Source organism: Ammodytes marinus, assembly GCF_949987685.1.
Source record: "Ammodytes marinus genome assembly, chromosome: 2".
NCBI classification, from domain to species: domain Eukaryota; kingdom Metazoa; phylum Chordata; class Actinopteri; order Uranoscopiformes; family Ammodytidae; genus Ammodytes; species Ammodytes marinus.
This window is the reverse complement of record NC_137231.1, coordinates 25965833-26037921: the sequence shown is the minus strand read 5'-3', so window position 1 is coordinate 26037921 and position 72089 is coordinate 25965833. Positions and strand designations below refer to the sequence as shown.

Here is a 72089-nt window from a genome sequence, read left to right as displayed (position 1 = left end):
GTTTTGAACTAACTGCTGTCACTTTTTCACTGACAGTGACAACGCGATTGTTTAAAACCTTTCACGATAACTTCAATGGGTGTATGGGTGCATTCTGGTATTAAAAGTCACTTTCCAGATTTTGTACACCCTCAATGTTAACATTGATCATTTTGCAGTCCTCCGTAATCTATCAACAGATAGTCAACACAAAATATATAAACAGGATATGTGCTTTCACCCGGACATGAATAATGAGGCTGTAGCTTGGGAGTTAATAGTTTGGCAGTGGAAGTCAATAGGGGCCAGGCTCTCACTCCATTAAGCTGACCCCCAGGGCCACGTATTCATCCCTCACACATTAATTTCCTCTTTTACGCTCCCTCTCTTTTCACAGCGGAGGGCAGGCAGCGGTGCGGGCTCATGCAGAACAGCCTCCGTACAAACTGTAGGTCATAAATATGTTGGGTCGGTGTGTGTGTTGATGCGGCTTTGTTAGCCCCAAACACAAAACGGGAGCCTTGAAAGAAATTAATGGAAAGGCAGGCGTGGGACAGAGGAAGCTGTGAAAGGTATAGAGCACGACCCTGACACCCAGTTTTACTCCTTGACGCACAGTTAACAACAAAGCTGAGTTAAGTTTCACTAAGTGTATTTTTGTTATTCTAGCAGTTAAATCCTTAAACTTATATTCAATAATTGGGGGTATGGGTTCAATATTCATTCATAGGTACCAGAAATGAAAAGATTTAAATCGCTTTATAGCATTGCCTAATCTCATGCAATTGTATGGTTATATTTGCAATAGCATGACTATGATAATTGCTCTTTATTTAGTCTTTACACTGTTGATTATTTTAAGTATTATCATTCATTTATTTACTCAACAGATTAGTGAGGGTCCTCTCTAAACACAGGTTTGCGTCTCTATTCTTCCCGTTGCGCTCCCTGCAGTGGCGTTTGTAAACATCTTCAAGTGAAATCCCAAGAGCAAACAGAACTGAAAGCGCTTCAGCCGGCTGCACTTCACTTCTCGACTGAAAGGGGTTCAGAGCAGAGAGGATGTCTCTGTTTGAAGTCCAACAAGTGGCAGTCAAAGAAGTGCTGAGTGTTACTTGGCACAGGAAGCAATTACTTGATTTAAAGGGACGTACCCAAAAGTAAACAGAAGTGTATTTGTTTGCTGTTCTTCTTGGTAATACTTCTTAATGTATCTTTTTTCTCCCCTAACAGTGTTTACTTAACTCAAACACCTTTCATCTGATTTTTAAAGACGTATAAGGTTGAACACTTTTCCTACTTAACAAGTAATAACCCCTAGAGGAAAGTGTTTGACATTTACGCTGTAGGACATGGATATACCTTCCCAAAGCAATTCAAACTTTTCCGTCTTTTTAAGCAAAGCACAAAGGCACAGAACATGATGAATCTGTAATAAACTGGGCTGACATGAGCTACACACATAATGAATAATCCCAGTCGGGCTGCAAAGGCGCTGCACACAATGGTCCAGTTTACCAAAGCAACTGAGAGCACGGCCGGTGATTCAGGGTCATTTATAAAGCCCTCTTTGTGCCTCAGTTCATGATGGAGCAGGAAGGTTTTCACATGTCTCTGCGTTGTTTTTAGGATGACAGATTGATTCCACAAACAAATCCACCAAAAAATGAAGCAGTGAGATTCTCTCTCTCTCTCTCTCTCTCTCTCTCTCTCTCTCTCTCTCTCTCTCTCTCTCTCTCTCTCTCTCTCTCTCTCTCTCTCTCTCTCTCTCTCTCTCTCTCTCTCTCTCTCTCTCTCTCTCTCTCTCTCTCTCTCTCTCTCTCTCTCTCTCTCTCTGGTTGTTTGGAGCTGCATTCTTCACTGATAATATGCAGAAGAGACGTATTTTAGTTGGAAATGATCACAGTATAGTGGTTTTGGTTTGTACATAGACATAGCATAGGGATACAACCTTAATGTGTGCCCCCATGTCTAACCGTTCATTTTCACCTGAAAAACAATGTAGTGATGTGCGTTGAGTCAGGCTCATTTACAATGTACGCAAAGCAAAGTGTGATTTTATTATACTGTTACATTCCTAAACTGTTCTACGGGTACTCTTTTCCTGGATCATATTTCTCCTCTCCCTCACGTGGAAATCCAGCTCAGCAGCTCTCTAGTAAAGATGGAAAGCTGAGCGAGTCTTTTCCTGAGCTGCTCATATGTCATGTTAAAGACAAGAGCAGCAGAGGAAGGCGGAGCATACTACAGGGAGTTAGTAATGTCTGGAGCAAGAAACAGAGGAGTGTGTGAGTGTGTGTGTGTGTGAGTGTGTGAGTGTGTTTTGGGGGGAGGGTAGCTCACTGCAGGAGTTGCGAGAGTGAAAGTGAACAGGCCAACATTTTGGCATGGAGAGGGGAGTGTTTGTGTCAGCAAAAGTGAGAGAGAAAGCATCGCTGAAAGAATGAGGGAGAGATGTTGAGACTTTAAGGAAGAAAATGACTGTTCACATTTGCAAAAGCAGTACATTATGCCATCTAAATGTTCTAAAATCGCAGGTTTCTTGTGACTTTGCGTCCGTCCACCCTGTGTGTCCAGGTTGATTTAGTGAAGACCTCTGTCCACAGTAAAACACCTAAACAAAAGAAAAAACAACTAAATCTCTTCCTCTGTGTCCTCTTTTTAGTTTGTGAAAGAAGTCAACAAAACTGCTCTCATCACAGCCAACCACTGTCATCTCGTTTGACCTTGGTTCAGCATCCTCATTCTCTCTGTGATCACTTAAAGGCCTACTGTGTTTTAATAAAGCCAAATCAGTGTAAAATAGTGATTTAATTGTTAACCAGATGTCAATCCCAAGCTGCTGCTGCTGATAGTTTGCATAGGTTGCATTGGCATTTAAAATGCAATATCACATAGAAAGTTGTTGTTGTCTTTACTGCCACACACTGTCCCCCAGTGGGCAGCTTTCTCGTTGTTTGTGATACAATCAGAACTTTTTGTTTTTACACTTTGGTTTTATGGAATAAATAAAAGATTGAATGTGTGAGCTTTCAAGGCGCTGGTTGACTTTCTGCCTTCAGACGAAGCCAAGCTAGCTGTGTCCCACCATCGTCAATCTTTATACTTAGCTATGATTACTCTCTGCAGGCTTTAGGTTCAGATTTAGGTTCTAAGCATTTTTTAACAAAAATGTAGAACTATTCCTTTAAATCTTCATCTAGAACTTTACAAATAAATACATGGCTACCTGCCATGTATCAGACCCTGTTCTACTTATCACTGCAGCACACTGTGCCAGAAATAAATATGCCTTTAGCCATGATATAAATATTTTCGCTATGTATAGTATGTATCTTTTTCAACGTTTGGGACAAAGTTTGTAAATGAGGAAATTGACACAGATGTTCAAACATTTGTAATGGTTAAATGGGATTTAGAGTCTGTGCAGTACTGAGGGCCCTGGTATGGATCAGACAGCAGCAGGCAGTCCAGGGGTGGCTGCAGTCAAACAGGTATATCTCTGGAGCCAGCTGCTTCCACTCAGCCCTCAGCCCTGCCTGACTCAACCTTGACACACATGCACACACACTCAAACACATGACACACCTGGATTCATGGCACAGGAACCCTAAGATTTTCTGATGGTTTGCTTTTAGAGGAATAGTTTTACATTTTGGGAAAAACTTGTATTTTTATTTAAAGGAGAAGATTGATACCACTCGCATGTCTGCCCTTTAAATATGAAGCTAAAGCCAGCCGACTATTAGCTTATCTTAGCATACACACTGGAAACAGTTCGAGACAGCTGGTAACAATATCCACCTACCAACAAACTATTGAACATGTTATATCTTGTTTGTTCAAACTAAACAAAATCCATGGTATAAAAACATCATGTTGTGCTTTTTTTCTGAGGGGTTATCACCAATGTTGGTTAAGCAAGTCTTCTACTGGCTATAGCTTATTTCGTAATGCTCATTATTCTCGGCATAAAGGTGTATTCCCCAAAATGTCAAACTATTTCTTTAAAACTCTGCACAAATATAGTGAAACGTATATTCATACTGCAGGGATACACGTAGGCCTAATTGTTTTATCTGACCAGGTTATCCAGTAGACATAATCTGATATATTGAATGTGTAAAAATGGATCACATCTGCCATGCATTGTGTTTCCCCAGCTAGACGTTTCAGATAAGATGTCCCTGAAGTGTGCAAAGTTTGTCCTTCCCTCTCATAGTTAGAAGAACAAGATTCCGTCTCTTGTGTTCATTCCCACAGTGCAGACTCAAACACCTCGTCCAGTTGTCTGTCCTTCTGAAGAGCTTGTGGTCATCTCCAACAAACCATCCAATTGTAACACTCATTGATGAGTTTGCGGTCGTTCCCCAAAATGAATGTGGTCCAACATTGCACCAAAGCGGAGAATTATGGACTTCTGTCCAACGTCGAGCCATGAGATTATTTACTGACAGTCAAACACTGAAACCCCTGAAACTGGATTAGGAGAGAAAAGGAAGTAAATATTTAGATTAGTGTCTGGCCTTCAGCTGCACCTCGGTAAGGGGATAACATCATTCAGGCTGGAGAGCTCAATGTCCCACTGTTGGAACTGATCAATCAGTATAAAGTCAGGAGGACGGACAGTGTTTTGTGTTGGGCTACTATGGGATTTATGAACCAGACAATGAGTTCCAGATTTGCCAAACCACACACTGACAAATAATGTTTGTTCATTTGTCGAATGAAAATGGCCTCGCCTGATGTGGATATTTACACGACTCCCCCTCCCTTCAAATTAATTAGCTGTGAAGTGCGAGCTGAATACGAGTTCGAAAAAGTCTTGTTGTTTGTGTGTCTCACTCTCGGAGCTTTTTCTTCACTCATTTGTTTGGCACCTCCCCGCTGGCAGCCGAACTGAATAAATGAATCACGATCGTGTCTGATGATACACATGAGTTTATTATTTGTTCTCCTCTCTTGCTCCTGAGTTGAAACAAAAAGAAAATGGGGGTTCCATTAGATGTACCCTTCTCGTTGGACTATCCTTGCCCGAGGCGTCACATCGTCTTGGCTTTAGATAAGAACCGACTCATTCCTCCGCACTAGTTTAGTTTTACAGCCGCCCCTGAATGGCGTATCAGCTTCCAGTGGGTCCTTGGCCTTTGTTTGGGGGAAAAGGAAACAACAGCTGTTGCTTTCACAGGATTTTCTAACCCCGGGTCGTTTGGAAAGAAAAGGAAAAAAAAAACTCACGCTTTTGAAAAAAAGGAAAGGAAAAAAAAAAAAGTCCCCATGCCAAGGAAACTGCTCCAAATCAACACCACCAGTAGATCTTTTCTCTCTGTTTCCGTCACCTATACACACACTTTCTATCTTTTTTCCTTAAATGTCTTTTTTTTTAAAAATTCAGATACAAATGCACAACACAGCCTCTTTTCCCCCAATGGGAGGAAGAGGGGGTGGAGTGAGAGGTGGAAACACGCAGGTTTCAGCTCCCTTTTCACCTGTCTCATTATTAGTGGCGACGAAGGACACAGTCAGAATTCCCTCCAATCATTTTGTCTGTGAGCCGCCTGTCTCCCTGCATCCACCTGTTGACGGAGCTGCTAAATGAGTCCCGGGCAGGAATGTTAATCAAAGCATCGAGACATGCTGCTGGAGATTTGGCCTTCAGCCTCTCTGCGCCGGACGGGCCTCTCGGACAGGTGGCTCTGTCTCTGTGGAGGAGATCTGATATCAGGACTGCAGATTTAAATCCTAGTTTTTCTCTGGGGTTCTGCTCAATGCACACATTCAGGCATGCATGTTTTTTATGTGAATGTGTTGGAAATGTGTTGGAAATTGAATACGTTGGTAAAAGGGCCACAGTCACTTTTATGAAGAATGTAAATAAATAGCTATCTTAACTATATGGGACCTTAAAACATTGCACTCTTTCAACATGGCACATATCTACGGACTGACGTAAAGGCTGCAGCAACAGAGAGGTTAAACATGCAGAGAGAGAGAAAGAGACAGACATTAAAGTTACCCTCCGTTAGATGTTCATCTAGTTAACTGTCTGTTAAGTTCCTATCTATCAAATAGTGAGTTCAAACAATGGTGATCGAGCAAATGACACACTGATGAAAGCGCCTGTAGCTCACGGCAAAGCCACTGGCGGCGCTATTGAGAAGGGATTTCTGAAAGTTCCATAGTGCCCATTAAACATTATATGGTAATTCACCAAAAAATGTCACTTGGTTTATTTTGGACTTTATTAAATGATTGCAATTATGGTTAAAGAAAACAATGTTAACTGTGTTGGAAATGAAACCAAAAGTGATCTATTCTCTTAAAATGTGATGTTTTCTAGACCCAGCCATCCACCCCAACCTCCTCCCTATTATCGCTTCATAGCAACATCTCTTGACTTCCTCCTTTGTTCCTGTAACCATAAATAACTACTTAGTCACTGTAACATCAACATCGAAATGGACATTTTGTGGCACTGGGTGAAATGATGCCATTCTAACCAGCTGAACCCCCAGCCATCTAAAAACCACTGAAGAAAAATGAGGCGCTTGACATCTCCCGGTTGTGTCTCGCAATGACCTTTCCTTGTTCTTCTGCAGAATATTTTCTTTGTGGCAGTTAAGTCTGTTTTCAGGAAATTGAGTCAGAAAACCTCAAAGAAAGTCTGTGTGTTCCTTATGTGTTCAATTTATCTGTTTCTGGATCTTAAATTAAAAACACACACACACACACACACACACACACACACACACACACACACAAGGATCTTTTATAAGAGAATTGAAAGATTTGTCTACGAGTTTGGCGTCACCCACACTATAATTTTGGTCTTGACTCTGGCTTTGTCTGCTGTTTGGTTTTAACGCCTCTCTTTTGTTTTCAATAGTGCCTTGCGATCCAAGCCGCAGAGGCGAACTGACAGCGTTAATATGTCATTACCTCTCATCTCCATAAATCAGCAGAGTCTCTCAGACAAAATAAAGGGAAAACATTTCATAGTTAATTGAGCACAATAGATTCTGCTTCCTTTACTGTAATGTGTGACGACATCCATCCTGGAAACATGTTCTTTGATTGTTTTCTTTGTGGTTTGGCTATCAGAAGAGAAGTGCAATGAGCTATTGGGGATTTGTTCAACTCTTAACCTTTAATACAGTAGATTTTAGTATCTTAGTAACGGAATAACAATGTTTTTTTCCCTCTGTGCTAGTTGATCAAACATTAGGGCAGGAGGCGGTGAGAGCTGCAGCTGGAGGATGGGATTGTACGATGAGTTTAGCGGGACAAATTCACCATGTAACTGAAAGGGCCTCGGGGCAGAGGAGATCATCATCAAACAAAACACAAACTAATTGCAGAGCATTATAGTGCAGGTTCAGCAGCCAATCTGTTTGATGTTTGTGTGTGTGTGTGTGTGTGTGTATGTGTGTGTGTGTGTGTACGTGTGCGTGCTCTGGCCTCATTTTGGGGGGAAACCACAATGTTTAATCTTGACATTAGTACTTCTTCAGCAGGCGCGAAGCCAAGCTGTGTATGTTTTGGTGGTGGTTAACCAGCCAAAGAAAAGATCCTAATGACATACCTGTTTACACTCATCGGCTGGGCTTAGTCGAAACTTTTGTTAAAGCCGGGGCCACAAAATTATACTTAAAGCCGAGCTTGATAATATTTACAGAAAATGTTATTTTATAAAATACAAAGCCCACATTCATTAATAGTGTATTGATAAGGAATTCTTCAAATTAAGTTGGCTGCGTGTCTTGCCTCATAAAACCTGTTCAAATGGAATTTGCATTTCTGTCGCTGCTGTTTTATTTGGCTTTGCCATTTTCTTGTCCTAACAAAATATATTTTTACCCGTTCTTTTATTAACATTAGACCTAAGATAGACAGTTAATCGGTTATGTTTTTACTGTATTATTATCATTCTTTGTTTTTATACTATTTTCTTATACTTGGTAGACCCAGCAATAAATAAATAAACAAATAATGGGAATGCTAATCGTTAATGACAATAATCCTTAGTTGCATCATTTGTCTCTGATTCCTTTACCTGCCCGATACTTATCGAAGAATGAAATGCAGGAGCCGCTCGTACATCTCGGGAAAGCTTCAGTGTGACTGCATGGATCCAGACTATTTAGCACCAGATGATGCTGAACCTGCAGCAAATGAGGACAATGTTTCTCTCTAATCTAGCGTGTCCTCGGTTTAATAGATCTGAGACGTTCCTAGAAGTGCATATTTAATTTATTTTTATTTTTTGTGTGTAAATGGGCCAGCTGGCTGCTCACAGCTGTGTCTCTCTCCCTCTGTCTATTGGTCACTGTGAGGTGGAGACACGCTGCGTTTGCTGAGGAATGAGGTGTGCAGCCACCATTTAGGCCGCAGCGGAACTCTTCCTGGTGTTTATCTTTGTCCGTCAGGGCTCACTTTGTATGATGGGATGGGAGGAGAAGTGGAACAGAGTTTGACAGAAGTGCCCTGTAGAGATTCATTGCAGGCCTCCCCCTTTGTGAAGTTCCCCACTGTACCACCAGTGTTGTCCCAACCTCAGTGTTGTACCAAAAGTCAAGTTACCAAGCACATTTGCAGGGTAGGTTATGCTGTCATCACAGCTTCCCTCAGACCACTAAAAGGCAATCTTTACATGAAGACATTTTTGTCATGAGAACCGGTTCACTTGCATTTGGAAGATGTTTTATTCCTTTGCGGATGTATTTTTTTTAGTTATCCAACAGGCCAAAACCCAAATAGTCATCATCTTTGATATTAAATCCTTAGAGAAGGTCGAACCACAGAATGTCTTGCAATTATTGATACTAAATTACATAAAGGATGAACTTGATGTGAACATTGCACTCCATCTTCAACACCATCTTTGTGTCACAAACTGAGAAAACCTATACGACAAATGCAACCTTTTGGTTCTAGGAAGAGGAACATCCTCCCGACACCCTGCCCCCCCCCTCTCTCCCTAGCACCAAGAGCTTCCAGGATCTAATGCCGTTAAACAAACAGAACCTCAAGGAGGAGAGCAAAGGGCACGGAGACACATTTAACTTTCTAACCCCTTTGCTTGCTTAATCTTAGCCCCTGTTAGATAACACCTTTTGTTGCTTTATTTGTCTTTTCATTCATGTAGTCATTTGTTGCCTCTGTGGGTTTTGCAGCCATTCAGAAACTGGTGTGACAAGTGTGTCTTTAGTGAAGCCTCAGGTTTGAGACCGTACATGCAGCGTCTTGTGGATTAAAATGGTGTAAATGCCTTCACTCAGCAGTCACTATTATCTAATGAGCGGCTTTCGTGTGCTCTTTGTTGCTCCCAGTTAATCGACAAAGGGGAGCGTGATAGTGGCACTCAGGGGAATTAAGTCTTATCAAACAAAGTGATCACAATGTGAAAGCTTCTCATCTCCTTTCAAATCCCTGCTTGACTGGAAGTAAAGTAAACTACCCTCTCTTAATGCAAGCAACACTGAAGATATGTAGCATGCCCTCCAGATCCCTTCTAAAAGCTCTTTGTTTGTGAGGAACTTTCAACTGGAAACTGAGCTTGAAAAAGATAGGTAATTATCTAAAGCTGGCCCATAAAGAGTGGAAAGCAGTTCACCCTGGAGGTTTGTTAGCGCAAGAAAGGCTGCAGACAATTTGTACTCATGTGCGCTTGGGAACCTATTGCAGTTCAACACTTCAACACTTACTCATTTTGGTCCTGAGACGGTGAGCTATATTTTTGTCTCTTTTTATACACACAAAACCCACGGTTGTTTCGTTGTACACAGGTATTAAGTAGGAGGTAGAGAGGGCAAACACCAGATTATGATACCAGTTTCCATCAGGGAGCAGGTTATGAAGTGGATGCACTTAATTCAGAGAGAAATATTCTAGGAAAAATAATGTCTTATGTTCCTGAGATACATATAGTCTATAATACAACAGAGACAGAGAGAGGGAACTTATTGTATGTGACATACTGTATATCTGTGCATCGCTGTGGTTTAGCCGGCATGTGAGTGGGGCTATTTGAGCTATTTGCAGACTTTAGTGTCAGTACAAAGCCCCACCCTTCAGTTGTGACAGCGGTTTTGTATAGATCAGGGATCAACACAGCTGGAACAATGGGTTCAGTCAAGCATACGTCACATGCAATGTCTCTCCTGTATGAAAGCTGTATTGGTTTTGGGACTACTATACACTTTCTGGATTTCAGCTTGTGTCTTTTAACTGCTTGGTCAGAAAACCCAGATGGGTCACAGTCTTACTTCTGGTGGTTTCCCCACATAACCAGAGCAGGAATATGTTTTCATCAGCGCGGGTGGGATTTTCTCTGTTGGTTTCTTTGGCTGAATAGAGCCCTCAGAACCTTGCCCGTCTTAATATTTGTTTTTTAAAGGAATGGACTTTCGCTGTGGTCAGATTCTCCCCACAAAATTAACACTGGTCACAGAAACGATAAACCGCTGATTAACCAAAGCTTCAAATCCACTTTAGAATGCATGTTATGAGGCAGACATATTTTGAGTCAGTTCAGACTGGCAGAGAGAAGAACAGGGAGTTATAAAAAAAAGCAGCACGCAGGGAAGAGGTGACACAGAGAAAAAAGAGCCGTTTTAAGTGAAAACAGAAGACAGGTCTGCACCAATCTGTTCATACGGAGCCTGATGCAGCACAGAGAGATTCTCACAGTGCAGGGAGGAGCGGTGACCAATCCCATCGCACGGTGCCGCGCCACAGGAAATAGCCGGGGCCGTTAGTCTGGCTGGCTTATGACTCCATATTCCATCTCTGTATTGGCCCCATGCCCTCGCCACTGACAGAGACGGGAAACATCTAAACGATTGTGCACCGCAAAGTCATCGAGAGGAGAAAAAAAAAAGAAAAGATGCTGGCATAGGACACTGCTTAAAGCTATACACAGATTCACAGCACACAACCAGGCAGAAGAGATTTACACACATACTGAGGAGAGTAACATGTTCAAGCCAAGGCAAACCCGCACTCGCGTTTATGGACATTTTTTTCATGCAAACCACAGGCTTTCCGGCGGTGGCTTTGGATTGGTCCATAAGAGAGAGTGTGTGTGTTTTTGTGTATTTTTTCTTGAACACTAAATCTCACTCTAATGAGTTTTTAGTATTTTCATTCTAATTGAATGTTCAGATTTTTTTCAGAGGGCCTCGAAGCTTAACTGTAGCATGCTTTGGGAGAAAAGCTTATTACATATTTACAATTATGTATTTGTCCGTTGCTTATTGTGTGTGTTTGTGTGTTTTTATTACGGAATATATCGACAGTTTGAAATTAATGAATTTGTGAGAAATCTTATCTGAGGAAATACTCATTTATTTTCAACTGACAGGGAATTTTTTCATTTAGTTTTCTATTATCAGAAGTGTTTTTTTCATCTGTTCATATTTAGGAATTATTGCAAACAACAGTTATCCGCATGTAGGAGCGTTTGGATTCATAAGGGGACATTACAAACCTGGCAAAAAAAAGGAAAGAAAAGAAAAGGAGTTGAAACTGATCCGCGCCTGTAAAAATATGCAGTTTACTTCTCATAAGAAAAGTCTGTTAAAACTAAGAACAGTGAGCGATGAGGTATTTAAGTGGAAGGAAATCATTTATTTTCTCCAAATAAAGACAAAGAGGGGCTTGTGTCTAAAGTGTCTCGGCTAAACCTGTCATTTGAACTCAAACCACAGCAGAAATTATGTGACAAATAATGCTACACACTGTTTCTGTGCTGACCAAAGCCATCATTTGAAAGCTAGGAAAAAAGTTTGAAAATTGTGAATCTGATCCTGATGATGGCCTATAAGCTTGTGGGGAATATCATGTTGTCCTGCTTTGTAGTCTAGTGAAGTTTTTTTTTTCTTTTTTTTCCCGATGGCCAGCTGCTAGTGTTTTGGCCGTCCATGGGAAATCTCCCTCTCATTAGCTTGCCTCCTGCCTTTAGTCATCTCTCTTATCTTCTAGCTCAGCCCATACTGAGAGAGCAGTCCTCTGCCAAATGGACAGAAACATTTCCCCATGAATGGAGCTATAGATAAGATCTTTCCCCCATGATACCCTAGAGCGTATAGACCTTCTCCCAGGGTGCTACCCTGAACTATCAGAGCCACCATCAGGGCCTTCCAGCTACTAAACTATTTTAATGAATACACAATTAGAGCAGCCCTGGGTCAACCGAGGCCCAAGGGTCCAGATGCCATCCCTGTAAGACATTCACTTGTTTAGATATGTGACATCAACTCAGTCTTTGCACTTTTGTCACAATTAGCTGTGCAGGAAAGGATGTCTGCATGAATCCATAGCAACCGAAGAGACAAAGTAAGTCTCAACTAAAATGAATAGTCTAAAGGAGTTGGTGTATTACATAAACCTTTTATTCCCCTTGCATATGGATGTGACTGTAAGGAACGTGTTACATTCCGTGTAATCAAACCAAAAGCTGCATGCAAGTCTTTGCATTTAGTTGAAACGATTTGAACTTTGCAACTGTGTTAATATGCAGACACAAGTATGATATTCCCTCATGTGACTTTAAGCTTAATACTAATGCCGTACACTTGAGACTCAAGACTTGGACTCGAGTCAGACTAAAAAAGATGAGACTTTGGACATGGGTTGGACTGGACTACTACTGTGAGACATACCCAGAAACTTGGAAACAAGACCTGTTCGAATGCCAGAACAATGCTTACTAAATTACGCAACATCAAAAAGCTTGGTCCCAATTGTGGAAAAACCCCATGAACAAAAGCTTAAAAAGGAAAAAATCCAAATACCAGTTATTTGTTTCCTTGACTTCATTCCAAGATGTGAAATATTTATTAAAATAACCTGAAAACTGTATATGAATATGTGTTACTTGGCTCTCTAGAAATTAGAAATTGCTTTGCCAAACTTTGTGTCTGCATTTTGACTTCCCAAACAGTCTTAATAAGTATCAAATCAGGCCACAGAGTCTTCAGCTCTCAGGTGCTCAGTGTCACTGTGTCGGCATGCAGCTTTTTCTCTGACTTCTGAGTTCTCTGGTTATGCACTCAACCTCTTTTCAGATACTTGGACTTTGCTGTACCTGCACTTTTCATTAAGTGACGCCATTCTCTGTTGGTTCTAGCTGATATTGTAAACATGGTCTGTATGTCACCTTTAGAATTTGTATAAAGATATGACAGTTGTACAACAATTGTGTACGTATTGTTTATTCTTCGTAGTTTAAAGTTAACCTGGTAGTGGACATGGTTTTAAATAAGCTTCATGAAAGGGCGTGTCTACCACTATGGACGAAAACTGAAGTCTTGTTAGGGAGACGTATGGGTAATCATACACAAGAACTTTTTCTCTCAAATTCATGGATAGCCACCTACTTTGGATTGAAGCTAAAATAAAGTATAAGGTGACTCTAACATGAGTCACCTTAGAGTATGATCTATTATGTTTTGATTTTAAATTGAAATCTCATCTAAAAATGTTTTGATGAACAAAAAACGCCAGTCGCCCAGTCATATCTCTGAGAGCAAATTCTTACAGGATTATAAGCAGACTTTTCATTTGTGAACCTGTGAACGATCTTGAGTCCCAAGGCGGCTTACAGTCATCTCTGTTTTATGTCAGCTCGTTTTTCTTCTTGTTTGCTCACTCATGGAGCCTCCGCCTGCACACCCTGACACAGCAGCAGACATTCTTTGCCAGAAGTGGAAGATAGCACCAGCACGAGATGGGGAGATAAGGGAAAGACTGTCATGACATGCATGTTGTCTTCTGAGTGGAAATTAGAGGCACACAATCACTGAAGGAATTTCTGCTTTCAGCATTTCTAGAGCTGAGGTCAGAACACTGAATTGAACTCTCCTGTGGTGTCTGGATCAGAGAAGAAGACAGCTTTTTTTCTTTTTTTCATGGATCTACAAATGTGGTTCCTATGGGAGGCATACAAACAGCAGAATTCTCCGCATACACTGGTGTCATAATGAAACCAGAGCCCGGTGTTGAAAAAACAAAATATGGTCAAAAAAACAAAACCATTTAGTGGGTTGGAGAGGGCTTTCGTGGTCCATTTCAAACATGTTTTGCCTCGGGGACTGTTTGCCAGCTGCACTTCATAAGCGTTCCTTTGACCAAAGACGCAGGTTAATAATAAAAAAAAAAGTCTATGACCAAACTCCTTCAGGTTTTGATTTTGGGGCCTCTGGATGCCTGACTTGATTATTTTAATTTCCGCCATCCCGACCTGTATGAGTACGTTTTCAATTTCCTAGCCTAACATTCCTGTGCACTCAGCAGACTGCAGGGGACATGGCATGTTGATGAGGTTGCCAGTTCTGAATGACTTTCATACACTGAAGAAGAGAAGAACTGGCCAAGAAGCACGAGCAATGATACCTTATTGTGTGGATTTAGAAAAGACTTTGAGCAAATGAGCACATATTCATGTCTGACATTTTAAAATTCCTTAATAGGTTTTAAGGATTGCAAGCTTTCATTTTGTCTTACCAAGTCTGTTTCTTTGACGTTGTCTTTATATACTGCTAATTAAAGTTAAATATACTTGGTTAATGTTTTTTTTGAGTGATATGAACAATATGTATCTCTACACATGTTTTCTGTAGGTATAGGCAAAAAACAGCATTCTAAAACGTTATTTACAAGTCAGAAAATGTAAATTATGATGACTTCCGTTTACGTATATGCTCCAGAAACGTTGCCAAGAATGAAGGGAAATGATAACCATGTGGATAATAACTGTGATGCCGTATCGCATCTTTACTGGCGTTGCGTACTAACTATCCCTTATAATTTTTGGCACTGCAGCTGTTCCGCACCACAGTTCAAGACAACTTTTCCATTTCCTTAAGACACATATAAGAGCCATTGTGCTGTATGCGCTTTCTTCCTCCAACATGGCATACTCGGTAGTGATGTCATGCAAATTCCTCTGGCAGTGTATCATTTGCCGGTGTCAGGCCTAATAATTCAGAGGAGGTAACCGGCCTGATATCACAAGTGACAACCTGTTGATGTGTTTTTTTGCTGCGCTGCGAGGGAGTTGCTAGGCACTTTTTTAGTCAGCAATTAATTTCAGCTCTGGCCAAGGGTGGGTGTGACGATCCAAATTGCTCGGAGGGCTTGAACGCCAGCCAGGAGAGTGTGAGCTAGAGAGAGAGAGAGAGACAGAGAGACAGAGAGAAGGAGTGAGAGAGTGAGAGGAAAATGCACGAAGGAACATGAGCAAGAGAGATCCCTTCAGCTGACTTTATTTTTATGACCGGCAAACCACAGTAAACAAACAAAAGAGCACATAAATTGTTCATGGACTACCCTCGAAAACCAAAACCCTAGAAGCGACTCTCTACCAAGAAACATGACTAACATAGGAGTTTTTTTCTTAGTTTATACTTTTTATATTAAACCGCTGGAGATATGTATGTGACACAATTAGAAAAAAATATATAAACTATTCCTTTATATGATCAGCTCTGTTTTGAGAGCTAAACTAAAAATAAATCAATTCATTTCAAACAAATAAGATATAACCATAACCAACGATAAGCACATACTTGCTTGTGTCTTGGCCAAATAGAGAGCTACCCTGCATGAGTTATTACACACACCTTACTGCATCACTGTAAAGTCTGTCTTTATGTGCCATTCCAACTGACGACTTACACGTCAACCGAACAGCCACGAATTTATGCGTCTGCAGCAGTGTCGCCTTTTCAATGTTAAAATATACAAACCTTAAAATGTAATGTTTGTTTAGACAGGAACAAGACTGACTGTGCCGTTTTCTCATCTGCTCCTAACATGTGAAGCCAGGAAAGAAGACGTGTTTTGACAGTTTGAGAGTGAAGAGTTCTCCCACCAAGCTCTTGGGAACACCAGCAACAACAACAACACACCCTGATGACACATACAAAAGTAGCCATTCATATAAGGACATGTAAGCTCATACTTAGTGTAAGAAATGAGAAATTAAGGTATAGCAAAATTAAAATGAGGTCATGAGAGGAAGAGCTCACTTTCAAATAAGTTGCGGTGCCGGCGGTATGGGGTATAGCGGGTTCTTTTTACAATTTGGATGAATCTGTTTAAATACATACATGACATACGCATGTTAAAGCTGCACTAATCTGTATTTTATACTCGCAATGCGTCAAATGAATACATGTTATGTGAAAGGGACGGATCAAAACAATGATCCCATAGAATTTATCCCATATTTATTTAAGGCAGCATAAGCATGATTGTATTTTACCAAATGTAATGTAAAAGCAGTAGATGAGAAACATTTGTGGCCAGGCTCTTTGTATTTTAGTCCCACTCCAAACCAGTTTGTTGTGGTCATTTACTCTGTGCAGTGAGGCTAACTAATGGACGCTAGCAACATCTGGACTCAATAGAGCACTATTAGCAGCTTGCTTATAATTGGGCCCGACCCCTTATTCTGAAAGGTCATTGGTCAGAAAAGGTTGGGTAGTTTAGGAACAGGAAAATTAACTTCCTGTTATTCGATGATAATGACCGCATTAGGTGAAAAGTTAACTAAGGGTCATTAGAGTGAACGTCACACACAAACAGCTGCTCAGCTCTTTAGAAAATGTTTAATTGGATTTACTGAAATGGAAAATAAATGTTTGTTAAGCATTGTACACGTTTAGCCAATCCTCTGGGAATTTGACTTTCTAAAGTCAATATAGTGCCTGCTGAGTTGTGGCCTACAAAAGGAGTTTGCTTTAATAGTGTTGTACATACGCAGATACGTCTACATGCATTACCATACTTTGACATTCATAACCATGCATTTTGATGCATTATGTGTAGACAGCCACCTAATAAACCTGAATTTCAACCTCCAAGAAGCCTGCAATGCTTTTGCAGGTAAAGCACCTTCTCAGGAATCCTTTCATCGTTATGAGATGCCAGCTTTTTTTGTTCCCACGTTCAAAAAAACATAAACTTTGACTGTAATCTTTGAAGCCTCATGCTGCCTGCAGCGATCGAAACAAAAATGTCTCAGTGAGGGCGAGCGCTCACCGCTGGTCGCGTACAAGACAGAAAGGGCCCGGGGCTCGCCGCTCTGCTTTTAACTAACTCCATATGCTACAGGTCTGGACATCCAACTGACTTCTAAGGCTGCTGCAGACTGCTGCAACGTAAACTTAGCATCTTATCTGAGCGGGGGCCATGGGCAAAAAAAACTCCTATGCTCTAAGGAGAAGCATCTGTCCCCCATCACTCTCAATATCCACCTTGGCCATCGCCAAAGCCTCTGACAGTGACGTGGCTCACGTTTGAAATCTTAGAGGACTTGAGGAATTTTCCATACGTTTTTTTGTTTGCACAGATCAAATAAAAACCATCCCAAATAATCAGAAAGGTCACAAGTTGTAATAACGTATACTTAAAAGGTTTGAACAAGCAGCTCAGAAAGGCTTCCGTTTTCCAGTTGTTGTTTTCTTCACACTTGGATCCCTCTTTTTGTGAGAAATTGTCTTCGAGAACTCTCTGCTAAACTAGATGGTGAAAAGGGGCTGCTGGCACTGACGCTGAATTGGTGAATGAGCAGGGTAAGAAAGAGTACAACAGGTAACTAGGACCTACTGCTGTGAGACAGATGGCTGAGCTGCACAATAAGAGGCCCCGTACACTACCGGGAAGCCCTGTGTTTGTGTGTGTGTGTGTGTGTGCGTCACCGTGTGCGTGCTAAGACCCTCTTGTATTCGCTCCATATCAATTTGTCCAATGAGCAATCAAAGAATGCCTCATGAATGACTGTTTCAAAGAGCAACGGCTGACATTTCTTTTGGAGGGTTACTCACTCCCTGCTCTCCAATAAGCAATGTAAAAGTGGTCTTTTGCACGAAAAGTACCCGGCTACATGACTGCAGGGGTATATATTAACAATTTAAAGAGTGCAAAAGAAATACACCTGAATTATAACTTTGAGAATACGCCTTTTGATTTGTTAAAACTGTTGCTGGTTCAAGCTGTTAAGTTCGGTTCAGTACAACACTAGAAAAAGCTCTTTTTAACTGGTTAATGGGATGGCTCAGCAGCCTCTTATATACAACGGATTTACCAGATAGTGATTGTTTCTGTACCTTTTACTGATCAGGAATGAATGTACTGTGTGTTACGGCTAAGCTGACAACAGGGTTCTCAGTTGCCAGTGAGGGTAGCTACTAGCTAGCCTGCTAAAAGTTATTGATGGTAGAAGTTGCATATACCAAAACAAGGACACAACTTGGCTGAGTTCGTGAACATCGGGGCCTCTCTGTGATTGTGGCCCTGTCCATCACTTAAATTGCAGTATGTCTTCTTGTGGCTGCGTTGCATTCGGGCCCACTGGGGCTGAATGTCGGTGGAAATTTGGCGTCCGTTTAACAGTGATTTTCTGACGTATGCCTCTGTATGTCACTGCAAAATGGTCTATACAAAAACCATCCTGCTTGATTCTGAGGGATAAACCAGACATTAAAGGCAGATGTTTCAGGTTGCTGAAAAATTGCTCTTCAATAAAACTTCATCAAAAGTGCATTGGAAAATATAGTTGCATGACTTCATCTCATTTATCCGTGGGGGAAAGTAAGACACTGGAGAGCTCAGGAATGCAAAGTACATCACAAACAGCTGTATCTAAACAGTAACAGAGCAAATGTACTCTTTATACTATGGACGAAACTGTCAATGCTTTCCTTCCAATTCTGCGCTCTTGATGTCTGCCATCTTTTCAGAATTTTGTAGCTGACACAGATGCTTTCAACGATGTGAAACAACTGGCGGCAGGCAACGAAATGACAACAATAGACGTGACAGTTTTTTTTTTAAAGCTGTGTGGTGATTATTGCGAGAGAACATGAATACCAGTCAAGCATGCAGGCAAGGCATGGATGAATCACATAGGATCTCAGATTGCAGGGCTCCAGCCACTGTAATTGATAGTCAAACCACCATCCCCCCCTTTGGGAGAAAAATCCACAGCAAAGAGTCAAACCACATCCAGCTTGGATCTGTGCCAGCAAATTATTCATTGCCTCAGCTATCTGGGCCAACGCAGAATCATATGGATTACACACTCATGCACCCACACTGGTGCCCTATCGGGGCAGACTGAGCTATTTTTTTTGGGAAGGGAACTTGTTGGCTGTGGTGGCTCTCCACACTAAATAGCGAGGCTAACCAGTGTTTGCTTTGTGGAAATCCCTTTGGCGTTTTTTTTTCTTCTGTGAGATGGGACGGATTGCTCAAACAAGCCAGTTGCTCTCCTCTCTGCAGTCACGTGTTGCATGTCAGGTGTTAGAGGCTGTGTGTTTTTTTGAGTAAAAAAATTATTAAATCTGCTGGTGGGACAAAATACATATGCTGCACTAAATAACTTCAAAACTCAGTTGCATTTGTAAGGTATAAAAGGGAAGAGAAATGCTAAACATAATCACATTGCATGGTTACTTTGTTGTGTTTAGTCTGAGAAAAACAGATTCGAAACCAAGATTGTTCTGCTGGATAGTAGTGTGCGACTAAAGCAGTGATTCCCCACCAGAAGTTGCACCCCAGGGGGGTACTCTGCCATTTCCAGAATGTACTTGGATCATCAAAGTATTGTCACATCAAATAAATATAGATATTTGTGTCAAGGAAAAATACAGATCCTAATAGAAATATAATTTGATGTGATGTTGATCTTTGATGGTTAATTTACTTGAACAATAACTAGTAAGCTATCTCCACTGACTGTCCAGTACACACCCCAGTGTAGGTTATAACAACTTAAAGCCATGTTGTTTTCAGTTATGAAAACTAGTAAACTAGTTAAAGGAATACTTCACCCATACGGAACCGGCGTTCTATCATTATAAAATCGCTATTGTAATATAATGATGAATGAGGTTTTTCTTCCCTCAGTCTTTCCCCAGTCTTCCCTTGACCCAGGACAGCTGGGCCAAGGGAACCCTACATTTGTAGTAGTGTGATGTCACACCAGTACAATGTAGGGTTAGACAGTGAGACTTAAAACACTCTTTTTGCCTTTTCTCAGGCTAGGATGAACCAATTTAAAAAAAAAATGCACGTTTATACTACATAGGATCTCAGAGTTCAATACACCTTCATATTCAAACCGGTGAAGTAGGTCTTTAATAGTTAAAAAATGAATACACAGTTTTAATAATTAGATATAAGTCATGAATACATAGTTAAAAACATTAGTTGTAACAGGAATGGAAATGTGACAAAAACATCGAATCAATCAAGTAAATCAGTTTCCTTTACACTATATTAACATCCACTGAGATAAATTGAAATGCACACACTTGGAACTAGACGGACGGTGTCGATGAAGGTTTGCTTGAGCTCATCTGCTGTTGGGAACCACTAGTCTAAATGTTGTTGTTATTCCTCTCTGCCCCAAGATCCAGGGTGGATAGGGCTCTCCCCTAGCAGGATTTGACCCAACAACCTGCGGGCCTAAAGTGAAAGCTCAGCCAGAGTTTGGGGCCCAGGCCTCGGATCATCTGGTTTCTATTCTCCCTGCCCTGTCCAATGAAATCTGACCTGCTTCAGAGGAGAACTGAATTATGGGCCCATCAATAAATACCATATTTCCCCCTTTGAAGTTGCATACGTGATGGAAAGTGGTAAGATGTCATGTGTTAAAGTTATTACCCGATTCCTTCGCACTAATCTACTATGCTTGATGTTCCCTGACTTAAGAAGACTGTTGTGGCTTTATCTATTCTGACAGCGGCCAGACTGAGCGCTTTTTTTCACTTTGCCCAAATGTCAGAACTGTTTTCAGTCTCCCTTCCACTTTATATAACCCCCGCAGAGGTTACCTAGTGGGGAGAGGGAGAGGTGGGTGCGTAGCAGGGAAAGATTGGCTTTGAATGTTTCGTGACAATGGTGGATAATTTTACCAGCTGCTGAACAGTCTGCTCTTGAGTCATTCAGAGGTGCCTGTAAGCCTATGTGTAATCTTTCTGCCTCCCACTCTTTAATTGTGCCTCTCACGGAACAAGTTGCTTTTATTAAAGGAAGAGATCGCCTAAGGTCCTTCTGAGCCAACCAATGACAAGGCAGGAGGATACGATGTTCATTTATAAAATGTATTGTTATGTGCTATTTCACAGACCTTCGGGTGGGTTTTGCCGCTTGACAGCGAATAGAGACAAGTAAAGATGAGAGAGACCAAAACTGATGACAGGAAAATGGGTTGTACACCAGATTTTAATTCAGGGTTATGAATGAATGTTAATTGCTGTGCACCTACGAACATGGATCATCTTGAGAAGATCTACTTCATAGGACATGAAGTTATTCATAACGTAGTGTTTATACCTGTTCTGCATGGCCACACTCAAAGGCAGGTCCAAAAGCTTGGCATCATAAAAAAGGGTAAAGTTGTACAAATGTAGATATCATATCTACAACAAAAAAAACAAGACAGTGGCATTCGTGCAATCCTGAAGAGCTGAAAAAAAAGCACAGCCATCAAAAAGCCTCACATGAACAGAGAGGGAATGGAGGGGAGGATGATTGCTCTGTCATCTCAGTACAAAATGAGGCACATTAAAGGTGCAGTCAGCCATTCTGGAGAATGCTAGTTGTCGAATTCTCTTATTGTCAAAATCAGTGAGTATCTCCTCACGAGCCACTACCTGTCTGTACTGTGACGTGCAGTGAAATATATGGGTGTTAATGCACAGCCTAAGCTCTGTAAACTGGCATGTAAAACTTCATTATGTTAACAAAGGTTTCCCACCATAGATTGCAACATGACCGTTTACGAAGCCTAAGCTGTGTTTTAAGAGACACTATTTATTTTCAGCGTGCACACAGTACGGACAGATAGCGAATCGTGAGGAGATATTCACTGATTTTGACAAAAAGTGAGTTTGACAATTGATTGTTCTGCAGCATCACCAACACCCCCTTAAAACCAACATCTGCCAAATCAGCTGTAAGGGAAAGCCGGCAGAAAGGCCACATCATCGACGTATACTAAAACTGAAATTCTGGAAAGTGCTTTCTTTGGAGGTTCAGAGCAGGACACATGCAAACTTGTAGCCGTGAAATGTTCGTTTTAAAAGTTCTTAATATGTTTATGTTCTTAAAAGAGCATATGATGTCTAATTTTCGGGGATGTCTATTTGTTTGAGTATCCATGCGAGTGCTCATGCACGCACCCTGTATATATATGAGAAACGACACACTTCTTTCAGAACTACTGAGCATCTGTTGACATAGGGCTTTGTGTCGTTTCAGCGGTGCGTGGGAGGAGGTGTGAAGATGTTGTCGGTGATATTCATTACAAGCCGGTGCATCAGCCCATCAAAGCTCTCCTTTGTTGGAGGGGATCAATCCAGAGGCAGGTTAAGGCTTTCCAAGGAGAATGCCTGTGGTTTGCTCTAACTCTTGGTTTCCTCTTTTTTCTTCTGTTGCCGCGTTCTTGAGCATCTCATCAGGAGGCCCGGGATACTCAGCCAAGTCAAATCATCCCCAATATAGGCTGCTGTTTCCAAATGGGAGATTCGTGGATGAAGTTTTACACTCCAATACTTAAAATGTGTTTTTCTTTTATGACTAATATCAGTCTGCTGTCAACTCCTCCAAAAAGACATGTAGACCTTTTTTGTGAGATTGACTGAAACACACAGACCTGTTTAATCTGGTTTGGTACATGTAGCTTTAAATAAAAACAGTATGACCTAGAAATATGACGTATGAAAATATAGAAACATCAAAATGTAGATAATACAAGGAGTTTGTAATAATACAGATAAGAAAAGTATCAAATAAATAAAAACAGTATGCCTAAAAACAATAAGTATATCAGTGAATCAAAAGAAAATCAGCAACAAGACACCTTGGTCTCTGGAAATTTGATGTGGTGGGCAAAAAATGTATCAATACATTGACAAATGAGGTATCAGTCATACAAACATTGTGTTAGTTGCAGCCCTATGCACACTTAACTGACAGCTATCGAGCTATGTAATACTTCAGAATGTTTGACGATATGAAAAAGTACTTCAATCTCATCTTTGAGACATGCAACAATGAATTGCAATCTACATGACAGACATAAGGTTGAAATGGAGAGAGAGAGAGAGAGAGAGAGAGAGAGAGAGAGAGAGAGAGAGAGAGAGAGAGAGAGAGAGAGAGAGAGAGAGAGAGAGAGAGAGAGAGAGAGAGAGAGAGAGAGAGAGAGAGAGAGAGAGAGAGAGAGAGAGAGAGAGAGAGAGAGAGAGAGAGAGAGAGAGAGAGAGAGAGAGAGAGCATTCATTCAGATGCAGAAGTTCTTTGCCACTGAGTGATTCAGAGCCTGCAGGGTCTTTCCTGTCCCGCTCAGGTTGTGACCATGAAGGAGACGGAGCGACCGCAGCAGAATGATCTGTCTGTTGAGACAAACTGCTGAGCCATCACACCTTTGACAGGCTCAGATCAATCAGCCCACACCACCACAGCCTGACGGGGCCTGAAGCCACATGAGATCATCCCACCTTGACCAGCAAAGGTCACCGCTTCCATTTGAGTTTTTTTCTCACTATATCGAATGCCTAGCCCTAGTTTATCATACAGAAGAAGATTTGGTTGGAAAAAAGTCAGAAACCACCAGCGGAATGTTTGACTAATGACTTTGAAATCGGTTGTGTACAATTATTGTCGTCCAAAAGACTGTTAAGTCTGTTTCACCACTTCACTGTTCCTGCAGGACAGTTTATGTCAAAGGCATGCTGAATATTGTATGCTGCTTGCTTGGGAGTTATCGTTCTTTTCTTGTGGGGAAAAAGGCATGAAACAAGTACATGAATACTTCCACCCCAAAGCCGCTTGGATTTAATGCCAAAATATCTGCGGCAGGAGATGGTTACTGTAAAAAAAAAAGAGGGGGGGAGGGGAGAATTAGCTGGAGTTTTGTTTTGGACTCTCTCCCTCCCTCCCTCCCTCCCTCCCTCCCTCCATTCCTTTCAGCTCAATTATTGGCCCTCTGCTTCCTCAGGGCCTAAGCACCACAAGGCAGGCTTCAACTTGTGCAGGGGTCTTAAAAACTCTGGTAGAACCTCATTTCTTGAGGACATAAAGTTTCTATCTTACCACCCCTTGTGTCACTCATTCAACAGACCTTAGTTTCCCATAGTCTTGTTCTTATATTCGATGCATGAGTTTGTTTCGCCATGTTGAAGCCAAACATATGGTTGTTGCCTTAAACCGGTATTCCTTTATATTGTTCTGAAAAGTTGGGTTGATTGGATTGATGTACTGTTTCTTAATAGTAGATTGTCAAACTGTCAATTAGACAGAGAGAACAGGGGGAAAAAGAGAAAGTGTACATACAAAGGTACTCATTCCCCTTCAAAATGTTCCTCCCTCGCTGACTCCCCTCCATCCATCTCTATCGTTCTCCCTGTCCGCCCAGGCGGTTTTCTTTCTGTACTTTGCAGAGAAAGTATCGAATGCCGTGGACAGATTTGTCTTTCCACCAACACTGCTGACACCTGTCTAGTGCTCATTTAGAACTTTTACTGGGCCGTTTCTCCAGGGCACACACATGCAGAGGGGCAGGGCCGGCCAGAAAGTGCTTTCTAATTAACCCCATGCATGATGAAAGCAGGGCAGACTGCCTCCGACTTGTCGATGCACTGTGTGCGATCGCCAATGATCATATTATGAAGGAACGTCTTTTGTCGTTCCTCCTTCATTCTCATGGATTAGATGTCCAGTTAATTTATCATGTGTCTAATTGTCAGGCATTTGTATGAATAAAACTGATCTTTATAGCCGAGCCCTACAACACTGCTGATTTAATTCTGCAAAAACCTGAGGTAATGATGCATTTTCCCATTTAAAAAATTACTCTGATTAGTCCAAAGGGAGATGAAGCACCGCACAAGTCAATTATGCATTGTTTTAGTGTTCAGTGTGACATTGCTTGGCCTGAGACAAAATGCAATTTCTGCTAAAAGCTAAGTTACTTATTGGCAAAAAGAATGACCCAATAATTTGCCAGAAACTTTAGATATAGCACATTTACTGTTATTTTATTACTATTAATATCTATCATGATTTTATAGTCCTACTCTCCTGTAATTCTCTACTAAATGAAATTAGTTCTGCTACAACAGTTTATCTTTCTAAAGGCAGACTAAAAACATGTATTTGTTCACAAGCTTTTGGTTTAAATTGTGTGTGGTTGAGAGGCAACATTGTATATCCATTTTTTATGTTTTATCATCAATATGTAATATAAGTTTTATCCTTATTTTGTACTTTTTTAGAGCACATTGAGTCTACGCTTGTCTCATGAAAATTGAATGAATAAACTCGATTGATTGATATCATGCATTTAGAAATACAGTATATTACAGTGAAAATAGAGGGGATTTCATTCATGCATGAAAGCAGAAGCACACATACACACAAAGGGTATAGGCGTTTAGAGAGGATAAAATACAGGTATCAAACCAATAAATACCACAACATGACTTGACAAGCGAGACATGAGGGCAGGAGGCTGTTTTGCCAAAGGATATCGGAAACACGCATTCCACAGTGTGTCAATTAGGCTTCTCCTTCTTATCAATTTACTTTTGTGTTTAAACTCAGCACTTACAAGCATTACACCCATTATTTTCTGGTTTGCCTATAAAACCAGGCTTTGCTTTTCCGACAAATCCTCACGTTATAAGCAGCTGTGCCGTAGTGTATGTGTGACTTATTGTGGTGCGTGTTTTGCATTGAAAACTCCTTCAAGTATATAAATGAAGTATTTTGTGTGAGTGTGGGGACCCCTGTGGCTTCTTAGTACCCCCATCCAATCCTTTTTTTTGTAATCTAGGGGCGCACTCACACTAGGGCCGCGGCCCGTGCCAAAGCTCATTAGCATACTAAAGTCTAGAACGTTTGGCTAGTGTGACCACGCCAACTGTATTCCAGCACGGAACAGCTGGCCAAAGTACAGATGCTAATGAGATGACACGCGCACAAGCAAGCGCACAGGCGGCGTTCCTGACGTGAATTTATTAAGGATGCATAGTCCGTTAACGTCCGCTGCCTTACTAGTCCAAACAGTCGTATAGCCTACAAGTAGACTACGCTCCAAATCCTAAACGCGCACGGTGACGTAGGCAAGGTGCAATCGTGCCCAGGCCACGAGCAGTGTGACCACGGGCCAGCGGGGGGAGTGGGGAGGGGGGGGAAACGTGCTGAATCTTCCTGTAGCACGGAACAGGCAAACGGCCCTAGTGTGAGTGCGCCCTAATCAAAGTTCCCAACTCACCAGGGGGGGGGGGGGGGGGGGGGGGGTCTCTTGTGTTGGACAGCTTACTGCAATTAAAATGTATTTAAGGCTTACAAGGAATCCTTTCACTCTTGAATAAATCAGAGTGAATTCCACTGACTCTGACGAGGTTTTTCCCTCCCTATAATTATCCTGTGCTCTGCCAGCGCTGAGAGAGCAGCTCTCCTTTAACCTCCTGCAATACCTCTGAGCTTTATACTTGTAATTAAATCATAAAATAACAACAACTGCAAATTCAGAGTTTTCAAAACAAGCACTGCAAGGCTGTGATTTGAGGAAACGGGTGCATGCCAGATGACTTCACTCATGTCATTTCTTCAAACCGATGTTGTAAATCATGTTTTTTATTGCCGAGGCGTTTGGGCCTTACACTCTGAGCCCTGACACTCTGAGGCATAGAGCAGCGCTGGCATCCTGAGGGGTGTCACTGTGTAATGTGACACACTTCAAGAGATTACAAGTTTCAACAGGTTACCAGATGAAGTCCCATCCTCCCAGTGTAGCTTCTGAGTGCAGCTTGCGTCCCACTAACTTAGGCTTTAATTTGACTATCTTTATACAGAAAGCTTACAGTTTTATCCTACCTGGGTACTGTTTCTGGCCATTGTGTCCTGCCCTGCAGTTCTACACTATGGTAACAGCACAGAAATCTAATCTAAAATCCTACCACACTTGATGTGCTCCGAATATTTTAGAAGACAAATGTAATTTGCCTTCGCCCATCGTTTTCTTTTGGCTTTGAGGTTCAGACCAGATTTGGTGGTTTGGGTATTTATTTCCTGTCAGACTCTCCATTTTCGACTGTTGCAAAATATTATTTTATTTTCGTATCAAGCTCCAAATGTGGTCACGCCATTTAATGTGTTTTTACACCGACTCTCTGCAGTTTGTGTTCAGTAGTTCTTCCCATAACCAAAGGTCATTTCTGTGGGCTTATCTGACACTCTGTCCTTTCTTGCCCTCTTAAAATGTTTTCTTCCGATCTTCCCGATTACTTTGCCCTTGTGACCGAGTGTTGAATTAAATGCCTAATTTAACATGGCCCTTTTGTTGTTGGCCCCTCTATTGGAAGGCTCTTTCTTATCGTCCAGCAGGGGCCGTGGTGTTGTTGACGGCCCCAGCACCACTGAGTCCCTCTCTTATTATGTTTCAGTGACAGCGTGTCCTTGGGCAAGGCAGCAGAGCTGTCAGGTCTCTCCGTCACACTTCTCTGTAGGCAGGGCATGGCCAGCCCACAGCACAGCCAGGGGTCCTAAAGACCCAGGGCAGTGCTGCTAATCTCCAAGGATGCCTACCATGGTTGTTTAGCAACCGACCCTGGCTGACAAGTGTTTGTTCGTTTGTGTTTGGCTGCTGCGTGATGGAGCATGTGGGGGTTACAGCAAACCTAACCAAACAACACGATGGGCACTTTTGTTGCCTCACTAAAGAGGAGTAGCTATCAGGATAGCTCGCTGTGTGTCCTTTCATGCTCTTTAAGTCATGGGAAAAAAGCAAACACACACACACACACACACACACACACACACACACACACACACACAGCACAATGCCTACTGTACAAAAAGTGTCACAAAAAGCTTACATATATTTTTCCATTGATACACGTTTCGTAAAACAAAACTTTTTTTCACTTTTTTTTTTGCTGCAACAATTTTTGTCGATTTTAGATTTGATGAAATGTTCAAAATGTCAGAAAATGCTCCTGGAGCCCGAGATTGGCATCTTTAAAAAAGTTTGTTTTGTTGGGCATATAAGAAAAATGGTATTGAAAGTCATGGATGCAGAATTTCCTAAAGCACAGACATTTATGATTCCACTTTCTTTTTGCCAAACCATATCGTTCCTTTTGGCCAAGTTAAAAAATGTCCAGAGGCCAATGCAAACATTGAAATTTGAGAAGACAGAAAAAGTGATTTTGGGTATTTCATCTTAAAATAATTGATCGATTATAAAAGTAGTTGCATCTTTTAATATTGCAAACACAATGATGAAGCACCCCTAGCCTTTGCAAAGTAGTCATTTTAACCCAAACCTTGATCTTTCACTTAACTAAACCTAACCTGTCCGTCATCTTTGTCACATAATGATACAGATTCATGATTTGTAATGGTTTGGAAGGCACAGACAAACAATGTCATCCTCCCAATAGAGGCGTCAGATCAGAAACATTGGGTCTTTTATAGGGCATGGAGGAGTTGCGGATTTTGTGGTTTAATTTGGAGAGCAAATTGTTGGAAAAATCTATTCAAATGACTAATGGTTTCAGCCCTTACCCTGTCAGGCCCACCCATTAGAAATGACAAATTGAAAACAAACATATTATCAGTTTGTCTCGGTCTTATTAATATCAACAGCTGTATGTATATTTATCTTGGGAAGTAAAGCATTTCTTTAATTTAGATTCTGAATTCTTAAAGTATTCGGATTTTCCATTGGAAACAGTGGCAACAAAAACCACAGACTACTGGCATCCACTAAATGACTGAACGGGCTTCCTTCCTCTTTCATCTCCCCTCTAATCTTCTGTTTGCACAGCTCTCTGTCTTGTCAGCAAAGTTTGTTTAGGTTTTATGCACGTCAGTACAGCTGTATTCCTCCGACTCAAGGTATCACCCACATCTGAAAAGATCATCGCTGATGGATTTGCAGGAGAGAAACTTTGCCTTAGCCGCAATCCCAGACTTTGTCTGTAAAATGATTAAGGCTACCAGAGTGTTCCACCTTTAATAACAGTAAAGGAAAAAAAAACATGCAAATGACAGCCTGCAATTTCACTTTCTTTTCAACAAAAAAAACTGTCCAATATCTGAACTGAATCTTTTTTTTTTCCTTTCTAAAAAGACACATGCTGCAATATGCTGGTCTCCCTTTTAGCAATAGTTCCATGATTTGGGTTTCATGCTGAGAGTTAGGTGAGAACAACAATAACACCGACGTCTGTAAGGTATATATAAAACTAGACCCAGCGGCTTTGACTGAAATTACCCAATATTTGTTTAATGCAGATATATCAGTATCAGTGTATGTGTATGTTGGTCGATAATAAAAAACAATGGAGTACAAAAAGCAAAAGTTTAAAGTAATTAAATAATAGCAAACATTGTCAGATTTGTTATATCAGCTTTTTCTTGCTGTTGGACAGTCAGGCTAGCTGTTTCCCGTCACCACCAGCAGCTATTATGCTAAGCTAAGCTTACTGGCAATAGTTTCTAGCCTTATATTTAACATACAGACAATATATTGGTATCAATCTTCTCATTTCACTCTCAAGAAAGTTAATACATGTATTCCCCCAAATGTATAACTATACCTTTAATACACAAATGCGAAAAATACAAAAACATAGGTTAAAAGACAAGTTCTCTAACAGCAAGAATGAAGGTTAAGGTGCTCACGTTTCTTCGGCTCTGACCAGCCCTGCAGCTCAGCAGAGAGAAAGAAAGTGTTGTTGTTCCGTCGACCTCTGCAGTCAGTGACTCACGCTGGAAGGTGTTGCCAACAGGACAGAGTTTGACAGTTTAATATTTATGCTGTCACTTCCAAAGACTAACCTTGGTAATTAGGGGTGGGGATTCCGGACAGATGTGGACGGAGGGACAAAAGGGCCTTTTGTTTGGCTCTTGTGAATGCCGCCACATCTCCCATGACAACATTAAATAACAGGCCCAAAGTCATCCGCAGTCTGATAGGTTCACTGCTCAGCTTACCGGATGAAGTCACTTTTCTTCATGGCATGATGTCATTGCTGGGTGGGACGTCACGTCAAGATGAATAAGGATGAGGTGTCCGGTAGACTGTGGAGCAGTTCATTCATTTAAAAAGAGAAGATTACTCAAGCTAAACTCATTTATTTAAGCGTAGCAACTCAATATTTTGCCAACAGCAGAAATGTAAATACAAGCAGGTGTGCGTTGTGGTTACAGACACGAGTGTGTAAGCAAAGACTGCAATTCTGTCAACAGTAGTATACCTGAGTGCAGACAGGACATTGAACTGATGTTACTTCTTTAGTGTAAGCAAATGATGGATAATTTCTTGTGTGCTAGTTTTATAAGATACATTACTTAATATTCTTCGCAGAATACTTTTCCCTATAACAACTGGGGACACCTGGGATTTTTAGCATAAGGTGTGCTCATGTGTCTGTCTGCTCTAATGTGTTTGTTTCCTAAACAATATCTAATGTAGTCAAACAAAGACGCCTTCTCTTAACCTGACCTCAAAATGCCATTATTTCAGTTGCAATGGCATCCCACAATTAATGTAAAGCTAAGATGACAGCTTATCATTCATTTAATTGAATAAAAGTAACTAACTACAAAAGCCAGGTTTTCAGGCAATTTAACAAGAGGTTTAATTGGACGTTCATGACTCCCTTCCCAAATCAGAGGGAAACATTTTGTGATTGATTATCCACAGAAGTATTTAAATTTAAACTTTACTCTGGCAAAGAAATCTGGAGTTTCCCAGGGAGATATGCTGTAGGATATGCCTGATCCTGGAAAGTTTAGAATCACAGGAAAATCTCAAACTATAATTTTAATTTGGTCACGAGCTGTCTTTTTTCCTTTAAAAACAAACTCACCAAGAATAAATTGCATGTGCTATAAGCTTATAAGTGAGGGAAATTGAAAATGTGCTGAATATATATAAGTATTAAAATGCAGCCAGCAGAGCATCATTGACACAGACATTCATAGTTTCAGACTGATTCTCCTCCAATAACACTGGGACCTGTTAGCGCCAACAACCAATTTATGAAAATGTATAGATGTATAAATTTAGCTATGTTTTCAATTAACTCTGTATCAATATTTGAATATGCATACGACTGTACAATATACATAAAAAAAATAGGTACATTCTGGTGGATAACTAGCATACACCCACCACTTTCTACCACTAAGCTGTGGTCATTGGTCAGCCCCAGCTCTGACCACTGGCAGTAGCTCAAACACCACAAACTGCTGGCTTGGCCACAAAAACACACCTGCTAAGTCACGTAGCCAACACCAACCATGCTTGGTCTATGATGAGAGAAAGAAGGAAAAAAACAACAAAACAACACTTATTTGAGGCTCCTTCATAAATACTGATACAAATTAATTCCACATTCTTCTCCCTTAGAACTTAAAACATGTATATTTCAGTGAGCGTCTGCATATTGAGCTACTTAGCTAAATAGTTTAAATCAACATTTTATTTGGAAAATTGCCATGAAACATTTCAATGTAACATATTTATTTAATCAAACAAAACAATTATACCACTACTACCTTTTCACACATAATAATGCCACAAGCGACCATTCATAGAATCTGCCAAAACTGCAAATTCCCCCATAAAAACAGAACGTCACACTCATTATTCAAGCAGAGCCCATTTCTTATAGCAGCTGGGACTCTGACAGGTTAATCGGCTTCATTGCTGACATTAACCACAAACATAAAGCACAAACTGTACTTATCCTCCTGCATCATTACAAACATTGACATCATTTATTTTATTTCCCCCTACGTCAGCCCACCTGGGCAGAGAGAGGCGTACAGGTAGTTGCAATAAACACTCAGGCTTTATCATCTGTGGCAGAGGCAGCCAAGAGCCATTTTGTTGCACACTCCAGTTTAATGAGAGATGACCTCAAGCCATTTATAGGCCGTAAAGGACACAGTGTAGCAGCTTGAGTGCACCGGAGCCAGAGGTTTCAGCCAGAGGTTGAGGTGCATTCTCAGTAAAGACAGAGGGCAGCAGGGGATGCTTCTCAGACTCTAAAATGGTTGCTTTGGGGAAGTGATTTCCAGGTGTGATTGGTTTTGCCCTTGACGTGATTAGTTGAAATTCAGTTTACAATGATATCAAACATAGGAAGGTCCCACATTACAGGAGAGGGAACACACACAGTGTTGGGATTTCTCTTGAAAAATAACGATTAATTTATTCCTGACCAGCCTATGACTTAACACCCAACTCCACCTGTTTCCTCAGTGTCACCATTATCTTTCAGCTAATTATTTTTCCTTTGTTTTTTGGCTTTGTAACTTTGCTGTTTTTGTTCCCTCCTATTGCAGTTTTTCAGCTCTGAAAACATAGTAAATGAACTGCATGCTCCCTACCCAGCACCAAAGAGCAGGCAGACAAAGTTAGGGACTAGCTGATGAACAATGAACATTGATCGGAGAGATAAAATAAGATCAATGTTTTGTTCACAGCTTATTTCCACTGCCCCAAAGTGGCCCAAAAATCAGATAAGGAGCTTTAGGAATATGAAGAAAAAAGTGTTCAAAGCTTACTTTCAATACTTTGATCACTTTGAGATCAGGTTTATCACCAGCTGTTCTTAAAAAATGACAGAATTACATTAAGAAGATCCTGATTAATTTGCTCAATTCACAGCACCAGAGAGTTGAGTCAAATTGAGACGAAGGACAAAGTAAAAAAAAAAGTACAGATATAAAGAGAAAGTTAAAAATGATATTGTAATAACACAGTATGTAATAAGAGGTAGGTAAAACTAAAAGTGGTGTGATAGTAGCAGCAAGATAGCACTTCTAGTATGTGTTAACAGCATGCAATAATATATAATATAATCAAGTCATGATGATAGCGTAGGATCTATTAAGTATGTGACAGATTGTGGTTGAATTTGAGAAGAAAATAAGAAACAGATACTCTAGCTAAATTGATTTGTGTTTTTTTTTCCCTTTACCATTGCACTGCGAGGAAACTTGCAGCAAACTCAACATATGTGATAGTCATGGGACACATAGAGGAGACAGGGAGTGCTGCTGGTGGTGGGGGGTCTACATTAAATCTCCCAATGCACGGTCGGACCTGATGGCACATAGGCCCTTCACCAGAGGTAGAGTTTTGTTGTGTTTAAAGCCCTGGGATCCTACGCCTTGTCATTGAGCAATATGCTCTGCTTTGTGCGATGAGGGTCCGCCCCCTCATGCTATGCTATGTGTTTTATCTCCCCTCTTACAAAGCAAGGGGCCCTGCAAACAGCCACCTTCACACCTCTCTTAGGAGCTCTACTGAATGAGCTCAAGGACCTCTCCATTCATACAAGGAAATATACAACACACACGAAGAATAAAAAAAAAATCAGGGTAATAGTGAGTGTGCAGCCTTTTCTCCTCAATGTGAAGAGGGGGAAAGAAAAAAACAAAACGTATTCTACGCCGCACTGCGATCTTCATATGAAAGAGGAAAAAGCACACAGGCTCCCGTTTGGTTATTGGCCTTGAAATGTTTATAGGTTTTTTCGGAAAGGGGCTGCTTGAGGAGTGTAAACGTTGGACAATGGGCCCGAAAAAACTCCAGCAGCTTGGAACCTTTATGAAAGTGCCAAATATGAATCACTGCACCGCGGATGCCAGACGGGCCTTTCCTGTGTTGCTAAGAGAGCCCCTTGGACTGGAACAGGCCTGAAGCAAGGGGAGGGGGTTTAAGTGTTTGGGATGGCTGTACAGTGCTGCACGGTAGATATGACTTGATGCTCCTATTCCTGCCCCGCAGCATGGGTGGTCTGCGCTTGATTTTATACTGCCACCTATTAACACCATAGGCCCGTGATTTATGCAGCTGTCAACTTCAACTTCATCAGCTCCGTCAGCCACTGGTGAATTGTGGGTATGCTGGCAAAGCCTTTCCTCTGGGCGCCTCCTACTTTGGGAATAAAGTAAACCAGCCCCTGAGAGCAGAAAGAAGGGGTGGGGTATAGGAAGGGGATGCTGTTCAAGAGAAAAAAAATACAATTTAGATAAATAACAACCATGCAGCAGCACACACCACTGAGGGCCTCCTCTGTGGAGAACGTTCCAGCTCAAACATCTGGCTGGCTGCATATAAGGAAGAGACTGTGTTTGAGTTAAAGCAAGGTGAGAAAGGAGGAATTCATGCTTGAAACAGCCAACTTACATTTTGGAAGTGCCTAGGGATCAGTAAGAGGCTGCGCATAAATATTAAGGGCGAGCGTTATCAGGGAAACATGTTGCATTCATGGCAGCAGTACATTTTCTAAAAATAAACAGGAATCTAGCTTAATCCTGGGATAATGTGCCTGAGGACAGAATGAGAAGATATATTGATAATTAGTCGACTGAGCGAGCGAGGTGTTATTTTGCATCGGGTCGTACAGTGCAAAGTAATGGAAACTGTGTGTAACAGCTCTTATTCTTTGCTTAATGAAGAAAAAGGTGTTATTCCCCACGGGCAGAGCGGAGTAATGGGCTTTTGCGTGGTTGTAATGAGGCAGCTAAATTCATGCCGGACTGCTGCTGCTGCTGCAGGCCAATTTCAACAAACACAAGCATGAAAGTAGTGTGGACTGTGCATATGGGTGATTTACAGTAAGTGGTTATTTACCATAAGGAGCATATTAGCAACAAAGAAAGTCTTGGGCTGCTACCGGGATGCTGAGGGGGGAGGCCATTGAGGTTTTGACGTGTCAGGGGCTAATTGCTTTCACTGAAATCGCAACCCAAGAATGTAAAACTTTATGAAACACCATTTAAAATAGTACTGGTCGCTGTTTGTGGGAGACATCCTGTTGAGATCTAAAAAGAAAATCATCAGATGTGTGATTCCCAACGTTGGCAGCTAGACACAATTTTGAATATAAACAGTATATGGTTTTTATCATCCATATAGCTTTTAGTGATGAAACAATAATCCACATAGGTTAACAAAGAGGTGTGATCTTTGATAAATGTTTCACAAAAGGAAATAGCTACTTGCGACAAGACTGCAGCACCTTCCACCAACCTGAGTCAGTTAAAACCTCATGTTGTCATTGTGATTGCATAGAAACTAGTTAGTAAGCAGCAGTCCAAAACATTAACTAAAAGCTAAGGATACATTTTTTAAGATTTTTTAGATTCCTGCTTCACAAACTTTATAAAGGAGAAACCTGTCAACTGAACTGCTGCCACAAATGTTTTACATTCTAGTAGTTTTGTTGTTGCTCGTCACTCTTAACTTTACCACTGCACTGCTGCTGCACAGTTTGCCCTTGACTTGCAGCTGTCTCTCGGGTGTGCAGATGCTCAACAGACCTCCATCCTAGATATTCACAGTGAGCTGTTGCTGTTGGCTACATGCAGGGTGTGACTGCATGGTGGTGAGGGTCTGCCCCTGGTGTGAAGTGGTTTACTTCATTTATCTTGGGTGACAAGCAAAGGTCATAGCTTGACACGAGGAAAAAAAAAGAAGCCTTGCTAAGGTCGCACGCTAGCTTTCCAGATGCCAGAAAGTTTGATCAAACGGTTCCCAATTAGAACCATATAATTTGGTAACATTATGATATTAAAGATGGCAGCTTGGTTTTTCCCAAGCAAAACTAACTTCACAAGCGGCTGACCATAATTTGGGGTTCTGTTACATTTATGCAGAGGGGTTATAGCGTAGGAATAGGGTGTGTGTGTGTGTGTGTGTGTGTGTGTCTGTGTCTGTGTGTGTGTCTGTGTGTGGTAGGGGCGGTAGGAGTTGCTGCAGAGACAGAGAAATATTCTGGTAAATGGCTGGTAAGAATTCAAATATGCATTTCTCTGGTCCAGAAGCAACAAGACTCTGGGATGAAAGGGCGCGGAGTAGGCAGGAACATGAGTGTGTCACAGGGGAGGCTTTTTGACTTTTGGCTGTCACAGTATTGCATACATCATGCAGACTGAATATGCAATAGCAGTGGCTGCTTTCAGTTGTCATGGTGATAAAGTAAACACAAAACAAGGACAACAAACAACTTGTTACTGCTGAGAGGGCTGGAAAAAAGGCAGCTGGGAGGAGAAATCTCAGCATATGTGATGTTCTTTAAAGGAATGTTTTTCTCAAAGATTCATATTAGTAAATTGATACCACTCTCAGCTCTGTATTTTGATTATGGAGTTTGGGCCACATGCTGGTTAGCTTTGTTTAGCATAATGACTGGAAGTGAAACAGGTAGCATGGCTTTGTCCAAAGATAACAACCTTTGTACTTGTTGGTTTTTGTTGTGATTAAACAAACAAGCTGTAACTTGTGCAGTGAGCTACAGGTGCAGCTAGGCAGATTTTGATACTTTCAGACAGAGTCAGGGTAGCGCTTTCCCTTTGCTTAAACATGGGACAATATGAAATTGTTATGTCACAATTGACCTGTCCCAAATACTTTCACAACATTTCCCAGATAATCATCAAAATATTCTTAGACTCTTACAATGGCTCTGAAACTCAGTGGAGTCACTTAATTGTAATTTTTTCTAAGAAACAAATATTAATATACGGGATACAGTAGGTAAGCTGAGCCTTCGGCCATGGTGACAGGTTTAGGAATGACAGGATGCCGTGCCTCCTTGAGTCAATTCAAAATAAATCATGACATAGTAATAGGGATATGTGTTAGCGAGTACATTTTTCTAAAATGTCAAGCTATTAATTAAGATAGATTATAACAAAATTGGGATTGAGTTCTCCCCACTATCACTTTTTATGATTTTGGCCACAGCTTGTAGCTTTCAAAAGTATTTATAACATAATTAATTCAGTTTTTTTAAACATGGTAGATACAAAGTACTTAAGATAAAAATGGCTTACAACTTGAAAAGATTGGTTTGAAAAACAGACCAAAACTAAGCGCTAAACAGAATTTTATGTAAAAAAAAAAGTAGAAGTGCTGCAGCAGTGTGGGACCCTTTTTAAACATGTGCATCGATACCTTAAAATGCATGTGTGGCTAGAGACAGAGGAGTTTGCTCAGTTCACTGAAGCGGCGTGACCCTTCATGGCCAGGTCGCCAGTCAAGCATACAGGAAGGATCCAACGGGGCTAGAGGGGAGTGAGGATGAGAGGCAACAGCCCAGCTCAATCCCTGGGGACTTCTGGCTGTCTCACTCTGTCTGTTGACACTCTCCTACTCCATTGACTTTTTCATTAACCCCTTATCAAAATGTTTTCCTCTCCCACACTCCACTGACATTAGCCCCACTCCTTTACTTTCCACCCTCACAAGATCCTGGTTCAGCTGTTCCACCTTGTGGTCAGATTTGATATAAGGGTGTCAGTACATCATCTTCGTTCTGGTATAGTTACATTTTAACTCTCCTATTTCCTTAGAGAAGTAAATGCTTTACATTTGTTATGGAGATTAGTACACAAGGACTATGAGTGCATGGTCAGTGTTTGTATTGGAGTATGAGACCACAGTTTAATAAAGTTATTTTCCAAGTGCTTTTGCAATCAGAAACTTTACCTCAAAACTAAAAATAATTAGTCCCAAACAAGTAAAAACTTTACATTCATTATTTAGTTTGTTGCAAAAGCGAAATCTTGACTTCTGACAAAAAAGAACCTCAACCAAGTCTCTTAGGGTGTATTCACACATGCCGTGTTTAGTTCGGTTGAAACGAACTCAGGTGCACTTCCACCTTTGGTGCGCATCTTTCAGACATGTGTGAATACAGCAATCGCACTCGGGGGCGGACCAAACAAACGATCCGAGACCAAGCTGAAGAGGTGGTCTCGATGCGGTTCCATACGCACTCTGCTGCAGTTCGTTTGTGGTGTGAATTTGTCCGGACTCGATCCGACCCAATTGCAGGAAGCACTGTGCCTTTTCTTTTTTAATAAATCACCGTCAGCTTCACATTATGGGAAAGTGTTGCCGTTGTTGGGAAGATTAGTTGTGGTTTGACCGGGAGCCCGAGCAAATATATTACATTTGATAGACAGGACGTGTAAACATGCTGATGTGTTCAGCGATCAGATGAAGGAGAGGGGAGCGTCTCCCGCACAGTGCCAACAGGTTCACGCTGCGCATTGTATGAAGTGCGTGTTTTTATTTTGCTTCCCATGTTACGGGACCGTCAATACTATCCCCGTGTCAGTTTGGAGCAGAGCTGCGCCGAACTCACACAAAGCTGACACACGGCTATATCAGCTGTGTGTCAGCATGAGCCTATTTCCTCGCGAGCCGTGCGTCCAGCAGCAAAAATACAGTACATATTATGTTTCACATCGTAGGCTACAAGCCACATCATTGACACAGGCCTACATATTATAACCATATGAAACAACAATCATTTTATGTTTTTTTATTTTATTTATAGGCTAGATGTAGGCCTATTTATTTATTATTTTTAACCCTATATCGTATCAGTTATATATTTCGCAGTTTTCACTTCGTGCTTCCTGCTTCTCTCCACCCCAGAATGTCTGTCCAATGAATGAATGACCTCAGATCACGTGTGGTTTTGCTTCGTAATGCTGGTTCACTTGCAAAAGGGGCAATATGAAAGTGGACCACACCAAAAGAAAAAAATCTAAACTCTATTTGGTCTGGACCAAAGCAAGTGAACTAGCGGACCTTCCTAGTGTGAATACACCCTTAAACTATGTCAGAGAACTGTGTCTCATTAAGAGTAAAATATAGGCCAACACAAGAAACCAAACCTGTGAACACAATTTTATTTGGTGCTGAAAAGTTCAAATTGGCCAAAATAATTGATTGCTTCTCACTTATTTTAATTACTTGTAACTTGTAGAGAAGCCAAAATCAACATTTTCATTGACCTGCATTCAGATGTGGGTCATCTCCTTCAACATCTTACACTCTAACTTCAACTTTTGTTATATGTTCCTATTTAAATGAATAAGACAGTTGCATGATTCAAATATGTCATTTCCAAATCAAACAAATATCGCATACTACAGAGTCAGTCTCAGAGCAGTAGTTTCCAAATCGTATACCTTTCAAGTACCTCATAGATATTAAAGCTCCCATATTATACACTTTTCGGTTCTATTATACACCATATTATATGGTCTTAGTGGTCCCTAATACGTTTTTCGTTAATTGTTTGCTGAAAAAAACTTTCAGATAATTTATTGTACTATGCTGATGTTCAGCTAATCTCACAATGGCCTATTTTTTAAAAAGAGCTGCAGCTCCCCTCGTAAATATACAATCTTTGAGCTCCCCCCCGCCCCCTGTCCGGAAGCAAAGCCAGATACGCCTCGCCCTCTGTCTGTCAGGGCCGTGGACCAATAAGAAATAGGGGTGTGGGCTGCACAGTGGAAGCTTCTGGCTTTCCAGTTTTTGAGGTCAGAAACGAGGAGAATTCTGACTGGAGTATATTGGGGGGGAGGGGTGGGGGTTTCAGAAAGGGGGAGAGTGAGAAAAGGAGAGATTGTTATTTTTTTTATATTTTGGCAGTCTCTAGGCACACCGTGGACCCATGGATATGTTAGAACACATTTAAAAAGTGCATTTAGCATAATATGTGACCTTTAAACCTTAGTAAACAAAGAGTGACTAAAAATAATTGAAGCCACAAAATTAAAGCTACACAAAAAGCCTTTTTTGCTTCTGTTAACAAGTTCGAGGTGTTTCTGTTCATCTACAAAACAAAGTCCCTTAGCAATGATCCCTGTTGTTACACTTCTGAACACACTGCTCTCACACTAGTTGTCGTGTGCAGTAGACAGATATAGCACCCACTAGTGGTTTGAATAATTATCTGGGAGTGAGGTGCAAACAACAAAAACTGTAGCTGTGTAATAAATTGGGCCAAGAAGATTTCCATATTGAGAGCAGAAATAATGAGATGGAGAGAAGGTCAAGCAATGCAGTGTAATATGCACTTATCTTAGTGAACTCTCCTGCCTGATTTATCCAGCTAGTTATGTGTAATTAGAAACACTTGTTATGATTATGGAAAAGGGAATGAATAGACTCAACACAGACATTACTGTTTTAAAATATGTAAAGCAGAGAAGAAAGGGTATACAAATGAAAAATGTCCCTCATGCTTTAGTGTAATGGTGCAGAAAGCAACAGTAAAATGGTGTCTGAGCTCAGTAAGCATGTAATCACAAGAAGCATCAGGTGTTTACCTTCCACAGCATCAATCATTTCCATCTGAAGTGATGATGGATAAGCGGAGAAAGGCTACGAGGATCCAGTCCTGTAGCAGGACAACTTACTGAGACTCATCGACTGCCAGCTGAACAATTATTTTAATGATCATATTAACAGACTAACTTTCTCTACACTTTACTGATGTTTGCAGCTGAATAATTAAGAGCATTTGCCATGGAAAAGAAAATGTACATCTGAAAAAAAGCAGAAACACACAGATCAAGAATAGACTGTTTATTTATCAAAATTGTAACTCGTGTACAGTTCCCTGAAGAAAGAACCCGATTTAAACTTTTAACCGACAGTTATTATGCTGTTTCCCCACAGTTAACTTTCTCAGTTCATCGTATATATGGTTAAGGTTTCAATAAATGATTTATGGTACAATTTTGTCGTACAGAGGTGGAAATCTGTTTAAAGCCCTAATCACATCGGCAGCATCTCACTAGTTGTATTTCTGTGTTAGCAGGAGGGATAACAACAATTATACTTCATTCCGTGGGTACAGAAACAACGAGACTTGATAACTGAAACATTGTGATAAGGCAACGGAGAGATGTCAGATCAGAAGAAGGTGATTTCAAGGGGACAGAAATCAGAGACTTGGCACCAGTAGTTTGATCCCTAAACAAAACCCAATTTTCAACCACATGGCCCTTCAAAGTTTCCTGGACTTGAGGTACTGTCGAGAGGACGAGCTGATAGCAGCGTACTTTGAGAAAGCTCAGAAGTCTTCTTCTGCGTTGAGACTCCTGGAGGTCTTGAGCTGTTCCAGACGCTGGATGCACTCCTCCACTGTGCGCTCGCCGTGGACTTTGTTGTCGCGGGTGCGTACGTTCACCGTGTTGCTCGTCTTCTCTTTCTCTCCCACCACTGCTCCGGGCAAGGAAACATGCAGAGAGGACAAAAGACAATCAATATCTAGATGGACAGCGACAAAGAGATAAAGGATAAAGAAAGGAAAAGACTGATAGACAGGGTGAGAGAGAGTGTGTGTGTTGCCACTGACCCAGGATGAAGTTGTACTGCGCCAACTGTGCGTTCCTGATCTTTTTGTTCAGGGTGCAGCCGTGGTCCAGGTCCACCTCAGCCATGAAGCCAGCGCTGTGGAAGTCCTGCTTGACCTGCCACGGTAACCAAAGAAACAACTCCTGGTTAAAAACAGCCATGCCCACGCCAGCATCTTTAAAAGGTTGTTTAACTACCTTTAATCCTTTGACTTATTCCATTTTTTTAACCAAAACATCCCATTTTGGAAAAGATGTCAGTGTGGCTGTAGGGAAAATTCTATTTCTGTAACCATTATTATCACAGCTGTGGACCTGCTGTCTTTTCCATTATCTGGACTGCACAGCCAGTCATTTAACAAAGGGGCTTTTTGTGCGTGTAATGTGTTTCAACACAAAAAAAAGATCAACCTTTTAAAAAGATAAACTAAAACTGAGCACAGCTTGGGGTTGATTTTTGTAGCTCTTGCCATCGGCTCTATCAATTGTAATAACACTGTAGTCGCTAACAGTAGCTTCAAAGGGGAAACAAACATGAGCAGTCAGATGATCAGACGAGCCAGCAGGTTATGCAAATGAGAAAACACCAACCCAAACGGTCTGTTCTGAAAAATCCATTACAATTGAACAACCAGCTTACTGATTGTACTTGGTCTAAAGTAGGAGCTGATGCGGCTTAACTAAGAACCTGATTACAACACCAATCTGATTTCGGACCCCTTCGTCCGTCTCCCCATTGGACCGTTTGTCTAGCAATGTCTCTGCATCCCAAGGCGTCAGCAGTTACTCTGATGAATTCAGTGTAATCATAAATAATAGAGCGGATGGCCTGAGCTACAGAAATGAAATCAAAGTTGTACTTAACTGTAGTTTTCTATTATTTAGTCGAGTAGTATATTTAAAGATGCAGAAACATGAACTGTGGAGGTAGTGACAGTATTTTATGTGGTTTTGATCGGCTATCGAGTTGAAGTTTAATACTTGATGGCCATGTCAGCAAGAATAAACCATTACAATAGTGACACAGCAAAGGTTCCCGGCCTGTGTGTAAATCACTGATAATACACTGACGGCTTGTGTTGTGTTTTATCAGGTGCCCGGTGGCTCCGGGGCACCGAGTCTGTTTGTGCTGCCTTTGAAGTGGAAATATGGACTGAAATAGCGGCGGTCAGCAGTTCACCTTCTGCGCGTACTCCTCACAGGTGGGTCCCACTGGTACAACCATCACTTGATTAGGAGAGAGCCACAGCGGCCTGGAAACGGAACACAACAGACATCTGCATCTTACTAATTAGCAGAAAAGGAGGCCATGTACCTATGCAAATATGTACAACCCCCCAACAGAACTAAGGGTTATTTTTAGTTATATCAGGCAATATATGAAAGTTATTACCGGAGGGATGGGTATTGTTTTAGGTAAGGTTTTATCAATGCAAAAATGTATCCAGCTTAGCGACTCTCTTTTAGATACAACTCTCTATAATTGGGAGCAATAATAAGTATAGTATCCTATCCCTAGTTAACAGTGCTCAGAAAGAACAACAATAAAACAAAACACATTTATGTCAGCTCCTTCTAGACAAAATAGCCGTTCATAAAAAGATTGTTTCCAAACCATTTGCCTCCGTAGTTTTCAGTCAGAATAGCGATCATCCTCTCTACTGATCCCAGGATGGCTCTGTGGATGATCACTGGTCTCTTCTTGTCGTCACCGTCCTGGCTACATGTAAAGAGGGGAAAGAAACATTAGAAACTTGCACAAAGAGAGAAATCCAACAGGGAAAACTACAGTGATCATCTGGGGGTATAGGTATTATTTTGTCAGTCTGCATTGTAAATGTGTTTTTCCTTTTCACAAGACAAAATGGATTTCTCTTCATCCGAGAATCAAATCCTTTGGTGGGTATATTTGCATGACGGATGTTAATAAGTGGAGTAAGTTTCATGAGCGTCAGACTTTCCTTGTGGTAGAAAGCAACCCTAGCCCAACCCTAACCCTACAGATAATGAATGGAATTCAATGTAAATAGCCCCAAAATGGACTGGCTTGCTGTGAAAAGCACCCCCTCTCAAAATTTTATTTTCTTCATCCGAGAATCAAATCCTTTGGTGGGTATACTTGCATGACTGATGTTAATAAGTGGAGTAAGTTTCATGAGCGTCAGACTTTCCTTGTGGGAGAAAGCAACCCTAGCCCAACCCTAACCCTACAGATAATGAATGGAATTCAATGTAAATAGCCCCAAAATGGACTGGCTTGCTGTGAAAAGCACCCCCTCTCAAAATTTTATTTTCTTCATCCGAGAATCAAATCCTTTGGTGGGTATACTTGCATGACTGATGTTAATAAGTGGAGTAAGTTTCATGAGCGTCAGACTATCCTTGTGGGAGATAGCAACCCCAGCTCAACACTAACCCTACAGAAAATTAATGGAATTCAATGTAAATAGCCCCAAAATGGACTGGCTTGCTGTGAAAAGCACCCCCTCTCAAAATTGATTTCTCTTCATCCGAGAATCAAATCCTTTGGTGGGTAATATATTTGCATGACTGATGTAAATAAGTGGAGTAAGTTTCAGGGGCGTCAGACTTTCCTTGTGGGAGATAGCAACCCTAGTACTTAACAAAAACATAAAGCATTTTACAGCCACTCTTCTGCTTTTTCATTTACATTCAAGTAAAAAGGCAGCAGGAGAGTTACCTGACAAAGGTGAGATTGAAGCGGATTGGGAGCTGGAAATCAAGTTGGATTGTGGCACACTGATGGTACCGGCCAATGGCATCCTTGATCTGAATGTCAATCTGTAAACAAGGCACACATGGGATAAGTGTGACCCCTCATGCTGTTTTACCGTTAAAGTTTATATCGTTGCTGCAGTGCATGGCTCACCTTTGGTCCATAAAAAGCTCCATCGCCTGGGTTGAGAACCCATTTCTCCCCAAAGTCATTCAAACTGTTCTCCAGTTGCTGAAAAAACAAACAATTATGTCTTTGTTACAAAGTCAATGGCTGACTGACCAACATGCAGGTAAACAGCAGTGTTAAGCAAAAAAGCTGTATTTCGACCTGACATTTTCTTCATCTGGAACTAATCACTGGACTGAGAATGTTAACGTCTCAATAATATTTTATGGTTGCTTGTGGGAGTTAATGAGGTGAGGGAAACATGCAGCAAGTTCTGTTCCAGTCACTATGCCAAGTTTACAGGTGTGTGTGTGTTTAATTTTCCACCTTTTTGCATTCAAACATTAATCATAAAAAAAGACTGCTGAATTTAGGAAAGGTTTTCCCCTGAGAAAAGTGTTCTGATAAGTCAATCAAAGTGCTGTACAACTTAATTAGATTTGTTTAATCTATTAGAAGAATATATGTGGATACGTTCCCCTCTTCATTAGTATCATTGTACATAATGTGATTTGCTGGAACCTAAGATGGAGTCAAATCTTTTATGTGGATCTTGTGGGCTGAAAAATTAAGCATTTTCTTTTAAACAAGACATGTATGCATTTGAAGCACTAAGACATTTTGACAGCCGGCAGACTGCAGTAGTTTAAGATGCAATTTTTTAAACAAACCCTGAATCACACCAGCCAAAAAAACGACACAATATGACAATCAACAAGGGGGGAGACGACACATGGTTGGGGATGTGTAAAAAGCAAAGGGGGAACAATCAAGCATCTTTGTGGCACAGATGGAGTGTTGCAATGCGCACCGCTGATGTAAGATTCCACTGGCGGAATGAAACATACCACTAACAATCAGATAAAGAGGAAAACAAATGTATTGTGTGCTGTGTCCTTGTCAACAGACACCTCTTCGTCCATTCAGATGCTGCCAGTGAAAAGCCGACCAGACTACTAAACTATTTGAATGTGCTTCATATACTTCTGGTAAAAGCAACAAATGCAGTTAACTGAATGGTCATTTAGTGTTTGTTTTACAGATGCATCTAGTGGCCTACAAGTTGTCTAAAGACTAGACCCCTCTGTGTTTCGTGTAATGCTGGAAGCACCAAGCATTAAAGACTCTTTAGCACCCCAGTTTAACTCTTGTTGTTACTTTGTTAAAGCTAGTTGTAAACATCACCTGCCCCTCTCCCAGAGCAACTCCGAGCTGAAATCACTATGTTAATATTAGAGGTGGGCATAGATTAATTTTTTTAATCTAGATTAATCTAGATTAATTTTGAAATTAATCTAGATTAATCTAGATTAAAATGGCTCATTTGAATTCATTCATAAAATGTGTGTGCTCCTAAATAATGACTCAAAGTAAGTCTTTGAGAACGTGTTTCTCAAGCCAGGTGGCGCATCAGACCAGGGGCTCATCTCCTGTTTCCAACATGCATCACAAACTGCTTGAGGAAGCTGTTCTACTATGATAATTGGTGATGAAAATAAATAATGTTCAACAAGATGTACTTGTGTTTACAAACTGTTTATTCAGTTAAACATGAACTTTGAACTGTAGGCCATAAGAGGTAACGATGAATTGTTTAGGGCTGCAACTAACGATTATTTCAATAATCGATTAATCGGTCGATTATTTTTTCGATTAATCGATGAATCGGATAAAAAAAATAAACATTTGTAAATGCTGCATCTTTATTCAAAAACTGAACATTACTTCAAATTCACAGTGCACACTGAAGTGTCAAAACACCAGGTTATTGCTCCAACGTCCCGGAACTATTAAAAGTAATATTAAATGATAAAAAATTAATAATAAACTTAACTGGGATAACACAAAAAAAAACATACAATGTATGATATACATTTATACAGTATAAGGGATGTCCATGGTAAACCAGTCAACCGATAATATTTTTAACCGGTAAATACTAACGGTTAAAAAAATTAAATCATCTTAATTTCTCTCAGATGACAGGAGAGTTAATTTGTATTGATATTGATACCATTTTCAAGACTCCTTAACGATCCAAGTCTTTATTGATATCAAAATTGATAATTTTCTATTATTTTGTTGAAATAGAACTTGTATTATTGCTTTAATTGCTGATATGATCATAGCTCTAGATAGGACATTAAACAGGTCATAATTCCATTCCATCTTTACTATCTATTTTATCTTGCTGGGAAAACAAGTTTCGCCAAAATCTCAAATTTCTTTTTTTTTGTGTTGCATTTGAACACATCAATCATATTACTGAGCCGGCCTGAACACATCACAGTTGACATGTTTGCTACTTTTTTTAAGCTAACTAGCTTTATATCCTTCCGATTTTAACATGGATTTAAAATCTGGATCACTATTTTTAACTGACGGGACTTTCTACACCGTTCGGTTGTATGATTACTGCCGCTGCATTGAATGACTGTTGATGCGCCGATGCCGATTCTCCGAGCACGTCTGCACACCGTCTGCAGCAGCAGCTGACAGAGTTTTTTTGGACTAGACGGATACTGAGTTGATGGAGTTTTTTTAACCCAAAGAAAGCAAAGGTACAACACTTATATAGGCCTGCAGTCCAGTGTTAGATATGACCAAAATACAAGCTGTGGCCGCTCACACTATAGCTTTCCCGCACGTGAAGCGAGCCTTCACGTGCGGAAGGGGGTTCACCCCGACGGCGAACAGCATCTCCCCTGAGCCGAACAGGAGGTGGAATTAAGAGATTAACGGCGATATTTTTTTTATCGCCCGATAAGAGTCTGGCGTTAACGCAGCCGTTAACGCCGTTATCGGCCCACCACTAGTTAATATATAATAGAGCTGGTCCACAGAGAGGGAATTTGATTTGACAGAAAAGGCAGGCCGTGACAGTATCGCTTTAGATTCTCTAGAGATTTTTATTTAAATTTTTTTGCTTCAGAAATGATAGCAGTTCTGCAGAATAAAACGCATGGTTAAAATAAAAATGTTCTCTGGGTCTACAAATGACACTCTTCCATTTGCTGTGTGTGAAGTGGCTCCAGAGGGTCCATCTTGATAATGATGTCGTAGATCAGCAGCATCTTTATTCTCCAGTAAGACTCTGTGAGAGCACATTTACAACCATATGAAAGAAACAAAGAGACATTCTGAATGATTACCTTTTCTGCTTGGTCCCAGACGGCCACATCCCCCAGGAATTTCTCAGGTCTTGTGGACAGGTTGAGTTTGAACGTGAAGCCAAACACCGCGTAAACAGTGCGCAGGAAGTCCAGGCAACCCTTGATCTCCTCCTCAATCTGGAGTGAAAAAAATAAAACGGAATGTGACAGAATTAGCATAATCTATTCTGGACACATAACCACAAGTTTCATTTCTGTTGAAATTAATGATTTCATCTTTGTGTGTGCTGGTGTTAACACAAATGAATTATACGATGTAATCAGAGGAGGAAAAACTCATTTTGTATGAGATGATTGAACATTTCAAGTAGCTTCATTGTTATGAAATTAATTGCTAAATAATAATTCTTAAGTAAGGCAATCATGCACATCCTTCTATACATGTGACCAATCACAGGTTTTAAGCAAGCCACTTGGATGTGGTACAAAAAGACATAAAACACTCTTTCTCTTTCCGAAGTCCCAAATGTGAGCTACCATCTACAGCGAGATTACGAACTCCATGGCAAGTAAGATGAACCTATCTCCTCAAGCAGTCTGCTTCACGATGGCTTGAATTTGGTGAGTCGCAAAATATATTTGACATCCAATGAATGAACTATCCAATCCACTGCTGATAAAAAAATAAAAGGAAAAGCACATTTGAACAAACTAATTAAGAAATCTCATCTGTCTTCCAAACTCTGGTTTGTGTGCATCGATGTTGGCAGCTCTCCTCTTTGCTGAGAGGAATTAACATGCAAGTTGCTACACCAGACTGCAGCAGCCTGTGGAGTCTTCTCTCTTTGCCCGCGAATGGAATGTGACAAACTGCTCACTGACAGCATTACCCAAATTTATTCAACAAAGTGTGCCAGGGAGATGCTGATGTACTGAAAGAGTGAAAAATTAAACTGGGCTTCCTTTCAAGCAGGTGTAATAGCAAGCGAACGCATTTATCAAAAGGTTCTGCCAGAGAAATTCAAAGGAAAAATGTGAAGATTGAAAATTGAATGTGGTGGATCTTTAGGCGTTCTGCACAGATTTAACATTGTACTCCCAAATCACAAAAATCAATGCGGCAGAAACAGAGATATTATCTTTTTTTATTTCATGCATTCTTATTCCCAATCAAAACCAGCCGCCCACGTTACCCATGATGCAATTTAACTGCAATCTGAAGATGCTACAGACGTCTGGTAAACTCAAGTCTCAACATAAGATTATTTTAACTTTCAAACTTGTTGTCTGTGCACATGCTGCTGTTACGCAATTTATTATTATTTATCCATACCGCTCCCTCTGGAAGGTACAAAGGTTGTAAATCACTTTTAACATATGCAGTAGTACTCCCAGAAGGATTTTTATACAGACTTTATGCAGTTTCAGAGGTGGGGCCCTAGTTTATAAAAATGTTATTCTTAGTATTGAATAATCCCATCAACATAAATCAAAACCAATTTGTTTTGAGGCCACCTGGAACCAAACGTTAGACTAGAATATGTTTGTAAACCAATCTGTGGTCCCTGCTGCTGTAAACAACAACAGTGAAACAGTAGCTTTCCAGGAAGCTTTTTAACTTCAAAAACAGTGTTCCAGGGATCCAATATTCCTTTGAGTAAAGATTGTTCATTCAGTTGTGAGAATATATCTTAGAAAATGTTTACTTCTCTGGCACTCCCAAATTTAAATAGTCCACCTTTTAAAAAATAAAATAAAACATCAGGCAACTTTTTTTTCATTAGACTTCAATGATTCCAGAATGTGGTTGTGTTGTGTGAACCTGGCTGAGTAATGGCATAGCATGAGTGTGGGTCTCACCTGGTCCATGGTGCAGAAGATATGAGCATCATCCTGCTGGAAGCGGCGGACACGTGTGAGGCCTGTCAGCGCTCCCGACAGCTCGTTCCTGTGCAGGACGCCAAAGTCGGCCATGCGGATGGGCAGCTCTCTCCAGGAGCGTGGCCGGTGATCAAACATCAGACTGAAGCCAACAGGCCAGAGAAGCAAAGTGTGAGAAAAAAAAACACACACAAAGTACAATTGCAGACTTCAACCTACAATTATCATCACAGTAACTGAAAAAATGCTCTGCCGCTTCAATACTACTATGAGAGACGATCAATATTTGATTTAACTTGACATCCAACACTGACAAAATGTGTTTTTACGAGCTCAATTTTCATTTCATTTCATCTCCAGAGTGGGCTGCCCATGTGGATAGCACAGAGATTGGAACAGTAAAAAAAAAAAAGAGATAAAAGATTTAAATACAAAGAGCTACAGTCTGGCCCCCCTCACACTGCAATGCAGCATTCAGCAGGAAATTGAAGTGGGTCATTTAACCACTGGAAAAATGGCAAGAGCATCAGTCCATTACAAGCTAAACTGAACTGGATAACGAACTAGTGTAGCGGTGAATTATGAAGCCGTTTCACAAAAGACTGAGTCAACGACTGATAACAAAACCCCTGTGCAAACTCTCACAAAGCTGTTCCAAGCATGGTGAAACATCGCTTAATGGTTGTCCCTGTTTGCCCTGGTACCGAGTTATCTTCTTTGTGTGAAAATGTATATTTATCAATATTGTATTGAATATTTTGTACTGTGACAACTAAACTCATTTAATGCTGATAAGGAACAGCCTTGCCTCCAATCTATCAATATTGACAGATGGTCTGATTTTCTATACACTTTATGTTAATTAAGTTTGCTCAACTCTTAAAGTGAGTGACAAAAGGAGGCCTCACCAGTGTCCCGGGCAGTTCATGGGTTTGAGGGCGAAGGTCTCCTTCTCAGACTCGAAGGAGAACATGTTCTCGCTGTAGTGCTGCCAGTGTCCGGAGGTCTGCCACAGCTTAGCGTTGTAGATGTTGGGCGACACCACCTCCTGGAAACCCCTCTTCCTGTACTCACTCTGCCAAAAGACAAGAAAGGGTTCTCACAAAGAAGAAAATAATAAGACTGTTCCGAGTTAATGGCGCCTCCAGCAACTCAGCGTCATAATGCTTTGTACACATCACAACTGGTTACAACCTGGGGACTCACTGTTAGAACGTACACAAGTCTGTAAGCAAAGGCTGAGATTTTGAAAAATAATCTACCTCTAAGGATGTTTACGCCCTACATATAAAATGGTAAATGGAAAGGAAAACCTAGTTATTAGGGTTATGGTGCTTTTATACACCTTGGGTGGAAGCAGGAAGCCGAGAGCGATTATAAAATAAAAAAGGGCAATTTATTTTTAATCCCGAGTCCCGACAGTCATACCCTACAAACATTTGGATGGTGTAGTTGTTTTGTTGCTTCTATGAGCAGAAACAGATCTCATTACTCAAAATCTCTTCAGTCAGAAATCCATTGTACCACATTAAAGTGAAATTGCCTCCAATCTCCACAGCGTTGTGAGTGCAATAACTGAAAGTGAATGTTTTAAATTGGATTGATTTAACAAAGCAAGTTCAACAAAGCTTTCTTCAGTGTTGCCCATCACGTCTGTTTTAGATGTTTCCATTTATTCCAAAGAAATTGGCTACCAATAATAACAAGCTATTTGGACATTCATAAATAGTTTTATATTCAAAATGAAGAGTTCACACTGAGCAGTTTTTCTATGATCTGTCCATAAATGAGAAATGTTGTGAGTGTGAAATCAATGTGTGATCCTCTATTTACAGCCTTATTGTTGTGGGAAGAGAAGCTGTGGATATGAACATGTATTCAGTCGTTAATAACTGTGCGTACATGCATGCACATATTAATATTTAATACTGTTTGTATTATAAATGCAGCCACTGGTTTCTAGGTCTTGATATAATACCTTAATTTTTCAGTTTCAAGACCATCATAGACCTATATAACCAAAACATGTTCTACTCATCTGCAGGAAGAAACACATCTAAAGGGATTTCATATAGCAAAAATCTATCTGTTAAATACATGAAGCCATTGTTCTTATAAAAAGGTCCACGTCTGTCTTTTCCTTTTCCTTACGTCTCCCGGTAAATTCAAACTTTTAAACTTGTACTGTCTTTTCTTATGTATTAAAAGTTAAGAGTGAGACAAAAGCAATTATCCACGGTGGGTCTGGGAGCTTTGACTTACCCTGATGAATTGAACCAGGCTGTTGTAGATGTAAGCTCCCTTAGGCAGGAAGAAGCAGCTCCCTGGACTCAAGTCATGGAAGAAGAACAGGTCCTGCTCCTGAATAATTATTTAAAAAAGGGATCATTAGCGTAATGGAAAAATACAAAGGGCCATCAATCAGGCCAAACTGGTTTCACTTTGGCACAAAAACACAGTTCATTATAAACTTGTACCTTGTAATAACAATGTACAAGTTTATGGTTTTTTGGACTATGGCGCAGCTCACTCACTATACAACAACTGTTATATATTACACTGATTGAATGACAACAACAACACTCACACACCCTGAACTGCCAGTTCTCGTTCAATATTGACATTAGAGATTATTTTATAAAAATAAAAACAGCCTTACAATTAAACTGTGACGCTGCCTCGTGCCATGGGTTAATTTTGTCATCGCTCACAGCTAAACATTACTCATGGAATATATAAGCTTTAAGCTTATGCCTGCTCCTTATCAATCTTATCCTTGTTTTTATTTAGATAAAATCGGTTGTGTGCATTTTATCTCTGTTTATCTCAGATTTTTTTTTCTTTTCTTCTTTTAAATGTTGATTGTTCGAGAATAAATAAAAATCAAATCATGGCGAAATTTTCACTCATGCCATTCTCAGTATTTCTTGGTAGATTGAGCAAATGACTAATACATGTAAATGAACAACTTTCATCTTTGACATTTAAAAACCTAAAAAAAAAAAAAAGGATTTGCAACTTTGCTGCTGCAAATGCACCAGGAGCCCTTCATTTTCACACTGTTCAGAAATAGCTTTGAATTTCGTGTCTGCCGGAGAAGGTGTGACTGGGTAAAAGCAGGCCTGCGTCAAACCCAATCCTGGATTTTAGAAACGTGTGAATTGAGTGAGATCGTCTCTGCAACTCTGCACTCAGATTGCAGTTTCATAACCTAAAACAAACATATACCATAAATAACCTTTCTATGTAAGAAATAAAATCCCCCTTAGGAGAGCACTTTAAAATCCCTATGGACATGTATTCCTTCTTCACACTGCAGCTCATACCCGGCCCAGTTTGCGGTGATCTCGGTTCTTGGCCTCCTCCTGAAACTTCTCCCACTCTTTGAGCATTTTGGGATCAGGGAAGGAGATCCCATAGATCCTCTGGAGGGTTTCCATGTCCGCCTTTCCCTCCCAGTATGTAGATGAATTCTAGCACAACACAAAGAGTATGTTAGCTTTCATCAGTATTTTGGGTCCATCAAATACCTTGAGAATAAAACATAGGATTACACTATTCTAAAAATGGGGAAAAATGTTTTGCAGTACTTCCTACTTTGTTTAACAGTCTTTTTGTCCACATTTGCGGTTACAACTGGTGTACATGAAACAACGCTGAAAACAGAAAGGCTCACCTTGTGGATTTTCAGGGCCTTGATCTTCCCAGTATGTCTCACATGGGGCCCCCGACACAAGTCAATTAAGGGACCACACCTGAAATGCAGAATGTTTGAGTGTTGAGTTTTATTTATTTTTCCATGCTGAATAGGAAAACCAGTTGCAGGATAAGGCTATAGGCTACTGTGGCTTTAAGCAAACAATACCCACATTAGGTGCACTAGGATGTGTCTATGGTGTAGGTGTCAATTTATAAAAAAATAAAAAATCACAACAATTAAACTTTAAAGTTAAACTTTTACATGCACAGGGCCTGGACTCACCTGTAAACTGTGGTAGTGGGAGTGGTGACCTTCTCATTCAGAATGCGGCACTTAAACTGGTTGTACTGTCGAGGGGCAGAGGTGGTGTTATTTTCCATTTAAATTGTGAAATCTCTCTTTATTTCTTTGGTTACGTTTGTGTTTTGAGATACCTTGAACATTTCCAGCAGAGTTTCCTTCTTTATCTCCAGCCTCTCAAACGGCTGCTTCTCCTTGATAATTTTCTTGCACAAGGTCTCAAGACCTGGGAAGTCATTGCTCGATACGCCCCTGTCCAAAACATCAGAAGATAAATACAACAAGAACGTTCCAGATAATTACAAAGACAGCCTTATGTAGTCCTACACTTATAAACAAACTGCCTTCAATGCTAAATTTAGCATGCCAGTGTTTGTAGAGGGCATCGTGGATGTGACCGGACATTTAGCCATGTGGCCAGACCTTTTGTCCACCACTGTTATTGGTTGACTTCCAGAAACCAGTAACCTCTGCCAAGCGAGGGCAGTCCTTGGCTTTGGCTCTTGAGCAATGTCAAAATATCTTTGCAAAAAAGCAGTCTCCAAGAATGCTATTAGCATAAAATGACTTCATTAAGGAGGTTGTGGAATTAATTAGACAGCTTTCTTCAGGCTCTCCTGCTGTATAAAGCAAGGAGAAATGCACCTGTTTCAGAAAGGTCAAGTGAAAAAGTTGTTTATGAGGAGAAGAAGAAGAAGTGTGTCTCTGTGTTTTGAATAGATTTGCCTTTAAGCTTCCCATCCCAGGAGGCAGATATAGAAAGATGTCATTTAAAATTCACGCCCAAGAAAAATCCGGCTTGACAGCTTTAGCGTCATTACAGTCCACCTGTTTTTGTGTTTGCCAGCAGTCTTAGACAGTGAATGGGACTGGCGGCTGCTAAGCCTCGAAGTACACAGCAAAATAATACTGAGAGCTGACTGGCACAACTGATTAAACAAACAAAATCTGAACCCAAAAGCCTGTGCCACTTACTCATTCTCCAGGAACATGTCGTAGTAGAAGCCGTTCTCAATGGGAGGACCGTAGCACAGGCAGCCTCCATACACTTTCTCCATGGCTTCGCCTAAGATATGGGCGCTGGAGTGCCAGTAAACCTGAACAATATACCAAAAGAAAAAAGACATTTCCATGTAAGTAAATTAGCAGTACACTCTATCACATTTTTTTTCCAAAGAATGAGAATCATTTCTGGCTTGGAAAGACATCGTTGACCTTCGTGTCTGTGCTGATGTTTCAACCATTCACTGTGCTGTAGTCTTTGATGAAGCTTTTAAGAGAAATGTAACCAACTAAACTGTGTAAAATCACTTTCTTTGAATGCTGACAATACAAAAGACGATACAAATCTGAAAGAAATATTCTACAACAGCTGCTCGTACCATAAAAAGCAAACTGACTGAGGAGTCTCTAAAGAATTTAAAATGTCAAATAGCTCTTCTTCAGGTAAAATATACAGCTCCTTGTATAGACAATAAAGCAGAAAAAGAGCTTTTATTTTAGAAGCAAGTTTTGTTATTCTCAGAGACGACTTGCTGCCATTGTATGTGTAGTATAAGTGTTTAACATTTGAACATTCCACTTGATGAGTTTGTGGGTCAAACCCTTGGTGAATTTGACAGCTTTTTTGAAGGTTAATTAATACTTGTACACCATTCATCACTTTCACCTTGTGTTGTGTACTGGTAAACAAAATAATATATGAGTTACAAGCACGTGTGTCAGACCAGGGGTGAGGTTGACTTACAGCTTGAGCCTCCTCATCGTCAAACTTGAGCAACTGAAGGCTGCAGTCTTCCTCCAGGGGTCTGTCCAGGTCCCACACATTGTTGTTCACTTTAGCAATGACTGTGCTGTCAGCGAGGCCTTGACTAGAGATTACAAAATGAAAGTATTCCACGTTAAATTATTTTGCTGATGTAGGACTTCTTAAATACCAACTTCAATCGTCTTTTGACATAATACTGGAAAGACCAAGTAAAGAGGACAAGAATAAAACCTTCTGTAACATCCCCTACAACTTTAATATTAGAGTGCAGTGTGTAATATTGGTGTATTTTGGCATCACCTAGTGGTGAAACTTCTAGATTGAAACATTCCCTCTCTACCCCTCCCATTTGGAGAATTTACAGAAGCTATGGTTGCCTTCAAGGACAATAAGCTAGTTACTCAAGATGGCTTCATACACCACTGCGTCAGTTTATTTAGTGATTAATTCTCCAGTACTTATTCTTCGTCCTCCAACAAGTGCATTTCTGGCGGACACCCATTATAGATAAAAAACACATAAGGGCGTTAAGTTGTCTGTTATGTGCTTCTGTAGAAACATGGCGGGTTGCCCTGCTTCTTTGTAGATATAAAACGCTCATTCTAAAAAGGTAATAATTTTTTTTTTTATATTTTCAAGCAATTATACACTAATTAAAACAAACTTATGACTATTGTATTCCATTTCTACCAAGAACGTTCTAAAAAAAATGCAAATTCCCTTTACACACTGCACCTTTAAAACATGTTTATCAAAATGACCAATTCCAATACTGATTACCTAATTGCTTGAAGAACATGCCAACTACGTGTGCATGACCACCTGAAAATGGTGAGTCAAACTAGAGCTTTCAATTTCATCTGCCATTCTTTGTTTTTACATATATTATATCCAACAATATGTACTATTGTATATTGACCATACTGTTAGAGAGATCATTCTAAGACTAACCTAAATTAATTTTCTTTCAAACCTATGATTCTTTTAGTCATTTTTTTTTGTCAAAGATTTTTCTTGACTTCTTGATGGTCTAAGAAGGTTGGTGGGTGTCATTCTAAATTACTGTTCTCTTAATGTGGGTGCTGGGAAGCCCTTTGAAACTGTAACAGTGATTACAGGCTGTACCAATAAACTTGACAGCTAGTCTTTGGAAACGAAATTGCTGAAGCACCCTTGAGGTTTTCCTTCTTTCTTTTCTTTGTGCTACATGAAAGCGAGGCGACACATTTAATCAGTAACAATTACTACCGTAATTTTCGGACTATAAGCCACAACTTTTTCCCCATTTTTCGACCCTGTTATTACACAGCACAGTATATGTTCTGTAGCTACTAGGGATGGGCGTTAGTAATCGGGTACTCCTCGTTTCAAATGAACTCGATTGGTGGATGAGGAAAATCTTTTTTTTTTGTCTGTAGCCTTTAGGCTGGCGGGCCGCCCTATTTTAAAATGTTATAAACGTGTACAAAACGGCACAAAACGGATAAAATAAAGTTTAACAAAATTAAATATTTTGATGCAAGTGCAATAAACTGAGCATTGTGTCAAACAGCAACTGCAAATAACTGCCACCTCCGTGCCACCGCAGCGCAGCCTGTGTTCTTCACGGCACCGCGGAGCTGAATGCGGTCTCTCCTCCTTCCAGAACATTTTCAGGAATATAACTGTCCAATTATTTCAAAGCAGATGATACAGTTACGTTTATAAAAAGGGGAGATGACACCTATTACTCTCAGTTAGTAATGAGTAGACTCCAGGTGAGCATGCAAGGTGCTCTCCGCTTGGAAAGAAAAGTAAAGAAGAAGCAAGGCTTACTTCAGGCAAATTCGCTCCGAGCCAACAACAGTTAAGAAGCCTTCAATAGGGAATATGGGGATAAGATTCAAAAACCGACCGGTGTAAGGTTCCGTTAATGAGGAATTAGTCGCGATAATTATTCACGGACACGGAGTGAGCATTACGCGGTTGGATATACAACAAACAATCTGCTTTGGTGAGTTATTTATATGTATTTAAATTGAAGGACAATAATTTTATAATATTTGCTGCCCTTCTTATTTTAAATGGTGACTTAGACTATTTTTTTTTGTTACAACTACAGCCCATGCTTTTTTTCTCCCCAACGCAGACCTACTCGATCGGTTTAAATGGTGGCCTGTCTATTTAATTACTTTCAGTGAGGAAAATGTGTTTTAAACATGTGGAAAAAAATCCTTAATATTATATGGCAACTGACTGTTTGACAATAAGCATTGACCGCTTTATTGCGGTGAACCGTTGTTCTGTAGACAGATGCGTTGCGTTCTAAAAATAGAAAAAAGTTTAATGAGAAATCGATTGATCCTCGAGGAATGCAAGCGATCACACGAGTAGCAAAAACACTCGTGCCCATCCCTAGTAGCTACTATTGCACTAAATGGTAACACTTGAATACGTTATGCAAATATGCAACTTGTTTGTTGAAATGTTAATAAATGGGAGCTTCCTCAAGCAGCCATCTCTTTCCCGACAATCCCCTCTGTGCACGAACTCTTACATATGGTAATTAAACATTATAACACCTGCGGCTTATAGTCCAGTGTGGCTTATAGTGCGGAAAATACGGTACTATATCCCATCATTACACTGACCTGATCCCACAGGCCACTTGGTACGGTGTGCTCTTCCAGGACTCAGCCTCTACCACCTTCCCATCAGGCAGGGTCACCTTGATGGGCTTGCTATCCTTCTCAGCCCTCTCTGCCATCAGGGCTTCATGCTCCGCCTTCAGCTTTGTGTACATAGTAAGACGCTCCTCAATGTACTCAGGTGGTGGCGATAGCTGAACAGCAACACAAACGGAGGGAAAAATGGTTGGTTGGTTGATATCACTATTTTCTGTACTCGCCAGCAAGTCATTATTTGCATAAAAGATTAGGTCCCTCTTAAAACAAAGACAGCTGGCAGTCTTAGGTGACCATCTACTCAATCCATTTTTAACATATGTGGTGGTTTGGCAGATTAAATGTTTGACTATATTAAGATCTGATCATAAACGTCAAAGACCATTAAACTGGCGCTGCAACTGCTTTCAAATATTTGAGCATGCAATCACAGCAACACTAGACCAACACCACAATTATGCAATCTTGGGAAACAAGGCACTATTATGATTTCTAATAATAGTATATATTTTATGATACTTAATTGGGCAACTCACCTCGGCCCTGCCTCCAGAGTCCCCAGCAGCACCTTTAGCCTTCTTCTTTCCTCCATCTTTACCGCCTTCGGGTTTTCCCTGTCAATAGATCACACCATGAATTGAATGACCTTTTATCAAGAAGAAAGTAGATTTAAGACACGTTTAGTATTTTTTGATTTGATTTGATTTAGTTTATTTCAGACATCCACATACAAAACAAAATGAAAAGCATGGAAATACAATAAATATGCCTGAAAAGGAGCAGGAAGAAGTATACACTTATTTAATCCTACCCCTTTCCTTAAAAAAAATAAAAATCAAAATATTTATTAAATAAAAAAAATAAAATAAAAAAATAAAATAAAATAAAACAAAAACAACAATTATATTCGCTTCTCTTATCCAGTATGCAGCTGGATTAGACACAACTTCATGGCTACGCACATAATAATACAGATAATAATAGTAACATACACAGCTTACATTAGACACATCAACACTACAAAAATCTGTTATTTTAACGTGATTGGTGGTGGTTATATGAGACATAGAAGGGAAAATATGACTTAAACCATTTCACAAAAAGTGCACGTTTTATCCAGCATATACAGTATTTCCACAGACTACTTCCAGACCTTGCGATGCTTTTTATGCCAATCGGAATAAAACTAAAGATCAATTATACAATAACAAAACTGCAGAGAAAAACTTAATTAATAACTCTGTGGATTAGAGGGTCATTTTTTTCGTTGCCCTTTAAGATTAAGAGTGAGCTTGCTAGGTATTGTTCTAGCATGTGTGTTAAAAGCCACTGATAGGCAGTGAAACATTAAATTGACAGAATTTGAATTAAGTCTGGCGTAAGACTCTCCATAGCCATGTCGATACGTACAGCCTACAAGCTTTGCCAAACCATACAATCAGATTGGACATACATGTAATGTTGCACATTTAACCGCCCAAGAACAGGACATGAAACATTTTTTTCACATTTTAGGTTAAGACAACACAACGTAAGGGTTAGCTCTCCACGTTATTGCTGGAGCCTATAGCTAAATGACAGCATGAATGTGACTAAAGGCTAGGCTAACTGCTAGCTTGGTAATATGACTTATATGAAGCCGGTCGCGAGAATGAGGTATCACCTTTTTCTTCGCGTCCACTTGTAATTCGCTCATTTTCTCCACGACAGCCTGGTCAGCCATAACAAGTGAGGAGCTACCTCAGTTGAGAGATAACTTTTTGAAAGTCCGGGCAGTGTGCAGCGAATGCGGGGACGGGACGGGTGCCGGGTGCCGGGTGAGGAGTGATGACGTATCCCGGATATTGTTATTCTGATGCAACATTGCTGTGGCCATGGAGGCTGTGCTTTGTCTGACACAGATCATACTACTTGCTGTAGTTTGGTCTGGCTTTGCGAGACACAGGATAACATCAGCTTTTTGTATATAACATTACCTGTTAAAGTGTTTTAAAGGTCAATATATTAAAGCAAAGTTATTTTGCTTTTGAACCCACCCAGTGCATGATAGTAAGAATTGTTGCAAGGCATTTGCAACAGGAAAACAGTTGTCTATTATGCAGTTACCCAGCATAGGTAACTTTATATGCTGGTAGGTACCCTATATAATAATTTCCAATATGCTAGGTTTCAAATAACACCGTGTACGACAGTGATTTCTTATGATAAGTTAAAAAATAAATAATAATAATCATAGTTGTGAGCAGGACTTTGTGACATATGCTACTAGCTCTCCAATTATTTGGAGTTAAAATTATCATTTTCTTCCATGTCAACCCCAAATCACAATAGGCTTACAAATAATAATAAGCTCTAAAATGTTAAATTTTTAAGGGTAGCTCTTATCTTTATATTTAATAGTTTCTTCTACAGCTTTCCCTAGTTATTTCTTCCATCTTGATAGAGTGTCTGTGTGGAGGGAAGTGGAACCAGCTGATATATGGTATGCTGCTTCATTTCAAATGTGGTGGTGCTCTTGCACAACATTGTTACTGACAGCACAGTTATCATACTCTGAATTGATGTATGCCAGTTTTCCTTACAGGCAAACAAGAGCTTCTCAATTCACTGTTTCAGAATCAGGGTTTTTGCTTGAATGGGGTTTCATTCAAGGAATTTGCCCTGCCATTTTGATACATGACAATAAAGATAGCCTATTCTAAAAATTAGATGAAGTATGTCTATTTGAAAAGTAAAAAGAGCTGTGGCCTAAAGAGTTTGAAATGAAGATGATGGAATGAGCAAAATGTTAATGAATAAAATAAAACTTCTGAGATTACCCAGTGGCACATTTTGGGAAACCACATAGGCCTGTTTTATATGAAATAATAATGATCCAATCAATAGAAAGAGTAATTTCTTTTTTGCTACATATTTCTTAAGGTGTTCAAAGGTCAGCTGAAATTGCTGAGTAGAACCCCTGGAGAATTTTGAATAATAGGACATTATTGCTGACGTGGTTGCCCAGCGGGGTCACGGGGGAAATGGTGTGTAGTCATTGTTATAGAGCAGTGCTGATCAAGAGTAAAATCATCTCTTCTATTAAGTTTAAAGAGGGAATCTGTACAGTATCAGGTGATTTTTGGTTTCCTTACACCACCCACCTGCCCATATGCTCGCAGCTACAGTTTTGTCAGCAAGTTTCAGTGCTGTATTCTGAGAGAAGTACTTTTAAATAAAGAATAACCTGTGAAGTAGCCTACAAGGAGAAGACAGGGGGAGGGTCTCCTCAGTCTGAAATTCCATATTCATGGGTTTCAGTTCAACATTCTAGTTGCTGGTAGCAACCACTACTGGAACAGTTCCATAGCAGTTGCATTTTTACATCCACCACCATTTTGTCTGTGATCTGAGTCCAAGTATCAATAGGCCAAGCATATTTTATTCTGTCCCACAATGCCTTTGTTGGAACATAATCTGTGTACTCTATTATTTTTATAGCTGTTTTGTGATTGCATGGTTTTGTTATTTGCTGCATTCAGTTTACTGCTATCTGAGCTATGTAGATAGATAGATAGATAGATAGATAGATAGATAGACAGACAGACAGACAGACGGACAGACAGACGGACGGACGGACGGACGGACGGACGGACGGACGGACGGACGGACGGACGGACGGACGGACGGACGGACGGACGGACGGACGGACGGACGGACGGACGGACAGACAGACAGACAGACAGACAGGCAGGCAGGCAGGCAGGCAGATAGATAGATAGATAGATAGATAGATAGATAGATAGATAGATAGATAGATAGATAGATAGATAGATAGATAGATAGGCCTAGATAGATAGATAGATAGATAGATAGATAGATAGATAGATAGATAGATAGATAGATAGATAGATAGATAGATAGATAGATAGATAGATAGATAGATAGATAGATAGATAGATAGATAGATAGATAGATAGATAGATTGATAGATAGATTGATAGATTATAAATCATTTACATTTTAATTAAAATGTGCATTTTGTGTTGCCACTTAGAGGAGTAGCCTATTCTCCTCTACCGGCAGAGGGGAGTCAGTGTGAATAGCTATTACAGTTGCCTCCTGTAGGCCTACCGGGTCTCTGATTAAACACACTGTTGTTTGACAAGTAGGCTGTGCAGTGGGTGTGTACTTTGGTGTTGTCCTTCATGTTGAGCAGCTCGTGCAACATTCCCTCCACATCCAACGCGGGGCTCCAGAGCAGCAGCACAGAACCAGACTTCTTTATCACTTTGTTCAGTTTCTTAGAGTCACTGGCTCTGATGCTGCTGCCTCAAGAGATGGCTGCAGATAAAATTGCACTTTCCAAAGGAGACGGATAGAATATAAACAACATCTTGTCGACAAGGAGGACCGAAGCTCCCTCAAAAAGTTTTCTGCTGTGTCCCTTTTACCCCCAAGTATCTACAGTCCACCATCACAACCTCTTCTACCAGGCGTTCATGTATGTGAGCATGTTTTGTCTTTTCGTGGCTTATACTTATATTCCTTTTTTATTTCATGTCTTATTTTTCTTACAAATGTCATGAAAATCTCAGCTGCCTTTGTGGATTTTAATTATTCGCTTTTGATGATTTTTTTAAACTTCCGAAACCTATTATGAAGACATCATACTTGTTTTGTTGTTGCTCATGTGTCCAACATATCAATTGTACAGTGCTGGAATGTTTTTTTAATCTTTAATCAGATGAACTAGCACATTTACACACATAGTTTACCCTCACAATGCATGCATAATCTAATGAACAGATTAGTCTTGTCGCTGATTAGAATCGTATATCTGATTCCTCTGCTTACAGAGAGAGTATCTGAGGTTATGCTTGTCCTATATTTTCTTCCTGCCGTGCCTGCAGGCACCAGACTTCAGACAACGTGTGCATTTCAATTATAGTCATACAGTGGTTTTAAACTTCTGACACTCTCCAAGGGAATAAAGAAGAAGCTGTAGCACGCACTGCTATCCTGCTGTTTTTGGAGTGTTGTGCAGAGAGGGAATTCTTGAATAATTAACCTTCACTGGAAAAGTCAGGCTGTGTGCTATTTATTGGCTGTGTTTTGAGCCTTAATGACTGTTCCTGTTCCAAATCAGACTTTCAGTATATGGTTAATGTATACGGTTAACCCGAAGTATGTGCATACATTTCTTACATAAGATAGATAATTGTAAATGCTCACCACATTGTTTCTAAAAGTAAGATTGACTCAGATGTAAGGGTATATTACAAAAAACCCACCACCATTCTTTTTTTCCATGAATAAAGCATTGCCTAAAAGAAGAAAAAGGTGTGAGAAAAAAAGTGAAAAGAGGATGCTTGTTATTTATAGTGCAAAAGAGAAAAAACCCTGCGTGACAGACCCCGTGAAAGTGGATTTATTCAGGCAGCCCTCTGGTGTTATGAGGACAAGATTAATGTGTCATGGCTGTATTCATTCTGTAATTATTTTGAGATATTCTGAATACTTTACGTCACCATAGCCATTAGATGTCAGTAGAGAAACCTTGCCAAAGACAAAAGCTATGCCAGAAGCCAACACCATGCCAGTCTCAAACACTGTTTTCTGCCTGCAGTTTGCACTCCCCCACAGTTCAGCAGCTGACATTGTCACCGCCCTCACTGAAGTTTTGATATAGCCAGCGTTTGTCTACAGGCATCTCTGGAGAGAGCAACACAGCGCTCCTGCCTCTTTCACTCTGCTCCGCACTCAAAGGAAATTGCAGGGGCGAATACATGATGGGGTTTGTTCCAAATGCATCATAAATATTTTATACCTCCATGGCGAATTTGTTTTTCAATACAGAGCATATGAGCATCAGTCATTGCTATTGTACCTCTTGATGAGAGGATTTTTGTTTTAATTTTTGGGGAATTAAATCAATCTCACTGAAGACACTGAAAGCCAACGTCCTCAAAAAGAAAGACGACGCAACACAAGATGTAAAATCTGGAGTTGCATAGGAATAAATAGAGATAGATGATAAGATCAACTCTATGGGTGCAGGAGGATGGTTCTCAAGTTCAAAGTTGATAGTACCTCATAGGGGCACTTAATGAGGGTTATCAACACCTCAACAAGCCATCAAAATGTAATAATACATGAGAATGCATTCCTCCAGCCTGGTCTGAGTTGGCCTATACTGGTTTCCTGCTCCAAGCTCCATGACTGGCCTTTATCTGCCCTCCATAATGGAAAAGGATGACACCAGGTCAGAGAAAGGGCAGGGAGAATCACCGCTCATCTACACAAAGCCAAAGAACATCTGCGGGAAAATACATTGAGAGGTGCTCTCATCATCTCCAGGCTCTTCCTTCAATGTTTGCTTTAGGGTAATATTTTCCTTAAATGGAAGTGAATAAAAATTTAAATATGGTGCCAAGTACAAATTGTGAGTCAGTCTTGAATCATTAGCCCGGTAAGGAACATTCTTTATAGTATTGCCAAGCATTTTCCAAATCAAGCAACAGTGTATTGTATCAGTGAATTTCCTTCTCAGGTACCCATACTGCCATGATTTAAGTTTATTTCTGAAAGCTCTAGACTTAAAAAAGAAAAAAGTTACCTGATCATTTGGTTGCAACAGCATTACAGGCTATTGTCCTAAATTAGCAAACAAGGACATTCTGAAAAGCATAATGTGAATTTGATGACTCTATGTATCATAGCTGATTGTGATCAGACAACTGTTGTAGTTCAACATTATTTCAATCATTCTTTATTTATTCTTTATTTTTTTTTTCCATTGAACAATTACTTTAATGTATCAATGGCCAAACAATTGTACAATGTGTCCTTCTTGACAATGGTTTTTTATGCTTAGTTATGACTATCCTTCATTCCTTATATGAAAACACCTTTGCTCAAAGCTCTTCATATTGTGTGAATACCAATAGCACAGCTTGGAAAGGCTCTTATGATTTCCATCAACCCATTGTTACCCACTCTTCTTCCCGACACATACACATGCAGCACGCCGGTCTGTTTCTGGGTCGTTCGCCTTCCTCTGCGCAGTTTGCTGCAGAGCTTCTGGTTCAGACAGAGTTGCTTCCTTTGAGTCGGAAATTCAAATGCTGATGCACATAAAACAGCTCTGACAAGCCGTCAAATGAAGTACAATAAACAGAAGGGGGGAAAAGTTTTTCAAAGGAGAAGCAAAAAATATGTCCTCAAAAGTATTTTAGCACTGAGCTCAACTTGTTTTTATTCAAGATGAATCACTTGCATGAAAATGTCTCCCTACTTAAGAGTGGAGTGGCATGAAATCACGCAGTATAACTATAGCTATATTAAAGTTAAGCTCGTACAATTCTGTTGCACCCATTTAAGAGTAGATGCTCCAGAAAAAAACTGGAGAAATCAGTTGCACCACAAACGTATGAATAAATCATACACAATACCATTAAAATTGTAGTCACATTCCTGTGCATGAACATGGGTCACATCCCAGGCAGATGGTAGGGGGTCCAGATTATGCTGCCGAGACTGCCATCTCTGCTTTGCCAGAAATGCATCAAGGGGCTGCCTTTTCCAATCCCTCCTTGTTGCCAGGGGAGAAGGTTAAAAGCAGAACCCCACCTCGCATTTAAGTAAGAAATGGGAATCAGTTGATGTGGAAAACTATAAAATGTGCCTAACATTGCACCCACAGGACCATTTATTGGCTTCTTCCCACAGCCAGGGGTGATGGCAGATCAACTGGTAATGGGTAGTTTGAGGGAGAGAGAGAGAGAGACAGAGAATGAAGCTAGATAGAAGGATTAGTCTTGATGCTGGTCCCTTATCATTCAGCTCAGTGTGCTGGCTCAGCAGCAGTAAGCAAATTGAAAAGCGGTAAGCAAATTGAAACTAACAGGATCTGCTGTAGCTACTACCTCCTCACAGAAAAAAAAATGTGAGCCAAGCCGTGCCTGACTGTCATTAGAGGATTACACTTTATGTCCTCGGCCTCTGCCAAGAGATTCCCGACGTACTTAAAGGAACAATGTTAATATGAAGATATCTTCCCTGCAGGAAGCCCAGGATCTTGATTGTGAAATGTTCTTTAGGAGCATCTACTGCTCCTGCACACCATAATAGCATCTTTAAAATTCAGTTTGACATTCATTGAGTGATTTCGCTGCTGCACACGAATGAGTACAGGCTCCTCGACCTGTCAATTCATACAACCACAACAGATGTCATTGACCGTTTTGTATGTAGGGTCTTTAGGAGCTAAAGGATCAGGGACTCTACTTAACCTTTATTCTACTAAATGTTTCACCTCAGCTTTTGTAATAAAGACCAAAACAGATCCCCTGACAAAAGGTACTGCATTTCCCAATATAGAGAAGGGAAGTTAAACTAATGTTGAACTTTAAACAGAAATCACACCCGGTTTATTTACTTTGCTAGCAGGATGCACCCCTTGAGATGAAGCCTAAAAACAGGAGAAGAAAAAACTGAATCCACTCAGGCCTCAGCAAGACTTTCTCTGAGTCATTCTCCGTCTTTGGTGAGTACTGTCTAAGAGAGCCCCAGTGATCCTAACACGTGAACTGTTTTAAGTTGTCAATTTATTATACAAATTGAAAAATGTGTCACACAAGATTAAGAAAGCTCATACAGTCTTACACGGAGCGTGAAACTGAGTATTTGATTTTCCATCTTACAAGCGCAGAAAAACTACTTTTAATGTTTTAATGTTAATTTGCCTTCGAATAGATCTGTCTGTACATCACTCATTTCAATGAACTTACTGTAGAGATGACCTGTTTATTCAAACAATGTGGCTTCAAACTGTATTTTTACAATCTATTGAATAATAATGTGACAATGATGATGAACCAACAGAGAATTATTGGAGCTCCCTTCGGCAAGTCAGTTTCCAGCATGCAATAATATACAGTATTGGTCCACTCTCACTGCTATTGTTTTGTTTTGTTTTTTTTCTGTTGAAAGCAGCTGTTTACAGCAAAAAAAGCTCTAAAAACCACTCTTCACTACCGCACAAAGTTAAAGTCAGACAAAATTAGTAACTAGTTGGAGCTTTTAACAGCTAACAAGCCAAATGTTTTCTTCAGAGTTAGTAGAGACCAAAAACAGAGCTAAGAGAGAGAGAATATTTGACTTACTGTATATTCACCAGACTGTGAAAGACAAAGTCAAAGGGAAAATCCAAATTAACGATAATGTTGGTCCATAACTATAGCATAAATAAGCAAATGTTTATTTGCACATAAGCTACATCAACTTTAGTAGCGCAGTGCCAGTGGATTTTTTGTGCATCTTTTTGTATTGTTTTAGTAGCAACGTATGCTCGTCCTTTATGGCCTCTTCAAGCACCTGTACTATACCAGCATTGATAGACACGCACCAAAGTCTGGCTGGCTTGACCAGGTTTTTTACAAAATAGAACCACTGATCCAAACAACTTCACACTCGGCAAAGCCCTCCTTTGGGTCTTCAGCAATACACCCACCAAGTGTGAAGTAGTTCCAATGAACGGTTGGCGAGAAACTTGAAGGACATGACACACACAGCAGGCACAGACATCTTCCTTTATAGCAAGGCTAATGCAGTGTCCATTCGGGATGTGCCCATCCGCTGCTTGGATTTTGAAGTGCTTTTATTCGCACTGTTAAGGAAGCAGCACACTCGGGCCCTTTTGGCCGGGTTTCCACAGTTTTCTAGAGAACCGCTATCCAAGTCCCTTCACACTCTGCACTGCATGCGCTCCCTTGGGTCCCCTTCAACAGACCCATCAAGTGTGAAGGCAATCGGATGAATGGTTAGCAAGATTTTCAAAGGGACAGATAACAAATATAGGCTACAGACACACATACAGAGAAGTCGTCATGTAGTATGATGGATGATGACATGTCAATGATGCTTTCAAAACCTTTAACTGTTGTCCCTGATTGCAGACTTAATTATTGTTCTGATGAATCGTTAAATACTATTAACACAATTCTCTGTGGCATGTTTACCTCTTATTAAACCACTGCTAACGTCTAATGAACTTCATGATATTAGCAAAGACACTCTTCATATCAGCATGCTTTGTGTACACATCCAGTCAGTGCATTTATCCGAGATCTCAACATTTCTATTTATCCTGTGCCAAAAAGGTAAATCACTACACCTGACTGGCTTGTATCAAGGAATGGGGCGTTCTTAATCACACAGTCCAAACACCCCTTATATATTGCAATGGGTAATTTCCAAAACATCTTTCAAATATATATGTAGATACAGAGAATGTAATCCAAGATGTTTTATTAGGCCTCAGTTAAATGTGAGGTATCTGTTTGAAGCAACAAAGATTTCCACTGGATTTTAGAGTTTTAGTTGTAGTTAAACAATTTACACACAGGGATTTCATTCTTGCAGCAGATTGGGGTTGAAAGTTCAATTTTAATCCTGGTATATCTTAACGCACCATTTGACAACAGAGAATGTTAATAGGCTGTCTTGAATGTGTGGGTTGACATCAAAGACAAAACACTAAACTGACTCATCTCCCTCGCTAGCCTATATGAAACTCCTTTTCCCAGCAAACATCACCTTGTGGAGTTCCTCAAAGTTCAATCTTAGGCCCTATCCTGTTTTTCATCTGCTACCACCGGGCCTTACAACATATAAAGTGCTTATGGCACTTATGATTCTAGTTTTGAAATAAAAAATACAATCTATTAAAGTACAAATTGTGAATTGATTGTCATCGAAAATACATTCAGTTATTAAATACAACATGTATATTCATTGTTTATTTATATGGTATATTCCTACTTAAAAAAGTGAATATAACAATGTGTGAATTCTATTTAATTTGTTTTCAATTACAGTCTTGAGTATATATTATGTATTCAACTTCTGTATGTAATTAAAATTTTGAGGTACTTGTACTTTACTTAAGTATTTCCATACTCTGCATGTACTTGTAACTACAATTGATAATGAAATATTGCAGCTTAATTTGCTAAATTTTTAAATAACATTAGTTACTAATACTAACTTTGCAGATTCAGAATAATAATGACATTAAAATAATATCTAAAAAAAAATGGAAATCAACAAAAAAAAAAAACATTTCCTCAAATAAAGCTTAGGGCTTCACGTACATTTTTATTATCTGAAAAGTAGTTATTGTGAATAGATGGTTGGCGATAATCTTTCAGGGCATAATCTTCCACACACACACACACACGAGCTGTGAGAGGAATCTGCTGCGGAACATATAATAAAACATGCTCAATCCACTAGCACCTGCTGTAGAATTCAAGTAATGGAGAGGGAACACGAAGCAAAAGCCAGTGAACCAGATAGCGCATGAATAAAGCAGTAGGGAGACGGATGGAGCACGGGCTCCGGTCCTCCCTCCGCTCTCATTTCCTTTGGAGTGGGTCTGGAGGCATCCTTGGCTTTAATCAGGCTCACCTAAGCATACCTCAGCGCTACCATGCCAAAATGATGGATGGCCTGGAGAAATACCTGTAATGGCAAGCTCTCTGCTATACTTTGTGTTTGGCAAAGCAGGTGCTCATCCTCAAAAAGCATGGTGGTGAACCAAGAAACTGATAGAGACTTGGTTGCCATGTTTGCAAAATGTTTCCTCTGTTAATTATTGCATTCTCGCACCGTCCCTTATTTGTATCCAGGGGAGATAATCAATTTTAATGCTCAAATCTGGTGCCTTGAAGTATGGACACAGATGAGAAGTGCATGTTGTCTGGGTTATTCTGACATTTTGTGTGATATACACAATGGCCTCTGGACTGACATCATGTAGGGCTGATAGAAAGATGTCTTTTCGCTCTGTCCTGAACAGTACATTTTGTTCTTTGAGAAGAGCCAAAGGCTGAGTTTAATCTATTCACACACTCTTTTTCATGATGCCGCCTTCAAGGGCTGAGGCTAGCTCATGTAATTGTATTAAATAATGTATGATTAATATGGCTGATTAAACAGTCTGGGAATCTTCTCCCTGTGGGCAGCACTACTTCTAGCAGAATAACAAGGATTACCTCAGAGCTTTCCGCTCTCGTCACAGCATTGTCTGGTAGGAGTTAGATAGAAGCTCCAGATCAAAGAACACATTCATGCAACATAGCTTTACAACTTCAGTTTTAGTCCATTTGGAAGTCTTGGTTTTATTGAAATGTGTGCAGTTTAGTGATACTTAACTGAAAGCTTTAAGCTTTTTTGTCAATAAACAATGTTGAAATGTGAAGTGTTTTGCTGGTAGTGATGCACCTACAGAGAAATCCCTTAAATCTGCAGTTTCAAATTAAGTTTAATCTATCAATCTTCTAACTATGTTGCGTGAACAAGCAACAGGTTCTTAGCCTGGCTCCGCCCGCTCGCCTACTTCCGGCCAAATTTCATTTTCCCTTCAGTAGTCAGTCTGGGTGTACAGCGCATTTCCCAGATTCTCCGGAGAATCTACAGCCGTCCAATCAGCGAACAGAGCGAGTAGCTGAGAACGATGACGTCGAAGTCGCGCTCCAGTTTCAGTTGAATGCTGCGTTCCTTTATACTCAGAAGAAGGAGATTTCCGACTTGGTAGTTCCGAGTTCCGACCTGCCTGTGTTCCAGTGCATCTGCTCGCGAAAGTATGGACGCCTAAAACCTTTCTCGTCCAAATAACTAAACGTTAGGCTCTAACAAGTTACTGTTGCCAGGTACCGGTAGATTCATAGACTACAATATGTAGTGAAGTCGGAAATTTCCGAGTTCCCTGAGCTAACTAAGATTTTAATTATCTGAGTACCCCCTGTGATTTTAAAGCTAGATCTGGGCTTGGGGTTATTCATGTAAACGTTAGAAGTTTACTTCCTAAACTGGATCTTGTAAAAATTTGGGCTAAAACGTCTGACACTGACATTCTTGTATTGACAGAAACATGGTTAAATAAATCTGTAACAGACAAAGACATTGCAATTAAGGGCTACAATGTTTTTCGTTGTGACCGTCCTAGGAAGGGCGGCGGCATTGCCATTTTCACAAAAAACAAATTTCAGACTACCCTTCTTTCATCTGTATCTCTGAGCAGACAATTTGAGTTTCTTGCCTTGAAGTTGGAACTGCTTAAAGGCCATTCTATCACCATTGCTGGTTGTTATAGACCCCCCTCAGCAACCAGTGAGGCCCTGTCATCATTAAATAAACAACTATTAACCTTAGACTTTAATGAGATTCTCCTCACTGGGGATTTTAACTGGGACTGGTTATCCTCTGCCTCTGACAGTTTTAAATCAACCTGCGATTCATTTAATCTTACTCAATTAATCGATAGCCCAACTCGTCCAAATATTAAATGTCCAGAGAAATCTTCCCTTATTGATTTATTTTTAACAAACACTCCTCATAAATATTCAGATGTAGGCATTTTTGCTAATGATATGAGTGACCATTGTGCTATAGCCGTAGTGAGGCAAGCCAAGCTCCCAAAATCAAGGTCTCGAATTATTTTTAAACGAGATTTAAAACATTTTTGTGAGCAAGCTTTTCACCATGATCTGTGGGACTTTGATTGGTCCAGGATCTCTCTTTTGAATGATGTAGAACTGGCATGGAAATACTTTCATGATGCTTTCAGCAATATTATTAATAAACATGCCCCTTTCCGCAAATTTCGAGTTAAAGGTCGAGACAATCCTTGGTTTTCCTCTCAGCTGTCTAGTCTACAACAAGAAAGGGATATTGCCTGGGCTAAGGCCAGAAAATCCAACTCTCATGCTGACTGGCTGATTTTCAGACAGCTGCGAAACCGCTTTACCTCTCTTGTCAAACAGGTTAAAGCTGAATACTACCTCTTAAAAACCACTAGCGACTTAAATGATCCTAAAAAATTCTGGAAAACCATCAAATCTTCTTTTGGAAATGTAGCCACAAACGACCTACCAACATGTATTGTAAAGGATTCATGTAGGCTGACTGATAAATTAGAAATTCTTAATTGCTTCAATGAACATTTTGTCTCCTCCGGTTCTCAATTTGAGTCTTTACATCCGGACTCTAATAATATGAAGAATACTTCTCCATCTCCACTCTCAAATAACAATTGTGTTCAATCTTTTAATATTGTTCCACTGGACGTAATTGAGGTCTATAGAGCCCTAAAACATTTGGACTCTGCTAAATCTGCAGGTCCTGACAAGCTTGAGCCATTATTTTTGAAGTTGGCTGTAGATTTCATAGCAGAACCTCTTACCCATATTTTTAATTTGACATTTTCTAATAATGAGATTCCTAACATTTGGAAATCTGCCTATGTCCTGCCTTTGTTGAAAGGAGGTGATCCTACAGTTTTAAACAATTACAGGCCTATTTCTAAACTATGTGTTTTAGCCAAGGTCCTTGAAAAGTGTGTCAGTGACCAACTGAAAGACTTTTTAGACGTGAATAATATTTTATCCCAACACCAGTCAGGTTTTAGAAAACGACACAGCACAATTACTGCAACATTAAAAGTTGTTAATGATATAATTGAATCACTGGATTGTAAAAAGTATTGTGCTGCTGTTTTTATTGATCTTTCCAAGGCATTTGATAC

General features: G+C 40.2%; 1 protein-coding gene across 1 annotated transcript; it reads right to left on the bottom strand.

Annotated features, from left to right (window-relative positions):
• Positions 1-40402: 40402 nt before the first annotated feature.
• Positions 40403-59330, bottom strand: tars1 (threonyl-tRNA synthetase 1). The gene is made up of 19 exons (XM_080040563.1): positions 59184-59330; positions 58057-58134; positions 57488-57678; positions 54837-54960; positions 54065-54186; positions 53224-53341; positions 53072-53136; positions 52766-52844; positions 52416-52562; positions 51352-51450; positions 49998-50164; positions 49069-49231; positions 47248-47385; positions 44081-44158; positions 43892-43992; positions 42806-42910; positions 42371-42443; positions 41193-41307; positions 40403-41056 (listed from the first exon to the last, which is right to left on the bottom strand). The coding sequence occupies exons 1-19, from the start codon at positions 59241-59243 to the stop codon at positions 40908-40910; spliced, it is 2172 nt and encodes a 723-aa protein (XP_079896689.1). The 5' UTR covers positions 59244-59330; the 3' UTR covers positions 40403-40907.
• Between the last annotated feature and the right edge of the window lie 12759 nt (positions 59331-72089).

What these genes read in the sequence shown, in the direction of transcription:
- tars1 (XM_080040563.1), bottom strand. Translation starts at nt 59,243, where the DNA reads ATGGCTGACCAGGCTGTCGTGGAGAAAATGAGCGAATTACAAGTGGAC. An exon ending in ACGATGAGGAGGCTCAAGCT is followed by an intron (nt 54,187 to 54,836) that starts GTAAGTCAACCT and finishes TATATTGTTCAG; the next exon opens with GTTTACTGGCACTCCAGCGC. An exon ending in TCTTCTGCACCATGGACCAG is followed by an intron (nt 47,386 to 49,068) that starts GTGAGACCCACA and finishes TTTTCACTCCAG; the next exon opens with ATTGAGGAGGAGATCAAGGG.